The 72089-nt window shown below is 41.2% G+C and overlaps 2 protein-coding genes and 1 long non-coding RNA gene across 9 annotated transcripts; 2 read left to right on the forward strand and 1 right to left on the reverse strand.

The window, feature by feature from the left end:
* Positions 1 to 6031: 6031 nt before the first annotated feature.
* zbtb22a (zinc finger and BTB domain containing 22a) lies at positions 6032 to 13479 on the forward strand. Of its 2 annotated transcripts, none has more exons than XM_010867395.4 (4): positions 6032 to 6285; positions 6803 to 7020; positions 10529 to 11345; positions 11599 to 13479. In XM_010867395.4, the coding sequence occupies exons 2-4, from the start codon at positions 6808 to 6810 to the stop codon at positions 12717 to 12719; spliced, it is 2151 nt and encodes a 716-aa protein (XP_010865697.2). In that variant the 5' UTR covers positions 6032 to 6285; positions 6803 to 6807; the 3' UTR covers positions 12720 to 13479. The 2 variants fall into 2 exon arrangements, with proteins under 2 accessions (XP_010865697.2, XP_019899616.2); XM_020044057.2 differs by lacking the exon at positions 6032 to 6285 and adding an exon at positions 6318 to 6379.
* A 246-nt stretch (positions 13480 to 13725) lies between these two features.
* LOC105008174 (myelin basic protein) lies at positions 13726 to 31788 on the forward strand. Of its 5 annotated transcripts, XM_020044060.2 has the most exons (9): positions 13729 to 13826; positions 23470 to 23901; positions 24791 to 24832; positions 26225 to 26317; positions 26777 to 26806; positions 27502 to 27522; positions 28730 to 28813; positions 28922 to 28939; positions 29999 to 31788. In XM_020044060.2, exons 2-8 carry the CDS (start codon positions 23797 to 23799, stop codon positions 28925 to 28927), a joined length of 381 nt encoding a protein of 126 aa, XP_019899619.1. In that variant the 5' UTR covers positions 13729 to 13826; positions 23470 to 23796; the 3' UTR covers positions 28928 to 28939; positions 29999 to 31788. The 5 variants fall into 5 exon arrangements, with proteins under 5 accessions (XP_019899617.1, XP_019899619.1, XP_019899618.1 ...); XM_020044058.2 differs by lacking the exon at positions 28922 to 28939 and having other exon boundaries at positions 13726 to 13826; XM_034294756.1 differs by lacking the exons at positions 13729 to 13826; positions 27502 to 27522 and having other exon boundaries at positions 23489 to 23901.
* Positions 31789 to 64811: 33023 nt separating this feature from the next.
* LOC109615582 lies at positions 64812 to 68503 on the reverse strand. Of its 2 annotated transcripts, none has more exons than XR_002196579.2 (9): positions 67855 to 68503; positions 67470 to 67530; positions 67255 to 67357; positions 66910 to 67080; positions 66752 to 66837; positions 66551 to 66619; positions 66409 to 66462; positions 66085 to 66241; positions 64812 to 64994 (listed from the first exon to the last, which is right to left on the reverse strand). It is a non-coding gene; the product is annotated as an uncharacterized LOC109615582 (long non-coding RNA). The 2 variants fall into 2 exon arrangements; XR_002196578.2 differs by having other exon boundaries at positions 67470 to 67622.
* Positions 68504 to 72089: the final 3586 nt, after the last annotated feature.

Genomic DNA, 72089 nt, shown 5'->3' on the forward strand with positions numbered 1-72089 from the left:
GCTGCCTCGCGACCCAATAACAGATAAGCGGATGAAGATGAGATGAGACATTTTGCAAAGGCACTTCCAGAGCAAGCATGCAGCGAAATACAAAAACTGTCACCCGATGCTACAATTCAACAAGTCCAAGCGCAGATGCAGCCTCACTGATGAACAACTTGCAGCAGTACCGCAAACTGCTTCAACAGAACCACACACTTCTTCATCAGAACCGCACACTGCTTCAACAGTACTGCACACCTAGAAATTACTCCTGACTTCACCTCACTTGTCAACACCCATACGAGGCTCTCCTGTTCATATTGAGTGAGTAGCCCTAAAAGTTGATTTCTTGGGTCTGGGCTGCTGGAATCATTAGAAACACGTAGTACAAAAAATATACTGTATGAAGTTAGATGATGGCAATTATACCAACATTTTCTTTGAGTGAAAATCTTCAGAATTGATTTCATAGACTTATGTATGCCCTAATAACTATTATACCTATATAACTGTTATACACTATACATTGTGTAATGTAGCTTACTCTGTTGAGTTGAAAGTTAAGTTTTAAGGCAAATGTGTGTTGCAACAATTCTCTTGAGTAATAAAAAATAATATTTTTTTTAGGCCTTTGCCTGCCATAATATCAATCAATCATCTCATCTTCATCTTGAAGATGAGATTAATCAATCAAATGTATTTATAATGCCCTTTTTACAACAGCAGTTGTCACATAGTGCTTTCACAGAAACACCTGGCCTTAAACCCCAAGGAGCAAACAACAGTAGTGTTGATTTTCAGTGGCTAGGAAAAACTCCCTAAGGCTGAATTTTAGGAAGAAACCTAAAGAGGACCCAGGCTCAGAGGGGTGACCAGTCCTCTTCTGGCTGTGCCTGGTGCGATATTAAGAGTCCAATTGGAATAATTAATAAATGCATATGCGCTAAATTCAGAGTCTATTTAAATTTAGACTAGGTCAGAATTATGACCAGATGGACAAGGACAGGGACAGCAACAGGCCCCCCAAACCAGGTACTCCGCAGGTGGGGACCAGAACCTCATGTTCTCCTAAAGTTTAAAAAGGGAGGAGACTGGGAAAATTCAGAAAATGCATTCCTCATATCAACAACGATTTATAGAAGTCCGGGAGGCAAGAATGGTCAGAAGGTCAGGTAGGGTTCGGTCAACAGAGCGGGGAGTCAGTCCAGGCGAAGGTCGATAATGGGAAGGCAGATAGGTGACCCAGGTAGTTGGGAGGGAGGTACAGGACGGGTCTCGGAACAAGGGTCTGGAAACGAACGGGGTAAAAACACAGTGAGCAGAAGATAACAAAAACAGGATACTCAGGGAATTCGGATAGCTTGCTTAATTAGGTAGAGAACACTGTAATAATTACGTGGCTGTACAATAATCCGGCAGGGACTGAAAGCAGAACTATTTATAGGGAGAGTGGCAATCAGCCCCCCAGGTGTGTAGACTGGTGCAGGTGCTCAGGATCAGTAGTGATTATGGGTGCCTTCGTGGAGTGCCGGGAACAAGGAGACTGGTACTCGGGGAGATGTAATGACAGACAAACAGACAGACAAACAGCTCAGGAGGGCTGAGTCCTGACATGGACAGTATCAAGCTTTCTGGTCACCTTCACGCCCCCGGGCCAGGCTACACCTAATTATAAACCGTGCTGTAGAGATTAGGTTTTAGTAGACACTTGAAAGTTTTTCACTGAGTTTGCAACCTTAATTGGCAGATCATTCCACAGTAGTGGAACTCCATGAGAAAAGGCCCTGCCTCCGGCGGTTTGTTTAGAAATTCTAGGTACAATTAAAAGGCCTGCATCTTGCGATCATAGGTTACGTGTAGGTATGTATGGCTGGATCATTTCAGCAAGGTAAGTAGGAGCAAGTCCATGTATTGATTTATAGGTTAACAATAAAACCTTAAAATCTGACCTAACCCTAACAGGCAGCCAGTGTAAAGAGGCTAGTACAGGAGTAGTGTTCACATTTTCTTGTTCTAGCAGCCGTGTGCAGCACTAATTTAAGTTTATTTATTGATTTGTCAGGGTATGCGGAAAGTAGAGCATTGCAGTAATCTAGTCTAGAAGTAACGAAAGCATGGATTTGTTTTTCTGCATCAGTTTTTGATAGAAAGTTTCAGATTTTTGCAATGTTTCGAAGATGAAAATAAGCAACTCTAGAGAATATTTTATATGTTCTTCAAAGGAGAGGTCAGGGTCAAGGGTAACGCCGAAGTTTCTTAAAGTTTTTTGGGATACGACCATGCAGCCGTCGAGGTTCACAGTGAGATCTGCTAACACTCTTTATTTCTTGGGTCCTAAAACGAGCATTTCTGTTTTAGAACAAGAAGTTCTCTGTCATCCACTTCCTAATATCTGAAACACATGCTTCCAAAGTAGCTAATTTTGGGGCTTCTCCATGCTTCATTTAAATATATAACTGTGTGTCATCAGCATAACAGTGAAAATGTACATTGTAATTTCAGATTACATCACCCAGAGGCAGCATAAACAGCTGTTAACAGAAAAAAATATATATATATTTTGCTATAGGAAATTAAGTTCAATTATGAAAACGGTGTTGCATGGAAAATAAATATGCATAAATATAATATGCAAGTTATCAGAGTTAGCTATGTTGTGTGTTTTTTAGGCATGTTGGTTAAAAAAGTAATCTGTCCCATGATGCTCTCTGGCATTTTCAATGTGGCCCACCAGTGAAAAGTATTGCCCAACCCTGGTCTAGACGCACATACAGCTCTAATTATGTACTTCAGACCTACCTGTACGTGTGTCTAGCCCTTTGGCTTCTACAGTGAATGGCAGTGTCCTTTCAGGCTGGTTTAATGCACTGACACCCCATTCTTCTTTGTACTCATCACCATTTCAGAGGTTATGAAGAACACCATGGATTTGACCTTGTGTATGTTACAAGTCATTTAGTTAGAACAATCACCTCGAATTTCTCCAGCGTTTTCATTGTTTGCAGAAATTGTGTACAGTGACACACCGTAGTAATGCCGAATCCAAATACGACATGCTCCTGTACTGAGTTGGTCGCAGGTTTCCACCGTGCAATGGCGATCCTTTTTTTGAATGGGTACATGACAGCGATGTCATGTCACCCCAGTTATGGTTGCAATTGATGGCACAAGTACAGAAATGTGTCCTTAAATTCTTTATCCACTGGGCCTCAGTGAAAGGTGGAACCACGGTTTCCCACCGTTTGTGTACCCAAACGGATGGAGAAACACTATGCATTCTTTAGTACTCACATATCGGAAACACACACAAAAAGGTGCCAATAATATGTCGATGTAGTTTAAAATAACATTATTCCCAATTGTGATTTACTTAAACGTATATAGGCCTACTAAAAAAATCTTACCATTCTTGTTTTTTGTGCGCGATGGTGCAAATCCGTCTCATCAGTCATCTCATAAAATCTGTTCACTTTATTTGTATTGCAACTCGACAAGCATTTCGGGGATTTTGAATCCGCCTTGCTACTACTGCTCATCTCTTTTCCACAGCTGACTCAATGACCACATTAGCGAACCAATAAAACATAATAAATAAATCATCAACGGCAACACAACTTGAATCTCCTTCCTGGTTCCTGTGGTATTGCAGTGTCGCATAAATAATAAAGATGCTTGTCTGTCGCTGTAAAGCGTATGGTGCATACGTCAGCGGAATTATTTGCCTAATCTTCACGGGTCTTCAGACCGCGGTGGAAACACACACAACCCTTTAGTTCCTTGAATAGCAATTCTTGGCACTCAAAGTTTTGGGTACTTTTTGGCAGAAATGTGGCTGAACTTGGGCAGCAGTAGAAGTTTACGAGGATCTGGGAAAGCAAGCAGGCCTTCTTGAGCTTTCTCAAAAAGTTCAGCCGCTGTCACGCCTTTTTGACCAGGGTTGAGGTGTTGAGGGTCCAGGAGAGATCCTTGGATATGTGGACACCCAAGAAGTTAAAGCTGGACACACGCTCCATCTCATTGCCATCGATGAAAACTGGGGCATGACTGCTACCTTTAGACTTCCTGTAATCCACAATGAGCTCCTTCGTCTTCTTTGCATTGAGGGCCAGGTTTTTGTCAGCGCACCATGCCGCTAGGCACATGACCTCCTCCCTGTAGGCTGACTCGTCATTGTCACTGAACAGGCCAACCATCGTAGTGTCATCTGCGAACTTGACGATGGTGTTGAAATTGTATACAGGAACGCATTTGTGGGTGAAGAGCCTAGACAGTGACTAACTAGGTCTCCCTGTACTACCTAAGCTATAGCATTACTTGATTTGGTTGTTAAATGTTTTAGGTATTCGACTCCCCAACTGGTCAACTGTTCACAGGGAAAAGCTAACTTCCTTGCGGGTGCACAAAGTCAGCTTCCGGGTCATGGCATCAAAATGTTAGAATTTAGCGGTTACATATAATGATTAAATAATAGAGAACCTGCACAAATCAAGGAAGAATCTAAACACAGATGTTCCTATTGTTCTCATTATATAGGTCAGTGTTTCCAAATCCTGGTCCTCTGGACCCAAAATACCCATGTACAGCCTCCACTAAACATGACTATCTTGTATTCATTGATAATGTTACTGCTGAGGGCACCAGGATCAGTGCTAAAGTGTACTGAAACTTGTTTGCTCAGATGAAACCAAATCCCTCAAAACCAGAGTTTCTTAATCCTGGTCCTGGGGACCCAAATGGGTGCATGTTTTTGTTTTTGCCCAAGCACTCACACACCTGTTTCAAATGTTACCCTACCACTTACACACTTGATTGAAGTAATCAACCTAATCATCAAGTCTTTCATTCGGATCAGGTGTGTGAGTGCTTGGGCAAAAACAAAACGTGCACCCTTTGGGTCTTGAGGACCAGGATTGGGATGCACTGATGTAGGCGCATTAAACTCAATGAAACATAACTTCATAATACATTTAGAATACTCCATTATTACACAGATTCCACACTATTCTGGTTAGAGCCAGTTTGTGCTGTTCTGTGAAGGGAGTACTACACATTGTTGTACGCGATCTTCATTTCCTTGGCATGGAATACCCTCTCAGAACATGAATTTCAGAAGTTAAGAAGAAAGTTCTTTGTTTCTGGCCATTATGAGCCTGTAATCAGACCCACCAAAGCTGATGCGGAAGATACTGAACTAGTCTAAAGATGCCAGTTTTTTAAAATTCTTTAATCAGCAGCAGTTTTGAGAGGTGCTAACATAATCGCAAAAGGGTTTTCGAATGACCAATTTGCCTTTTAAAATAATGAATTTGGATTAGCAAACACAACATGCTATTGGAACACAGGAGTGATGTTTGCTGTTAATGGGCCTCTGTTGGCCTGTGTAGAAATTTAAAAGAAAATCAGCCGTTTACAGCTATAATAGTCATTTACAACATTAACAATGTCTACACTGTATTTCTGGTCAATTTGATGTTATTTTAATGGACAAAATGTGTTTTTCTTTCAAAAACGAGGACATTTCTAAGTCACCCCAAACTTTGAACGGTAGTGTACTCGATCTTTGTTCATTCATTTCAATAATATAAATGTAGTCTTTATTTATGTTTAAGGCACTTTGTATGTTTGTTTTTTTATATTAGAAAACCTTATTTAACTGATTAACTCTTTTTCAGGCGAACCTTTATTTTGAATATGTGCTGTAGGATTACGTGACCTTAATTCCGCTAGCATCACAATTCTGGTGAAGCTAATATTAACTATTCTTGTCATTTCCGAAGAAATCGACAAGAGACACTAGGCTCTGAAATGGATATGATGATTTCAGCATGAAATCTGCCCCAATAATCATAGAACTGTGCCACCCGACATAACTTCAGTTAGTAATAGAACTAGAAAAAAAACAAGAGACGCTTCAAAAACGCATTATGTACATATTTAGTATTTTATTGTTTCTTTAGGTGAAGCAAAAATAGATTATATTAAAACAAAATATTAACTTGTATTCCTTACATAAAAACGTGTAGTGCTGTTTAATATATAAACTGATGTATGGTAGTACTTACAATAGCTAATGGTCAAAGATGCTGGCTACACCGACAAGCTCAAACATTACTGTACACTCCCACCCAACTTTTCACACCCATCACCCATTTGACATGGTGATGGGGCTGTGTGGCGTCGTGTCGAGGGTGCGTTACCAAACGAGAAGGCAATTAAATATCCTGCAGAGTATGTGCTCTAGCTGAAATTATTGGCAAAATTTGAAGACTTATTTTGATTTTTTTTGAATAACTGAAAACGGAGGTAATAACAGTATAACTATAGTTAGAAAGTCGCCGACCTAGTAGTAGCACTAGCAGCTAATGTTGGAATTGCACAAGATTGTTTCATAACTCAGGTAGCCTAACTAAGCTAGCAACAAGTTGAATGCACTACGAAAATAGGTTGACAATTTTTGGTTTTCCTGTCTCTAATATTAGACTGGCAATCTGCGCAAGTATACGGTTGCAAATTTTTTAGTTAGGCCTTTCAACCTTTTGGTTGTTGCTAGCTAATGTAGCTTGCTAACTAACTAATATGTAGAAAGCTAACAAACGTTTTCTATGTAATGTAACCACACACACTTTACTAATGTTACATTCAGATTAATTTAATATGATCCAAAACCTAGGAATAATGGAGTACTCAATGTAGTTTAGAAATATATTGGGTAATTATCCTGCACCCCAATCAGATTGCTAGTTATATCTTCATGGCTCAGATAGCAAGTTGAATAGCTAACGTTAGCTACATAACGATATTTCTTCTTCCTTGACTGTAGGCTTAATGGACCAAGGAGGGATTAACATTTTCTCTGGCGCCCCCGTTGGCCCGGTTGTACAAGTTTGCTTTCCCAGTGTGCGTGCAGCAGTTTTGGACAGCCTAAATAGACAGCGGGAGGAGGGACGGCTCTGTGACCTTTCCATCCAGGTACAGGGACAAGTGTTCAGGGCTCACCGCTGTGTGTTGGCTGCCTCCTCGCCCTACTTTCACGATCAGGTTTGTTTTTCTGTGTGGTGTGCATATACATCTTTAGTTTGTAGTGCAGTTTGTACTCTGGACAGAGGGCCAATTTGGGCTCTACATAGTCCAAGAATAGGCTTCACACGTTTTGCATCTTCTTTCTGCGATTGTATTTCAACAAACAACCACATATTTTTCCTGTACATAATTTGACATTACCGCTATTTATATAGCCTGTTTATATAGCCTGACTATCGATGGTTTTCATGTGTCGTCACGGCATATGGGAACACCCACATAGCGGGCAAAATGGTCTCCTTCCATTGCCCACCACTGACAACTTTTACTAGTAATATTTTTACTAGTTATACTTATCCTACTAAATGCCAGATAGTTTCAGTTTCGTTTGATGCGCTAACCGCATATATACTATATTTGCAATCATATCTACATGTAATCAGTGTAATGAATGACATGGTCTGCACTGATGCACCCAACTCCAATGGTCTAGCTAAAGTTTATGAAGCTAGCTAAACCTCTCTTGTTAATCATATAGTGTTAGCTAAATTAAAAACAAAGTTAATACAGGAGAACATTGCACAAATCCAACCTTCTCCCCAGCAACCTAGGCTGTTAATGGTTGGGATGGGCTGATCAATACCAAAATATGGATACTTTCGATTCTCACTTTTCTTTTTGAGAATCGATCTTCACATAAACATATAATATGCTTTCTTTAACCACTTTTTATTATTTATTTTATCAACTCAATGTGTTTTCGGTGCTCAAAAATCTGTTTATAGGAACTAGTTCTGCTGTCTCCTTTCACTCCTAATATAGCCTGCACACAGGCACACTGTGAAACACACTCAGTTACAGTTAAAGAACTAGGAATTGACTAGGTTACCTGTGTGTTAATGGCAGAAAGGAAACAATGTATTGTTTGGGCTTATTTCACTCCAATAATCAAACGTGAAGTGACATCTGTACAATATTTTGGCAATACTACAAACTAGTATAAGAATCAACCACTTAAAACAGCATGACGAAGTACAGCAGAGGTGATCAGAGGAGAGAGAACACAGGCAAATACACCTAGATCTGATGACATATTGAGGCAGTTGTCTGACACAAGCCATACTTATATACACAGTATAGTATATGTGTATAGATAATATTTGTTTATTTTAATAATTTCAATACAAAGCAGGAAATCTTTTTCTTTTGCAGAATAGGCTATCACAGTGCAGAATATTAGTGTGTGCATTTACATGTAAACTAATACTATAATACACCGACTAAGGTTAATATTCCTGAGGATGTAAAAGTTGGTCATATTTTTAAACAATACCTGAATTCATTATGAATTTTGAGGAAAAACAAATATGTATTGCTCAGGATTTCTAAAGCATAGAAAATCTAATAGAATGTTCTCAAAGTAAAGATCTCAATGTCCCATAGGGAATACAACTCTTACCCCCTCCATAATTTGATCACAAAAGTGTCACTTATCAAATTGTGTAAATGCATTTTGGAACTCTTAAACTCTTTAATAATTACATGTAGCTACTTAGTCTAACCATTTTAGGTTGTGAATTATACGGTCCAGAAAGGCTTAAAAAAATTACATTTTAGCTTGTAGAATTTTTTTCTGTAATAGATGACTCCCGAAGAGCAGCAGAGATTACAAGAAATTTGAATGTCTTTTCCTTTCATTACAACCAGCAAATACAAACACAAACTATTAAAAGTATCGATATTGGTATAAGAAAATTGGTATATTGGTATATTGGTATAAGAAAATCGGTGGTATCGCCCATCTCTAGTCAATGGTGGTTCATTTAAACAGTAGAAATTGTTTACCTGACATTGGGAAAACGTGTATATTATTGATGGTACATTTGTCACAAGAGTCTGTAATACTGACTACTGCACCACGCTACACTGACCACCCATAGAACAAACGGTAATTTAGGTTAATTAGCACTCAACTTTGACAAAGAAGAACTTCTTCTTCTTCACCTCCTAAACAATTGCATTATTGACCCACCCTGGTCGAATGTACAGATAGCTGGCTACTTTTGTCCACTTTCATTTTGGTAGCAGTGTGCATAAGGGGATATATTCTCCACAAGGTATGTACACATCCCCAAAGTTCAGCTCGCTGTTTTCAATGATGTAAATAACGCAGCGGGTGCTGTATATGGGTCACAAGCAGCGTATGAATTTAACCACGGCCTTTGTGCCCCTATTACTATCAATCTCGTCAGCAGTTGGTTCCTAAGTTTGTTTGTAGTTCGCAACTGAGAACAACCACAAGAATGGAGTACATGCAGGTATGCAAGCTAGCTAGTTACTTATAGATAGCTGACATTAGTGCTTAACTGCATCAAACCCGCTTTGGAAGGTGCGTTCTTGAGCAACTGGGAAAGTTCCGACCTCCGAGTGGGAGAATACAGTAACGTTAGGTTTGACATCACTCGACATGGCAGCGTTTGTGGTGAAAGACAAAAAAACTAAAATGACTTGCTCCGCCCACAAATAAGTCACAACATTTGTATATTTAGGTTGTACCCAATAAGCACAGGTGATTGTTATGTTAAAATATATCTCGCGGTTTACTTTTGGGTAACTGAGGTAATGTTAGCCTTCTGACTAGCTAGCTTTAATGTTACTTAACTGTCAATAGATTTAATTTCAAGGATTAAAACACGATCATTTAACTTTTTATGTGGAAAAACAATATCAGTTATAATAAGTTATTATTCAAAGTATGCTATTAAAAAAGTTAATATGTATGTTTTTTATGTAATGTATGTTTTTTTCTTATCAGCAATTCAAGTTATTTGTAAGCTCCAAATACCCTTATTTCACTCAATGGCCTTTGTGCATGTGGCTCTTGTGCCCTAAACATTTTTGTGACACTGAAGGCCAAATAGCCTTGCCCCTAAAAGTGCCAAAGACTTTCCGTTTGTTTGCATACCTTTTTTTTTCATGTTTTTTTTCCCGGGATGATTTAAACACTCATGGGCTGTGAAAGTAGAATATTTGACCGGCTTGTGCACTAGCTCCATATAATTCCAAGTGTTAGCCACTATGTTTTAACAATGTTTTGCCCTGACTGAAAACTGTGAACTGAAAAAATATACTGTAAATTTGAAAATTTTGAAAATTTATTTAATGGTTTGAATTAATGACCAGCTTCCAAACTGTTGTTTAAATGTGTATAGGAAAAATAAGGCAACGTGTTCAGGGCAAATCTGGATTTCTGAGATTATATTCAAGCAAGCAAGCAAGTTTATTTATATAGCACAATTCATACATAGAAGCAATTCAATGTGCTTTACAGTGAAAAATAAAAATACAAAATGCAATGGAGTTAAAACAGTCAGATTTAAGTCATTTCTATTTTTGTCCTTCACTACAAAGGACACGTTTTTGTCTCCACTTTGTCATGGACACCTTCATTTTCTGTTCTACATTGTTGTCTGAAAAATACTGTCACTTTCTCTTGTAAAAGTTTTTTTTTTCCCTCACTCATCAGGTTTTGCTGAAAAACGTGACTACTGTGTCTCTGCCCTCTGTCATGGACCCAGTGGCTTTTGAAAGTGTACTGAGTTCCGCCTACACCGGCCAGCTGAGCATAGTGCGTGACGACATTGTCAACTATGTCACCGTAGCCAGCTTCCTCCAAATGTGGCATATTGTTGACAAGTGCACCGAGATCCTGAAGAGACCTCGACCCCCTACAGACTGCAACCCTGGGGGTGTTGCAGCTGCCACACAACATGGCGCCTCTTCGAGGCAGCAGTCCCCAAGCAGCACTGACTGCCTATATGTAGAGAGGGAGGGCAAAGGGAAGGAAAGGAGGTCATACAGCCAGGAGCAGAATGCGCTGCCTCCGCTAGCCACATGGAGAAGGCCACAGCCCTTCCCCAGGTGGGGCCGGCCCAGACCGTCACCGCAGCCAGCCATTTCCATCTCTGCCCAGCATCTAGCTGATTCACAGATGGATTCCCACCCGGCTGGGGAGAGTGACTACTCCAGTTGTGAGGAGGTGTGGATGTCTAGCCACAGCAAAGCCAGCCCCCTAGGTCATCACGATGTAAGAGGACAGGATCATAGCCCAAGCCGGCATGGGGGGTTTCCCAGTGAGGCGTTGAGACTAAGAGCGAGACTTAGACAGAGAGCTGCTCCACAAAGTGCCGACAAGTTGCATGGCAAGGACAGAGGAAGTGGAGGGGGCTTTGGGGAAGATCCTCAAGAGAAGAGAGTGAATGAAAGAGGTACTGAAGCAGATGAAGGGATGGGAGAAGAGGTGGAGGAAAAGAAGGAGGAGCCAGACCGGAGAGGACACTCTGGTAAGCAGTTTTACAATGTAAAATGACTGCTTGTGTTAGCTCAGTTTGATAGAGCATGGTGCGTACAATGCCAAGGTTGTGCCCTCAGTGAATAAGCGCATCTGCTAAATAACAAAACAACAACAATAAAGTTATGACATGGACATTGATATTGCCAGGGTGGTTAATCTGTTTATGAAATTGTTTGTTTTGACTCATTATGTGACAACTCTCTCATTGTACAATTTCCATTTCTGTGTTTGTCTTTTTCCAGGAGACTTCCACACTAGTGTTCTCCAAGTTGAGGAGGGAGAACAGACAGAGGGGAAAAAGAGTTCAGGGGAGTTGCAGAGGAAAGAGGAGAGACAACAGGAAAGCTCAGCCCTGACTTCTCCCCTTGCCGGGGAACAAGAGGAGGTGATTCCTGGTCCTTCTTGCCTAGCTCCTTCTCCCTCGACCCGAATGCAGTGGCAGGCCAGTCCCTGGTCTCAACAAGCGGCAAAACCACAAGCTGAAATGGAAGACCACCGAAGAGATGATGACGAAGAGGAGGAGGAGGAGGAAGAAGTCGACTTTGGCCGATTTGTGGATGGCGCCTTTGGAAGGGACACCTATGATGAGATTGAGGATGGCACTGGTCAAGTTTCTCAGAGACCCTTAGTACCTGCCTCTCCTGATGAGAGTGATTTTATCCTGGGGGCATCAGAGTTGAACTGGCCGTCTGGATCAAAGATGAACCAGGGTGGTGGTACCCCGGCCCCCACCTCTAGCCGTCACTTGTCCCCATCCCCTACTCCGTTCCCTCCTTCTTCCTCACCACCCATCCCTTCGTCCTCCTCCCTCTCACTTGCCGGAGCCCCTTACACAGGAAAAGTGCACTTCTGCCACTGCGGGAAGGCCTACACCCTAAAGAGTATGCGTGACCGCCATGTTAAGATGCAGCACCTCAACCTGCGACCCTTTGCCTGCCCCGTGTGCGCCAAGAGCTTCAAGATGAAGCACCACCTCACCAAGCATTTGAAGACCCATGGTGGGCTGCGGCCCTACGAGTGTGGCCTGTGTGGTAAGAAGGTCATCTGGAGGGACAGTTTCCTGCGCCATCAGGCCCGCTGCGAGAGACTGGCTGGCAGTTACGATGGAGTCGCAGCCAGCAACAACACGGCACCAGCTGCAGACATGGATGACGGTTATGCCTATGAGTTTGAGGAGGGGGAAGGTTTCCTTTCACAGGGGGGGCAGGTGAAAGTGGAACAGGCAGACTTTCAGGGTGAGGTGGAGTCTGGGATAAGTGGGTTGTTAGAGGGAGTGTCTGGGGGTGGGGCTCCGTTAGGTCCACAGACAAGGACGCTGGTTAGTCATAGCTTTAAGGAGGAAGCCAGTGACAGGTTTAGCTAAGCTAAAGGAGTGTGACTGGTTAAATATGGTGGGGCAGACACTTAGCAGACACACTCTCAGCCCTAAAATTATGTTTTTTGATATCACATCCGAGTGTACTTGCCAATGCACATGCCCAAGCAAGGGAGAGTGACGCTCAGAGTTTGCAAACTCTCTATGGAGTTCAGTGATTAGCTGGGCACCTCACAAGGAGCCTGACCAATGAGATTTGAGTCTTAGACAAAAATGTGTATTTGTGTTTATTAAATTTGACACTGGCTGTGGGTGTGACTATAGTTTGCATTGAATTATGGGTGATATCAACCCTGTAAGTGAGCAAAGTTGTTCATTTTCCCCCTCAAGTTAAATCAAGAGGTGAGTGGGCATCTTTTGTGAATTGGACTGGCACTTAAGATGCCAATCAAATTAAATCCTGTTTCCTCTGAGGGAAATGGCAAGGGCTTAGGGGTTAAAACATGGTAATTGTACTGCAGCCTTGAATAGGGTACTAGATATGATTATGTTCATAAATGCCAAAATGTAAACACTGATTCATGTTGATGACCATTTGCGAACACCCAAACTGCTAACTACTCTACGAGGTGCATTTCTTTGTGATGTTTAAAAAGATGCAATTTTCTCAGTGTGAATTGTGTGGTTTTACAAGTTTGTGATGTGATCACCAGTATATTTTGTATATTTAAATGAGCCAAATTATCTTATGGTCTTAAGATCTTTTTGTGAATGTAATAGACACAATAAAAATGTGGTTGAACAGGTATTGTTTGAATAGTAAGTTCAAATTATTATTTAGGTCAGATTGGTTAACTAACTGCAGTTTAAATGCGCCGTTTAAAAAAAACAATTTACAAACCAAAATAATTAAATAAAAATACATTGAATAAGGTCAGAACACACTCAAATTGTCACATTTGGTTACAGAAAAATATTTTGTCCGTGGCCAAAGTGGACTTTTTCAGCCTGTTTGTCTGTGGAAAGATGTTGGAAAATTCTGGCTGCAGATGACTCTGCCGGTATTGTCTCCCCTTCTCTGGTAAAAAATCAGGTTGGTGCTTGTCATTGACTGTTCCTGCTATTTGCTGTCTCTGTGATTGCCGTGATGGAAAGGTCAGTGTGATGTTTTATTTTCTTACTTGCCCTTTTCTGTACCCTATCCAGTTCAGCCTATTGCTTTCCAATGTGAACACAGAGCCCTTTAACCAAGTACCGAGACATTTTAGCCCAAAACATGTTTGCCTCTGCCTGGATACTTAAACTTGGCCACAAGTGAATCTTAGGGGGAAATTAAATAAAATCTCATGTACATTGAGTATTCAGGCCTTTTGCCATGACGCTCCGAAGTGTGCTCTTAGGCATTCTGTTGGCATCCTGTCCCTTGAGATGTCTTTTGGACTTGGGGCCCACTTGTGTCAAATTTGACTGCTTGGACAGACATGATTTAGAAAGGCACACCTGTCTATATAAGGTCCTTCAGAGTCCACATCAGAACTAATACTAAAGAACGCTCCGTAGATCTCTGAGATGTGATTGTGTCAAGGTGTAGATCTGGTGAAGACATTGAACAGTTATATTACATGGTTCTTGAAGGACCTCAGACTGGAGAGAAGATACATTTTTCAGCACAACAACAACCTGATGCACTCAGACAGGGCAATGCTGGAATGGCTTTGAGATAAGTCTGTGAATGTCCTTTCATAGCCCAGCCAAGGCCTGGACAGGAAATCCATTGAACATCTGTTGGGAGACCTGAAGATTGCATTTCACCGATGCTCCCCATCCAATTGAACTGTTCTTGAGAAGATCAGCAAGTAGAATTGGACAAACAGACCAAATCCCTATATGCAAAAGTGGTAGAGGCCTACTTAAGAATCTGATTGCTGCTAAAGGCACTTTTACAAAGTGCTTAATGAAGGGTCTGAATACTTGAGTACACAAGATATTTTAGGGTTTTTTTTGTCACAAATTGGCACGTTTTTGTTTTGTTATGAGGTATAAATTAAATACACTGAACAAAATTTATAAATGCAACACTTTTGTTTTTGCCCCTATTTATCATGAGCTGAATTCAAAGATTTAAGACTTTCTCTATGTACACAAAAGGCCTATTAGTCTCACAATTTTGTTCACAAATCTGTCTAAATCTGTGTTAGTGAGCACTTTTCCTTTGCCAAGATAATTCATCCACCTCGCAGGTGTGGCATATCAAGATGCTAATTAGACAGCATGATTATTGCACAGGTGTGCCTTAGGCTGGCCACATTAAAAGGCCATTCTAAAATGTGCAGTTTCATCACACAGTACAATGCCACAGATGTTGCAATTCGTCGCCACCTGACTGCAATTTGTCGTCGTAACCAACTTGAGTGGGCAAATGCTCATATTCGATGGCGTCTGGCACTTTGGAGATGTGTTCTCTTCACAGATGAATCGCGGTTTTCGCTGTACAGGGCAGATGGCAGACAGCTTGAATGGTGTCGTGTGGGTGAGCGGTTTGCTGATGTCAACGTTGTGGATCGAGTAGCTCATGGTGGCGGTGGGGTTATGGTATGAGCAGGCGTGAGTTATGGACAGCGAACACAGGTGCATTTTATTGATGGCATTTTGAATGCACAGAGATACTGTGATGAGATCCTGAGGCCCATTGTTGTGCCATTCATCCACGACAATCACCTCATGTTGCAGCATGATAATTCACTGCAAGGATCTGTACACAATTCCTGGAAGCTGAAAACATCCCAGTTCTTGCATTACCAGCATACTCACCGGATATGTCACCCATTGAGCATGTTTGAGATGCATTGGATCGGCGTATAAGACGGCATGTTCCAGGTCCTGCCAATATCCAGCAACTTCGCACATCCATTGAAGCGGAGTGGACATTCCACAGGCCACAATCAAAAACCTGATCAACTCTATGCAAAGGAGATGTGTTGCACTGTGTGAGGCAAATGGTGGTCACACCAGATACTGACTGGTTTTTGGACCCCCCCGGACCCCCCCCAATACAGTGAAACTGCACATTTTAGAGTGGCCTTTTATTGTGGCCAGCCTAAGGCTGTGCAATAATCATGCTGTCTAATCAGCATCTTGATATGCCACACTTGTTAGGTGGATGGATTATCTCGGAAAAAGGAGAAGTGCTCACTAACACAGATTTAGACAGATTTGTGAACAATATTTGAGAGAAATAGGCCTTTTGTATACATAGAGAGTCTTAGATCTTTGAGTTCAGCTCATAATAAATGGGGGCAAAACCAAGTGTTGCGTTTATAATTTTGTTCGGAGTATATAACAACAAAATGTGGAGACAATGACGATGTCTGAAGCCCTGTTTACCTCCTTATGTTAGAGGGAGCCTGAGGTCATGGCCATTAGCTATTGTCATTCACCACTGTGATTACATCATTCAATTGACATCTAGCCCAAGAATGGGGCTGTTGACTGCTTTGTGGACTGGTGTGCCACCTCTGAACTAATCAGATCAGCTGTAAGAATGTAGCTTTTCCCACAGTGTGCTCAAATCCTTTTGGCTAATTAACAAATCAATCAAATTTTATGTATTTGAACGCCAGCGATTCCATCAACGCTTGGCAGCGTTCACCGTCCTTGGCTGAATCATAATGCTGTCATTTGTTTTGTGTCGAAAACAACATCTTGTGTTTCAATACATAGCAAATCAGAATAGAAAACTAAGAAACCAATACTTAATGTTTTCAAAAGTATGTGGTCATACTTCAGAACTCTTAATACAAAACTTATAACAGATCAAAAAAGCTGTTTGTTACAAAACATGAAGAAGATTTTCAGGTGACTGAGTACCACACACTTGATCAAATTGGTATTTTAGCTGGAAAAACCTTCCACAATTTAATACATAAGGTTCATATGTGCCTTTCACAATGAAATGTTGATGTAACTTTTGATATTAATATATTTTTATGTGGTTAATCACTAAAATGAATGCACTATCACTTCGCCATTTGGTTGGTGTATATATTTTGTTTTGCCTACTGTATACACATTTTAATGAGCACAGAATGGTTTTCATGTGCCCTCAGTACGAGTCAAACTCACTGTGGACATGCTTCAAGCTTGCAGAAATACAGTAATGTGTGTATTCTCATCAGCAAAAAACGACTGTCCAAGTGCCTGGAAAACATGGGGAAAATAATTCCATGTTTGCAGCCACTATGAACTCCAAACATATTTGGACAGTTTTTCTGGATACATGTTTTTGGGCTCATATGCAATTTGAATTTTAAATGATAATGTGATCAGCATGTACCATAGTGATCAAGTATGGCAAGTATGGACAAACTAGAAGTGGCATTCCACCTCATCTGTGGGTGGCCATATTTAGGCCATGTACAGCCTCCACTAAACATGACTATCTTGTATTCATTGATAATGTTACTGCTGAGGGCACCAGGATCAGTGCTGAAGGGTACTGAAACTTGTTTGCTCAGATGAAACCAAATCCCTCAAAACCAGAGTTTCTTAATCCTGGTCCTGGGGATCCAAATGGGTGCATGTTTTTGTTTTTGCCCAAGCACTCACACACCTGTTTCAAATGTTACCCTACCACTTACACACTTGATTGACGTAATCAACCTTCCATTGTTAGAATAGGGTTTTCAGTGCCAGAAAGTGGAAAGTTCTTGATTGTCCAAGTGAGCCACTGGATCAGAATCCAATTGAGCATGTCTTTCACATCAAATGGAAAAAGACAGGAACAGGAATTGAAGATGGCTTTAGTCAGAGGTGTTGCTAGGATGACAAAACAGTTGGGGCTCAGCCCACCCTCCCCCCCGGGACAGAAGGTACAGGGTTCTGAATGTACATGCTTTGATTAATTTGAGATCCAGGGCTATTCATAAACGATTCAGGGCTATAGCCCCAGACGCCCAGGCCTAACAACGCCATTGGCTATAGTGAAGGACTATTATACTAGTATCACGATGAAGAGACTCAGCCTACTGTTTATGGGTTACAGATTTGAGCAGTATTGCATGCAAAGAATTTAGAAATGAAGTATGAACTCTCACTATTTGTTAATCAAAATGTTAATCCATCCAAATGCTTTTGGCACCCTAAAAGAAGTGGACAATGTAAAAAAAAAAAAAAAGTAATGTAAGAAAATAATGTCAAACAAACCTGATAATGACTTCAGTTATCTTTCAACTTTCCTTCATGATTAATAATCATCCTTACAATTCACAGCTAAGCTTGCTGCCATATACAGTGTTTTTTTATTTTGTAGTATGTTAATATTGGACCTGCTGTAACAGCTTTTGTGGCATTGGATGACAAACATACATAGAAGTCCAGTGGCCTTAAGATCAATTTTTCAGGCATTTCCCAGACTTATTTCCCAGGCCTAATATAGTTCATTGTCACACTCCATCATTATCATGTAACACCTGCTGAACACCTCTATTCAAACCATGATCGGACCGTTTCCACATTCAGAGGATGCAGATTTCAAAGTCTTAGCCTCAGTTGCATGAACATGACATACTGCTTGTTTTTTTGCTCCTGACTTGCTTTGAGATTTTATAATATGAGCAATTGAAGTTCAATAAATTCTTATTATTTAGGAGACTTGCTAAACAAGTTTCTGTATTATTTTTCTACCGCCACATGTGATGAAACAGAGGAGCGTTGTCTCCCTAGCCAATGGGTTCCTAAGGCACAGTGGCATGACAATGTCTTGTGAAGTGGCAGAATCTCAGCTGTGGCACTAGGTGGGTGTCTTGATTTTTAGATCTACATTCTTATCATGGTTCAAGTATATCTCCCGTGTTTGTGTCCCACAGCTTTTACTGCATGGCCCATATTGTTTTCCATGCGGACTCTCATGCCCCTCAAACACAAGGAACAAAGCCAAGAGTCTTCTGGACACGAGGGCACATGCAGTACAATCGACCCACTCTGTGCATTCCTGCTTTCTGTCTCTGTCAGGTCTGTGGGTGCTGTTCAGACACACTGACAGAACAGATGGAGTACTGTAGACATGAAATAGAGGATGAATAAGTCTACCTCCAAGTGTGGTCATTAATAGTGTAGTCAATTCATAAATCCATTAGGACACTTAAGGCTTCCTAGCTATTAACAAACATTTTCACATCTTTATTGAATTTTACCTGTATAGTCTCATTAAGTCAGTACCTACAGTTTTCATAGGAATGTTTCCAAGAGGCTCTTGATGTTCAACCAAACCTACAGTGAGGGAAGAAATTACTTGATCCCCTGCTTATTTTGTATGTTTGCCCACTGCCAAAGAAATTAACAGTCTATAATTTTTATGGCAGGTTTATTTGAACAGTGAGAGACAGAATAACAACAAAAAATCCAGAAAAACACATGTCAAAAATTTTATAAATTGATTTGCATTTTAATGAGTGAAATAAGTATTTGATTCTGACGGTAGCAAACAAACGGTGTCCAAAAACAATAACCCACAAACTCCAACCTAACCAACAGACAGATATACACCTACACTTATGACCCAACACAAAACAGGTGCGCCTGGTGATTGCAGATGGGTGGAGGGGCAGTGGCTTCAGAAAGACGTTGATGCCGACCATCGGCGTGTCATGACAAAGGAGCACAATATGACGATACTTAAACAAAAATGAGTTGCTTGGTCGAGTTTGCCAGAAAGAAGCCTTTACTGCGCCAATGCCGCAAAATAGCCCAGTTACAATATGCCCGACAATACCTTGACAGGCCTCACAGCTTCTGGCACACTAATTTGCAGTGACGAGACAAAAAAAGAGCATTATGGTTACAACCATAAGCGCCATGTTAGGAGAGGGATCAACAAGGCTTATTTTGAACAAAATACCATCCCCACTGTGAAGCATGGTGGTGGCCCACTGATGTTTTGGGGGTGTGTGAGCTCTAAAGGCACAGGGAATGGCAAGATGAATGCAGCATGTTATCAGAAAATACTGGCAGACATTTTGCATTCTTCTGCACGAAAGCTGCGCATGGGATGCTCTTGGACTTTCCACCACGACAATGACCCTAAACCCAAGGCCAAGTTGACCCTCCAGCAGAAAAAGATGAAGGTTCTGGAGTGGCCATCATAGTCTCCTGACCTTAATATCATAGAGCCATTCTGGGGAGATCTCAAACGTGTGGTTCATGCTAGACAAACAAAGACTTTACATGACCTGGAGGCATTTTGGCAAGACGATTGGGCAGCTATACCACATGCAAGAATTTGGGGCCTCATCGACAACTATTACAAAAGACTGCACACTGTATACACAGTATTAAGAACTAAGGGTATGCAGACTTTTGAACAGGTGTCAGTAAAAAAAAATTGCTTTGTTTTATGATTGTGCCATTCTGTTATGACCTACAATTGAATGTGAATCCCGTAAGAAATAAAAGACATATTTTACCTGCTCACATGTTTTCTTTACCTCAGAAGGGACCTCCTCACCCCATACTCCCGCAGCACCTCCCACATCCCCTCCACACCCAAAGCTTTCAACATTTCTGGATGGATCTCGTCAATCCCCGGAGCAATGCCAACTCTCACCTCCTTATCGCTCTTTATGCAGCTCTCCTCAGGCTGACTCTTTCCTCAGTACAGCAGCTACATACACTCACCTAAAGGATTATTAGGAACACCTGTTCAATTTCTCTTTAATGCAATTATCTAATCAACCAATCACATGGCAGTTGCTTCAATGCATTTAGGGGTGTGGTCCTGGTCAAGACAATCTCCTGAACTCCAAACTGAAAGTCAGAATGGGAAAGAAAGGTGATTTAAGCAATTTTGAGCGTGGCATGGTTGTTGGTGCCAGACGGGCCGGTCTGAGTATTTCACAATCTGCTCAGTTACTGGGATTTTCACGCCCAACCATTTCTAGGGTTTACAAAGAATGGAGTGAAAAGGGAAAAACATACAGTATGCGGCAGTCCTGTGGGCGAAAATGCCTTGTTGATGCTAGAAGTCAGAGGAGAATGGGCCGACTGATTCAAGCTGATAGAAGAGCAACTTTGACTGAAATAACCTCGTTACAACCGAGGTATGCAGCAAAGCATTTGTGAAGCCACAACACGCACAACCTTGAGGAGGATGGGCTACAACAGCAGAAGACCCCACCGGGTACCACTCTTCTCCACTACAAATAGGAAAAAGAGGCTACAATTTGCACAAGCTCAACAAAATTGGACAGTTGAAGACTGGAAGAATGTTGCCTGGTCTGATGAGTCTCGATTTCTGTTGAGACATTCAGATGGTAGAGTCAGAATTTGGCGTAAACAGAATGAGAACATGGATCCCTCCTTGTTACCACATACCTTGTTACCACAGTGCAGGCTGGTGGTGGTGGTGTAATGGTGTGGGGGATGTTTTCTTGGCACACTTTAGGCCCCTTAGTGCCAATTGGGCATTGTTTAAATGCCACAGCCTACCTGAGCATTGTTTCTGACCATGTCCATCCCTTTATGACCACCATGTACCCATCCTCTGATGGCTACTTCCAGCAGGATAATGCACCATGTCACAAAGCTCAAATCATTTCAAATTGGTTTCTTGAACATGACAATGAGTTCACTGTACTGAAATGGCCCCCACAGTCACCAGATCTCAACCCAATAGAGCATCTTTGGGATGTGGTGGAACGGGAGCTTCGTGCACTGGATGTGCATCCCACAAATCTCCATCAACTGCAAGATGCTATCCTATCAATATGGGCCAACATTTCTAAAGAATGCTTTCAGCACCTTGTTGAATCAATGCCACGTAGAATTTAGGCAGTTCTGAAGGCGAAAAGGGATCAAACACAGTATTAGTATGGTTCCTAATAATCCTTTAGGTGAGTGTATATTACCAATTCTCCAAGGGTATGCAAACTTTTGAGCACAACTGTATCTCTGAATTTGTACAAAAGCAGAACCTTCGGAGATCTTACTGCAAAGAGTTCTGTCAAAGGGGTCAGCCATAACATTACGGCCATTGACAGGTGAAGTGAATACCACTGATACTCTCGTTATCGTGGCACCTTTCGGTGGGATATATTAGGCTGCAAGTGAACATCCTGTCCTCAAAGTTGATATGTTAGAAGCAGGAAAGATGGACAAGCGTAAGGATCTGAGCGACTATGACAAGGACAAAATTGTTAGACTGAGTCAGAGCATCTGCAAAACTGCAGCCCTTGTGGGGTGTTCCCGGTCTGCAGTGGTCAGTACCTATTAAAATTGGTCCAAGGAAGGAAAAGTGGTGAACTGGCGACAGGGTCATGGGTGGCCAAGGCTCACTGATGCACGTGTGATCCGATCCAACAGATGAGCTACTGTAGCTCAAATAGCTGAAAAGGTTAATGCTGATACGGGTAGAAAGGTGTCAGAAGACACAGTGCACTGCAGTTTGTTGCGTATGGGGCTGTGTAGCCGCAGACCAGTCAGGGTACCCATGCTGACCCCTGTCCACTGCCAAAAGTGCCTACAATGGGCAAAGGAGCATCAGAACAGGACCACGGAGCAATGGAAGAAGGTGGCCTGGTCTGATTAATCCAACGGAGGCAGTGTGTTGCTTTGGGCAATGTTCTGCTGGGAAATCTTGGGTCCTGCCATTCATGTGGATGTTACTTTGACACGTACCACCTACCCAAGTATTGTTACAGACCATGTGCACCCTTTCATGGTAACGGTATTCTCCAATGGCATTGGCCTGTTTCAGCAGGATAATGCACCCTGCCACAAAGCAAAAATGGTTCATGAATGGTTTGAGGAACACAACAACAAGTTAAAGGTGTTGATTTTGCCTCCAAATTCCCCAGATCTCAATACAATCGAACATCTGTGGGATGTGCTGGACAAACAAGCATGATCCATGGAGGCCCCACCTCATAACGTACAGGACAAAGGATCTGCTGCTAATGTCTTGGTGCCAGATACCACAGCACACCTTTAGAGGTCTAGTGGAGTCCATGCCTCGATGGGTCGGGGCTGTTTTGGTGGTAAAAGTGGGACCAACACAATTTTAGGCAGGTGGTCATAATGTTATGGCCGATCGCTGTATAATGTCTTTGAGTCTAATTCAACTAAGACAGTATTTTCCTTTTTAAATTGTATTCAGTATTCAGAATTGATTCTAACTTTCATTGTAAAACTGGAGTTTTGAAAGGTTTGTCCTTTAACTTATTCACAGTAGCTTTCCTTGTTAAACATAAATAACCACGATAAACAAAAGGCATCTGTTCCTAAATATTAATATGCTAATGTATGGTGTTCTAACAACCTACCCTTCTACAGAATCTGCTTTGTTTTGCAGCTGTTACAGTACATAAGCTATGGATAAAAACAACAAAATCCAGTTTGACACTTATTTTTAGGGAATCATCAGTAATACACTGAAAAAAGCATATAAAAAGTTAAAAAAATATATATATATTGACTACCATTATTTCTTAAAAATTCAATGTGTAAGAATGTTTTTTGTATTAGTTGAGATAAAATACAGAGGGTATCCTATTTACGTTACTAGGGATCAGTGGTCCTTCTATAGCAGACCATACCATTAAGGGTGTTCATCTCAATGTGCCTCAACATCATTTAGCATTTTTACATTTTTATTTCCTAGTTAGCTTCATATGGAAAATATGGCTATTGTAAATTCTATTTCAATATAATCAATAATAATATATATGGGGTCCATTTTAACAATGGCCTCACAGTGCTGGATACAGTTTTTCATCAATTCAAGCTCATAACACTTGTTGTTCCTCAGGCCTGGTGAGGCAGATGGGGAGTTAAGAACAATGGCTGGCCCATGCGGAGGGCGGCAGTGACTGACTCCACAGGCACTGAGGGGCTAAAGAATGCCTGGAGTCAAGCCAGAACCATGGTGTCCACTGTTCCCGCCTACCCCCACCTGACCCACCTCATCTCCCATGGTACACTGGGGCATGGGGACGACACCTTCAAAGACTGCCCTTTCAACGTCAGATGGAAAGCAATATCCAAGGAGCAACAGCAGAGCATTGGTGTGGATTGTTTGCAGGAGGACTACCAGATAGAGAGCAGTTGACCCCACCCAACCTAACCAGTATCCAGCATGGCCACAGCGAGTACCACAGGGCAAAGCAGGAGGAAGAAGGCCCCTGGCCTGATGGATCAGATTGGAACATTCTTTGGAGGAGACAAAAAGAAACGGAGCAAGGTGAGCATCTGGAGTTGATTTTATGACCAATGGCTTCACCACGACTCTTCCACGTCTAAAATCTAAATTGTAGTAGTAGAAGCCTAATCTCAAGGAGAACAACAACAGATTTGTCACCTTGTTCGATCAGGCATAAAAACTAGGGACCCTTCGGTTACTGGCCCTACACTCTAATCACTAGGCCAGAAAACCGGAGCCTGCTGGTTTTCTGTTCTACCTCATGATTAATTGGACCTACCTAGTGTCTTAAGTCTGAATAAGTCCCTGATGAGAGAATTGCAATGACATTTTTTTGTGGAACTGGCTTCGAGGGCCAGATTTGAATACCCCTGTACAAGGCTGTTTGAAACTGTTGGATCTGATCAGTGTTCTTGTTTAAGTCTGAGGTCCAGATATTTGTTGAAATTTGAATAGTCTATTTATCAAAACTGAAAGCATTTAATATTGTCAGTCATCCTTTCTCCATGTTTTTGATGGATTTATTCTGGAAGTGAATAAAGCATTGTTATCACCTGCCTTGTTTCCCTTTTAGGCCATCTGCAATTACCATTCAAATATAACAAGATTTATTATTGATAAACTGCCATATAAATTCAATAAACATCATCCTGATCTAATTTCCTGACAGCTGATCACTAAATGTTTTGAACATTCAAAGGGCAAAGCCTGACCCTGCAATTTTTAAACAATTTCAATAGTCAAAATCAAGTCGAGCCCCTCTAATCTCTGTTTTAGTCCTACACTTCTTTTAAGATTTTAAACTTAATTGGATTATAAAATAATAATGTAAACTGGATATTTGTGTTTTTTGTCTGAATGTTTTGCTTCAGATCTTCAGTTGGTTGCATGGGTGCATACCCTGACTGATGTCTTTATCCCTCACCCTCAGGTTTTCACATTGCCCTGGCCAACTCCTGCCAGCTTTCTGAAGGTTACAATCAAAATTGGATCTTTTGATCAATGGACAAAATAATGTTTTGCATAGAAGATAATTAAATAAAATCTGTGATTCCTACCTCAGCAAATAAAAACTTTGTTTTAAATGTATACTAATAATCAGTAGCAAATAACTGTATTATACCTATGTATGACTATGTTTATAAATATCCCCAGTGGCTTTTAAATATTAGCACTGTACTGTAACTTTTAACAATAGAATCTTGCCACCTAGGCTGAATGATTCACAGGTTTGACGGGCTACATACTAGACACGCTGATATTGCAGTTCACCATAGTTTCTGACCAACTCCCATCCACATCTTCAAAAATGAGTCCCGATCCCAACCACAGTACCATATTGTTATTTTAGGCCTTTGTGATGCAGTTTACTAGACAGCCATGACACCAACAATTGATCATACATTTCTTTTCTTTATGATAAAGTTAGTTACGATATTAACGTGTGTCTGTGTAACGTGTGCTTGCATGACAGATCGAAGGGAGTTCTTAATGTAGAAGCACAGAGACACCATAATGCATTATTGTATGTATAGTTTATGTCCTAAATTTTGCAGACTCTCAATCAAACTCACATGACTTTTAGTTTTGATAACTAGTTCTGATCAAAATCTGACCCAATCATGGATGTACTGTAGTCTACTGCATCAGCCGTACTGTTCTTTACCCTACATTGTACTGTGCTTTAAAAACTTGGAAATTAAAAATATTTTAATACTTCGATTGTTACGATGGGTATTGCTGTTGATATTGACAAGCTACCCCAAAGTTAACGTGACAAACACCTTAAGAAGCACTATAAAAAACAATTTCTGTGACATTCAACCCAAGTCTCCCCTATTCAATGTGATGTGTCTGCATTACACACCAGTTAGTAGTCTGCTTGTTACAAGATTATTTTTCTTGAAGCTGAGCAATTTCATCAAACACCCTTCCTTTTCATATTATTTTCTCTAGAGTTTATTGGAACCAAAGAAGGTAGAAGAGGGTATATTTAATAGCGATTGCAGATTAGCAAATGCTTATCTCTTGTGTTCTGCATTTATTAACATTTGCAGTTCAATTAAGTATCCTTTTGGTTACTGGTTGGATGCTCATACCGCTAGAGCCCTTTTCCAGAATCCTTTTTAATTGTTGGCCAGTAGGATGTCAGCAGTGGACTTTTCCCCCTTGCAGACCTATAGCACTAAGACAATGTGTCCCTACTCAGTGCTTTGTTTAATGAGAATGGAAAATATAGCTACATTGTTTTTAGTGTACGTAACCAGGATAAGCTCATGGTTGGATATCTGATATTCATACTGGCCAATTATACTTTAGGATAGTTTCTTTATACAGGTTTTAATGGCTGTTTATATACCTTTAGGGGTCCTTTCGGAGTCATGCCACCTCCCCTAAACCAGCCCCTAAACGTCGGGCTAATGAGAATGCCATAGTGCATTTCTTCAGGAGCTTGAGTGTGAGTATCTGTGATGACTACATCAGTCGATTTCTATCTATTCTATTTGTTGTATCTATTTTACATTTTTAAGCAAATTTGTTTACTTTTGATGTTCTCCAGTAATGTTTGGTTTAATCTGTCATCACCTACTTGAAAAATTCAAGACGGGCCAGATATTTTATTCAGTTTAGGTCCCCATTCAAAACACTGCATGAATCTCTAATATATAATCTGTATTTGCAAGATATTAGTTACAGTTATCTTGTACAAGCCAGTGTGTTTAGGCCTGCATGCATGCTTCAAACTTTAAAAAGTAGCTGCAAACTCTGTTGGTGTTGCATATTGTTATTTTAAAATTACAGTTAAATTTAAGCTAAACTAGCCAAAATCATTGGGCCATTTCGCTGACACGCATTAAGCCAAGTCTAGAACTAAAAAATCAAGTACAATAGAACTTGTTGTGTTCTGTATCCTCAGGCGTCTTCATCTCCTCGTCCTAAGTCCAGGGTAAGTTCTATATATATGTGTGTGTGTGTGTGTTTTCAGCCTCTGTCAAAATGAAATCAGTACTTAGGTGTGAAATGGTTCTTCTGCTTTAGATAGTGCTTGGGTGAGCTGAAATTGAAAATGTTGAATAATAATTCAACTCCTATTGGCTTTTGTGATGGTCTGGAGTTCCAGTGAGTATTTACAATCTTATTGCAGCAACTCCAAATGGCCTCAGGAGAGACCAAGGTCAGAACATGTGTCCTCAGAGAAATACCCCACCAAGTCATTCTCTTTTTTCCTACACTACTCACTTAACCAGAAGTAAGCCGGAATCAACACAATCGAAGGCTTGGTGGGGTATGTTGAATACACTTGAAGAAGTCACTCAGGCACGATTAGACAAGTAATACTTTGCCAGTCCCGGACTTCCTTAGACTAGTGCAATGCAAAGCTATTGGAGCCTCACAGTCAGAACTGGCTCTGACACACTCTGGTACTGAACTTGAACTGTGAGTTGTTTTAGACAGCGATGACACTTGTGTAGGCATAATTCTGTTCCTGTCTAATTGTCCATAGCTTATATGTCTTCACGGCCTATGTGCACTCGGTAGCTAGTACAGTAAGCCTACAGTTTCAGTTGTCATAGTAACAGGGGCTGTTCCAGTAACCATAACGGATCTTCCTGATCACCTCTCTTTCTCTTTCATGTCCAGTGGAGGGAGGTTTTGGGCTTGGTAGGTCATTCAAAGTCAACCTTAAACACACAGGTCAATGTCTTCCTCTGTCTGCAGAACGTCTTCGTCTCTAATGTCCTTCTGTGAGCATTTTGATATGTTGTTCTTCCCTTTTACATAACTCTTACTTTCCTGATCTACCTCCTTCTTTTCTTGTGGGATTCTTCAAGACACTTTCCCCGAAAAGCTGATTGTGTTATAAAAGTCGATAGCTTAAGTCCATTCATTTTGTTGCAAACGTTGGTTGCGTGAAATGTTACCATTCTTACTTTGGTTGAAAATGTCAGATGCATTAGACAATGTTGAACAGTTTTCCCCACAATGGAAGTACTCATATGGGCTGATGAAAAGCTCAAGTGTTTGTACTTTTGCCACGGTGCCAATTATATCTCAATATGGCTTCTGTTTGTGACACACAGTGAATCACTGCTTCTGGCTGATTTTGCCACTGTTAAAATATTTCTGAATTGGAAAAGACCCTCTCTGGGGACGCAATGTACAGTACAACTGTTAACTCCTTCCTTAACACTTTTCATTTCCTTCCAGTCTGTGAGAATCTCTGTCTTCTGTTTATGTTGACACTAAAATCTTCTTAAATTGAAAAACTTCTCCATTTGTATGTCTATTTGTTCAACTCTTCTCATGTGTACACATAGTGAACTATCCAGTGTGTAAGACTCAACCTCCTCATCACCTGTTCCCTGCATTCTTTTTCTTCCATCTTTCTCTTCCCTAAAAGTTGCTGTAAAACTTTAGAAATCTGGTCATTCCTGATCTATCACTTTTCCTGTCTCATACGTATCAAGCCAATTTTGGGTTTAAAGAGGGAATTTTGGGAATAAGGCACTTTATCTACTTCTCCAGAGACAGATTTTAGATTATTTTTTATGTCCCTGCATCCAGTATGAAGGTAGTTTTGCCGGCCAATGTTTACTTTTGTAAGCGTAATGACTCATTACACTAGATATCCAGTCATTGTGTTAATGCTAAATAACAATTGCTCCATCATAGCAGATTTCTTTATACTCCAGGCAGAGGCATAAATGGTATCCAAGGTCATTGGACTTAGGGGAGGTAGATAAATAGCTCCATTCCCAAAAGCATTTAAGCAATTGTATTCAGATTCAAGATACGTACTAGGCCAACACAATTTTGGTGCCCTCAGGTATAGCAATGTTCCATATGTTTATAAAGCATCTTTGTTTAGGCAACACCGCCACGTGCTGATGCAACAAAGTCACCTTACAGACGCCGCAAAGAACAAGGAACTCTGTCCAAAATCTTCAACCTGGTGAGACATCTTATTGTGTCCAAAATAGTTTGTTACGACACTTAAACTGTCTTAAAGTGCACCCTCATGAACATTGTTTCTTGTTGTGTTTACCTCTCAAAACAACAGTGGTGATATCCTCAATCAGTGAGTAAATTAGAGGTCTAACATATACATCCATATTCATCCTGAATCCTCATTCACAAAAAAAAGCTGCTTAACTAAAAACATGTGCATCAGCAAATAATGAATAGGGAAACATTACATATTTAATTAATTTCATTGGTTTGCATCCACTGATAAACTGTATGTCACAGTCTAATTGCAACTTATACATTATTATCAACTGAATTAACAGTTAAGAAACTGGCATTTAAATACACTGTAATACTGTGATTACCATGTACATGGCTATGCAATTATTTTTAAATACAATATTAGTACAATAGATATAAGTATTAAGAAAACTTAGTGTAATGTACTGTTTTTTTTTTACTCCAAACTGGTTAATGTATTACACATTTTCAGTTTCACCTCTGTTGCGTGACACATTTTTTTTAATCATTTGCATTGTTGGTAGTATTTATTGATGTCTATACTGTACCTACGTCAACAATCTTTCCCAGGAATATGGACTCTCTGCAACCCTGACAATGTGAACATTTGACAATCATATAAATAATAATAATTTCAACCTCATTCTTATCTCATAGGAAATATTTTTTCCATGAACAATGAAAATTACAAGCACTTTAAAAGCTATTCATTTTTTCTTTTACTCGGTTTCTTCCGTTAATAGTTAACGGCCAAAATAAAATAATCCCATTAAGTGTTCATACTTAATATGGTGTTGGGCCACAAAATCCTTTAATGTGACTGCATCAATTCTGTTGGAGAGATGTGACAGCATTTGTTCATGAGAATTTCATGTTTTTGTGTTTTGTTTTTGATGGGGATGGAAAAAATTATCCTCCTGAAGCATTGAATTGCTTATCAAACCATTCTTATCTTCATGATAGAAATGGTTCACCATCAGTTGCCTGCTCAGCATTTTCAGAAATGACCATAAGCATGATGACATTTCAATTGAATAACTAATTCAGGAAGTACACCCTCATGGAAGCACCCGATTTCAATGTTGTTTACATCCCTTATTTATTTAATTGGACTACTGTCTGTATAACTTCGACTTCTCTCTCTTCACAGGAGACCAAGTCCCGCCCACCACCCAAACGCTGGAGCACCATCTTCTGAGCTCTCTTGAGAGAAAACCTTTGATCAAACATAGACAAAGACGACCTCCATCCAACAGACTAACATCAACCCTCAACTATGTTAACACACTAATATCAGCCAGTCTCTTTTATTTATAGTTAGTGAAACAATCTTGGCACCTAATATTTAGCCTGCTGCGATCCCTATATGCACTAATCGGGGGTGGGAGCTGTCGAAGTTTGTTGACGTTAGCTTTAAATGAAAGATTTCCTTTAGATTTTTTTAATGGCTTTCAGAGTTTTGGGAATGCTACCAAAATATTTGACTGTAACATATGTATCAATTGGCTATTCTCCTTATCCTAGCACCCCGTTTTGGTGACACTAGTGTCTGCTATCAATTGTTTTTGATCATGTTGTGTGTTTTTTATTTGTCTCTGTCTGCAGTCTGCACATGGATGACTCATTCTTATACATAAAGAATGAGGCTTTATAATGCCATTAAAGTCTTTCAGGTTGCCTAGGTACCCAGACAGTTAACATGACAACCTTCTTGATCCTTAAATAAATGTAAACACATTTGGGCAGTCTGATTGATCCCAGAGCAACTGTGTTTTGTTTTGTATGTCAACATCAGTGTTGGGGAAGTTAATGAAAAAGATACTTCAGCAAGCTACCAATCACTTCACGTTAGAAGTTAGGCTACACTAAAGCTAACTTTATACACATCAAAAAAATAGTTTACTCAGTTGAAGCTACTTTGAAAAGTAGATGACTACATCCAAACAACTTTGTGAAATGTATATTATGTAAATCTTAAACAGAATAGACATTGTTTCAAGTGAAAATAAGACTGGTCTGGTGCTGAAAATAAGCAATGTCTGTATAGCTTGCCTTTTTGCAACAAGCTACATTGCTAAATGGCAACTACTGTAAACACTCAGATAGTTTAACTACCACCAAGCTACTACAATATGTAGTTAAATAACCAACAATGTAATCACTGCTCCCCAACACTGGTCGCTATTTATGTTCAATATAGTTTAAGAAATTGTCTGTTGGTCTAGTTATGCATGAAATTGTCAAAGTTGTCTTGTGAAAAGTGCAGAATGTTGTCATGAATGCAGATCATTTGCATAAAACATTTAATGGGACTGCCTGTAAATATAATAATCTAACATGATGTAATATTATAGTAGAAAAACTATTACATTTCATTAGTTAAGTAATATTTCACAAGTCATGTTTAATTTAAGAACTTTATAAACGTTCTGTGGTGTTATGGTGTCCAAGATCATCAGAACATAGGAGAAATGCCCTTCAAACCTGCACTGTTAGAAGTCTGCAACCTCCATATATTTTCAAAACAAGATTTAACATAACATGTTCTGTCAGATTTTTATTTGAATGCTTTTCATTTATATCTGAAAGTGATTAGTTGGATGTTAGCTTTAAGAGTAAAAGTGATGGGAACATGGGAAGTTGTGTCAAGGCCTGAGAAATCTGCAATGTAACAGATGGTGAGAGATGAGAGTACTATTTTTCAATTGAGTTACTTTTGGCTTGGTTAATTTGTCACTGTGTGCACACTGTCTGCTGAATGTAATTGAGTGTTGAATAAAAAAACATTAGGATTAAAATTTCACAAACGTTTCTGAAGGTGCTGAATAATACAGTGGGTGCTAAAATTATAGAGATTAACTGAAAACCAAACTTGTGACTTTCTTATGAAATGTTCTTTTGAACAAAACTTCAAATTAATAAAATGTTTTCAACAGCTAACCAGTTTTCAAATAATTATGATCACAGAAATGTCAAAATAATTATATAGAATTATAAAATGTTTATAATTATATAATGTATCTTCTAAATATGTTTTAACATTGAAAGGGAATTTTTCTATAGCTTAGCATCTTAAAGCTGAAGTATGCACGTTTTTTGCATTAACACATCGCTATTCTATTAATCTGGATCGTGGATGAATTCCTACCAGATCCCGCATCTGAGAAACCTCTTTATATGGTGTACTGCTTGTAAGGAAACAAGAAACCAGGCAAGCCTAGTTCAGCCGGACTGCAATGAAAGTAATGCCCTCTTGAGACTCAAACCCGGGTCGCCCACGTAAAAGGCTGCATCGCTAACCGCTACACCACAGAGCTCTACTTTCAAGGGGTTGTCTCTATCCTGAACAAATCCTCTTTTGCCACTGGCCTTTTAAACAGCTAATTGGCCATTCATTAATTATATTGATACAGTTAAATTGACTAACGTTTCTTACTAAGTTTACCTCCCCCACGAATAGCATCTATGAACTGTTAACCTTTTCCACTGGCCGTTTGAACAGCTTATTAGGCTTTACCAGTATCTACTAACTTACTAGACTAGTCATAAGAATTGAGCAATTGCTAGCGAGACTGAGGATGAACATTTCCATGCCAGAAACATGCAATAGGTTTGTGGTCTGTGATCATATAGTTCTATCTCAGGACCCTTGTCAGCGCAATATAACCGTATACAGTTTTAGGCTCACTATAACTACTGTATGTTGTAGCCAGCAAATGTGTTTGTCTATCCTGGCCCAAAATTCATGTACGGATGCATACTTCAAAAATCCATCAGAAACAGTTGCAAAATAACTGTAAACTGTCTTATTATAATGTAGTCACTGGAAGTTTTATTCAGCGATGCTTTGTCTATACGGAATAATTCATAATGTGTAATTCACCTGCGAGGAGATACGAACTCTGGCCCTATAATTCGCATGGCTGCTTCTCTAACCACTACTCTATTTAACAAAGTATACTGATTCAGTCAGTTACTCAGTAAGAGACATTCGCTCTTCTTGGCTGGCGCCGCTCAAGTGGTCTGGCAAAAAGCGGTTGGCTCTCGAAGCGGCAGGAAATTTTATCCTGCGCACAGGGCGTGATGCGTTTGATGTATCAAACAAAGAGCTGAGACTGGACAAAAAATTCCTATAATTTTCAAGCAGTGAGAAAGGCTAGCTAATTTGATTTAAGAATGGAAGAAGTTTAGAATGTAACGGTACCTAAGAAAATATGGTTTGGATCAAAAGAAAGAAAATATGACAAATTCAAACTGGGCATATACTTTTCAAGAAAAAATTTAATGTTTCAGTTTCCCATTTGATATGTTGTCCTTTTATCTATTGAATATAGAATTTTACTGATTTGCACATTATTGCATTATATTTTCATTAACATTTTATGCAGCGTCCCAATGAGGTTGTATGTTTTGTATGTTTTCATGGAAAACAAGAACTTTCAAGAATTTCTAAGTGACCCCAAACTTTTAAAAGGTAGTGTATGTACAATGCCGGGGTGAGTCATCGGAGAATCAGGACCATTCCTGCTGGGCTGCTGGTTGTTGGACCGCTGACAATCATTTGCATTGAGACCCTTGTCCTGAGACCCTTGTCTATGTGATCACATACCACAAACCTATTTTGATTTACATGGGCTACATAGTGATGCGGCCAGTTATAGTGGTATGTTATGGACTGACAATTAAGGACTGTGAAATTATTTAATTCTGTGTCAAGTATTGCTGAAGGTCCTGGTTTGAAGGCCCTTTGTCGCCGGTTCTGTTCATAATTTTTATGGACAGAATTTCTAGGTGTAGCCAGGGGCCGGAGGATGTCAGGTTTGGGGACCACACGATTTTGTCTCTGCTCTTTGCGGATTATGTTGTCGTGTTGGCCCCTTCAAACCAGGACCTTCAGCATGCACTGGGACAGTTTGCAGCCGAGTGTGAAGCGGTGGGGATGAAAATCAGTACCTCCAAATCCGAGGCCATGGTCCTCAGTTGGAAAAGGGTGGCTTGCCCTCTTCAGGTTGGTGGAGAGTTCTTGCCTCAAGTGGAGGAGTTTAAGTATCTGAGAGTCCGAGTTGTTACTGGACACGAGGAGTACACAGATGGTGTTCGAAGGTGTAGGTAGAGGCTGGGTGGTGAGGCTGGAAGCTAGTAGGCGCAGCGGAGGAAGCAGCAGGTCTGAGCGGGAACAGGAGAGAGACACAGGGTAAGTACGAGCTCAGGGAACAAAGACAAAACTAGAGTGCACAAGAATACATGGACGCTACTAGAGAACAGCTAGAACTGACAGCCAAGTACCACATGGGTAGTAGATAACGAACTGGCGCCGAAGAGGTGATCAGCCCGTGTTTAAGTATTGCTGGAGTGAATCATGTGGATGAGCTGCAGCTGTGAAGAACTGCTGTGCAGTGAAGATTCGGCCACGCCCCTTGACCTACTTTACCTCGGAACACACCTCCAGCACTCCAGGTGAGAAAACACAGACAACACACAGACAAACCACACCCACAGGAGGGACCATAAGGGGCCGGTGCGAAGAGGATCGGGCGGCAGTCGAAGGCAGGGGCCTAGACAACCCGATCTCTGGACACAGAAACTAGCTCTAGGGACGTGGAATGTCACCTCGCTGGCGGGGAAGGAGCCTGAGCTAGTGCGTGAGGTTGAGAGGTTCCGATTAGAGGTAGTCGGGATCACCTCTACGCACGGCTTGGGCTCTGGAACCAAACTCCTTGAGAGAGGATGGACTCTTCACCACTCTGGAGTTGCCCATGGTGAGAGGCGGCGGGCTGGTGTGGGTTTGCTTATAGCTCCCCAGCTCTGCCGCCATGTGTTGGAGTTTACCCCGGTGAACGAGGGGGTCGTTTCCCTGCGCCTACGGGTCGGGGATAGGTCTCTCACTGTTGTTTGTGCCTACGGGCCGAACGGCAGTGCAGAGTACCCGACCTTCTTGGAGTCTCTGGGAGGGGTGCTGGAAAGTGCTCCGACTGGGGACTCTATTGTTCTACTGGGGGACTTCAACGCCCACGTGGGCAACGACAGTAACACCTGGAGGGGCGTGATTGGGAGGAACGGCCCCCCTGATCTCAACCCGAGTGGTGTTCAGTTATTGGACTTCTGTGCTAGTCACAGTTTGTCCATAACGAACACCATGTTCAAGCATAAGGGTGTCCATCAGTGCACGTGGCACCAGGACACCCTAGGCCGCAGGTCGATGATCGACTTTGTTGTCGTCTCATCTGACCTGCGGCCGTATGTCTTGGACACTCGGGTGAAGAGAGGGGCGGAGCTGTCAACTGATCACCACCTGGTGGTGAGTTGGATCCGATGGCGGGGGAGAAAGCTGGACAGACTCGGCAGGCCCAAGCGAACTGTAAGGGTCTGCTGGGAACGTCTGGCCGAGTCTCCTGTCAGAGAGATCTTTAACTCCCACCTCCGGCAGAGCTTCGACTGGATCCCGAGGGAGGTTGGAGATATTGAGTCCGAGTGGACCATGTTCTCCACCGCCATTGTCGAAGCGGCCGCTCGGAGCTGTGGCCGTAAGGTCTCCGGTGCCTGTCGAGGCGGCAATCCCCGAACCCGGTGGTGGACACCGGAAGTAAGGGATGCCGTCAAGCTGAAGAAGGAGTCCTATCAGGCCTGGTTGGCTTGTGGGACTCCTGACGCAGCTGACGGGTACCGACAGGCCAAGCGGGCTGCAGCCCGGGTGGTTGTGGAGGCAAAAACTCGGGCCTGGGAGGAGTTCGGTGAGGCCATGGAGAAGGACTATCGGCTGGCCTCGAAGAGATTCTGGCAAACCACCCGGGCTTCAGGAGAGGGAAACAGTGCCCTACCAACGCTGTTTACAGTAGAGGTGGGCAGCTGTTGACCTCAACTGAGGATGTCGTCGGGCGGTGGAAGGAATACTTCGAGGATCTCCTCAATCCCGCTGTCACTTCTTCCATTGAGGAAGCAGAGGATGAGGGCTCAGAGGTAGCCTCTTTTTCCTATTTGTAGTGGAGATGAGTGGTACCCGGTGGGGCCTTCTGCTGTTGTAGCCCATCCGCCTCAAGGTTGGCTTCACAAATGCTTTGCTGCATACCTCGGTTGTAACGAGTGGTTATTTCAGTCAAAGTTGCTCTTCTATCAGCTTAAATCAGTCGGCCCATTCTCCTCTGACCTCTAGAGTAGTTAGTGTAGGGTATATTGTGTCAGAATGGTGATTTATGGCCCTGGGGGGGCGGGACTTCCATATTGATGTGACAGGTGGGCGGGACATCCGGTTTGTAGGGTGGGACTTCCGGTATGACGTATGATGGGGTGGGACTTCCTGTATGACGTATGTTAGGGTGGGACTTCCTGTATGACGTATGTTAGGGTGGGACTTCCGGTATGACGTATGTTAGGGTGGGACTTCAGGAGTGACGTATGCATGTCCGGTGACTTTGTTATTTATGATTACATTGATGTGTCAGTGTTTGATGTTTTACAACGTCTGATGAGCAAACCAGACTAGTGATATAACAGGTGGGTTATGTTTGATGATTAACAAATGGGGCTTAGGGTTCCAGAATGTTAAATTCCCAGGCAGTAAATAAGTGTTGTGTCAGCGGTAAGGTGTTTGGTGTACAGCAAATGGTGTTCGACAAATATAAAACCCGGGTGTTTTATCTTCTGACAAGTGTTGCAACAGCTGGCATACAAACGGTGTTTGTTAACCTTTCATGTTTTATGGGTTGACTGGCGTGGTATGTGTATTTAAACCACGCCGACATCGGGATTGGTCATTCAGTCTTGCCTGAGCGAACTTACCTACACATTACAAAACATGGAGGATTGTACTGCTATCAATGTTTTGGTTGAAACACCGGTGAAAGCTAACATCTTAAACGCAGCTCAGCGATTTGGTAAGAAATTGCAAATGGACCGCAGAGATGCAATCAACATGCCACCCCCGAAGAAACCGATGCAGAGTTTAACCCGAATCCATCAATTACACCCGGATATGGTGGCACAGGAGTGGAAATTGGACGATGGTCGGATCGGGGGATACATCTTCAACCCAGAACAACCGGAGGTTGCATTTTATGAATTACCCGAAGGCCAAGTGTTTAAGGCTGGTGTGACTGATCAAATGGTTTTTAATGCCAGTTTATGGGGCACCTTTCGAAAAGTGTTTTATTTGGGGCCAAAACAAGGCCCACATAATACAGTAGATGTACTGTTTAAAGTTGTCGAGGGGCTGAAAGAGTATGACTGTAAGATTGGAGTTATTTCCGGAAAATATCAGCGGGTTAGTTTGTGACTGCGGACTGATCGACTGACCTAAGACCCCGAAGCCCCGCCTTAAGCCAACACCTTCATCAGCACAGCATAAAAACCGACAGACCGCCGGTGACATTCAAGCAGTCGGAAGAATTTACGAAACATGTCTCAAGATTACAACCAAGCGGTGATTGAAAAACCCAAGGCTGAGGACTGGCTGTGTGACGCCTGGGATGACAACGCTGAAGCCTTCTACGGAACCCCTGACCCAGACAGCTCGATTCCACCGGCATACCCAACAAGAAACTACCATTTGATTGACAGGGTTGGTGATCAACTAGGTCCTCTTAACCTGTCATACCTTTCAAATGCTAACAAGAGTTATCACAAAATGGACAAACAACTTGCACCAAAAATTTTAAAGATCATCAAAGCAACAATGGGTATGATTCTGGAAAATGTTGTTGGGGCTATTCTACACAAAGCATGCATTGGATGCGAAGTGGACCACCCGAGCCAGACAAGACATTCATGTCTCGAACCGCCTGAGTATTTTTTTGAGGCCCATTATGATGACATTGTGGCGACAGTTTTAACACCGCGACTGAAACATGTGTTGGTCAAGGCTTTGAATGCATCTGGTTTTCACACACCGATGACTGATGTTCACGAGGCCGCTGAGAACTTTCTGCACAAGCTCAAGTTGGAGCCGAACATCACACAGAGACTGAGTGAGAACAGGGATGAGTACATGGACAAATTTAATGAGGATGTTGTATGCGACGCAGCGGGGTCATGGTGTGATGAAAGCAAAGAGTCTGTTGTCTAAGGCCTGGGTAGCTTCAGTTCTCATGTTAACATGTATATAAACAAAGAATATGAGAAATCTGAATGTTTGTGTAACTTTTCTGAATATATTGGTTGTGTAATTTCGAAAACTCAAATAAAACATTGTTAAACATGTATTAATTCTCATTATTGCTTGAACACTCTACGATGTCTGAACAGGTTATGAAAAGTATTTACTATGACCCGGCAAACCCTGGTGCTTATGTGGGTAGAGAGGGTTTGAAAAGAGCATACTTGGAAAAAACCGGGGAGATCCTCAAAAATGGTGAGGCCGATGACTGGCTGCTCGCCCAGGATACATACACGCTACACAGGCCTGTAGCTATACATTTTAAAAGAAATAGAGTTATTGTTCATGATATAAATTCACAATTTCAGCTGGATTTGGTTGACATGAGTGCTTACAGCGTGGAAAACGATAACATGAAATTTATGTTAACATGCATAGATGTATTAAGCAAATACGCATGGATTCGCGTGCTGAGAAATAAAAGCGCTATAGAGGTAAAGCGAGCATTTGAAGACATTAAAAGAAGGAAGAACACCACAAAAAGTCCAAACGGACAAGGGGAAGGAGTTTTTTAATTCACATTTTGAAATGTTGATGAAGAAGTACAACATAAAACATTTTGCTACAGGAAATGATGTCAAAGCGAGTATCGTTGAGAGGTTTAATAAAACAATTAAATCACGAATGTGGAGGTATCTGACAGCAGCCAACACTCACCGCTATGTTGAGGTTATTCAAGATTTAGTTTGTGGGTACAACCATAGCTACCATCGGTCTATTAAGATGAAGCCTGCTGACGTTTGTGAAGAAAATGTTAGATTAGTTCTCAAGAACCTGTATGGCACAACATTAACGAGAAATGGTAATCAAAGCTACAAGTTCCAGAATGGGGATACTGTGAGACTCTCAAAGCTCAGAGGTGCGTTTACAAAAGGCTATGAAAAAGGGTACACAGATGAATATTTTACAATAACAGAATGCATTCCTCGGGTACCTCCTGTATATAGAATAAAAGATTACGATGGTGATGTGATAGTTGGGACCTTTTATGAACATGAATTGCTGAAAATAATCGTGGCTAAGGATAAAACTTTTAAAGTGGAAGCAGTTTTGAATGAGAAAGTACAGAAAGGGAGGAAAATGTGTCTTGTGAAGTGGCTTGGTTGGCCTGAGAAATTCAACAGCTGGATACCATCGGAACAAGTGGTTGACCTAGAAACTGGATAAAACTCCAGGATTTACAGGATCACGTCATTTACATTGACTGCGATCAGCATGGGTGACGGTGGTTTCTACATAATGCTGCCCAGTAACTCATCGAGACATGTCTATCCAAGCAACACAAGTTCGTGCTATACCACTAAATTTGCCAAAGGTATAGATTTGAAAGGCGATTGGGAAGTATCTTTGATAGAGTTCCAATACCCGCATACGTGGAAAACTTTTACACGGGGCGAAAACGCATTTGAACTACTTGACTTGAAAAACGACAAAACTTGGAAATATGAACTCGACACCGGTTATTACAGCAGCATATTAAAACTAGTGATAGAGCTCAACAGTCATATAAAAACACATGGTTTATCGGTGGGGTACGATGAATTTAAAAATAGAGTGTTTCTAAAAGGTGAGCCCCAGTTTAGTTTGAAATTTAGCGCAAAACTGGAACAGATATTGGGGTTAAAACCAGGCGAGTGGTGGTACGCCACATGGTATGGAACATACCCCACAGATATTCTGGCGGGGTTTAACACCCTATACATTTACACAGATATAATTGATTATCAATGTGTTGGTGACAGTCATGTCCCACTGCTGCGAACTGTACATATTACAGGGAGAAAGAATGAAGTTGTCACAGTGACGTACGACAAGCCACACTACGTACCTCTTAGTAAGAGACAATTTGATGAGATCTGTATTGAAGTAAAATCTGATCAAAACCAGCTGGTTTCATTTGTAGTGGGGAAGGTGATTGCAAAATTACACTTCAGACCCATCAAACAATCTTTTAGAGTTTAAGATGCAGCTGCAGAAGCTCTATGAGGATCCTCAAAGGTATGTTGAATACTACACAACACAGGCCGGTAACGGTTTACCAGGGTATCATGGTAGCTCAGCAATGTATGGGGCCGGTCTAGGGGGACTTTTCCGAGGGCTTTTCCGGATGGCAATACCTTTGTTGAAGCGCGGGTTATCCATAGCAAAACCACATCTGAAGAGTGCGGCTAGGAATATAGTCGGCGATGTTGTCAACAGTGTTATGTCACGACAAACAAAACAGCAGGATGGTTCTGGATTGATGGTTATGTCTTGAGGTGTTAGAAAAAGACCACCTGGTAGGCGGAGCCTACCCAAGAGTAAAAAACGCAAGAATGAGACAAAAACAAGAGCCAAGGTTAAAAGAGGACATACACCCCGGAGGACACTCAAAGGGAACACGACAAATCTGATTAAGAATATATTTTAGAGAGATGGCACTCCTACACCGTATGTCTGGCGAATGTATGAAGACAGAGTTGGATTTATTCACAGTTCCATTCACACAGACATCTATTGAGAAAAATACATACATTGAAATACTGACCCTATCAGCAATATCAGACGCAGCCCCTCTGGAGTTCTTTATTGCCGGGAATGGCGAAGACTACGTTGATCTAAACAATACTTTGCTGTACCTACGTGTAAAAGTCACTAAACCGGACGGAACTAATATTGATGCCGGAGCACGTGTTGGGGTTATCAACTATCCGATAGCCACCCTATTTTCACAAGTGGACGTCTCCTTGGGTGATCGTTTAATTAGCCAGAGTAGCAACACATACCCCTACAGAGCCGTTATAGAGAGCATTCTGAATTATGGATGTGATACATTAAAGACACAGTTTTCATCAGGGTTGTTTTACAAGGACGCCGCAGGTCACATGGATGTTACGGACCATGCAGGCGAGAACGATGGACTTACGAAAAGGGCTGCCTATTCGGCGGATAGCACAACATTTGAAATGATCGGCCCTGTTCATAGCGATATCTTCTTTCAAGAGAAACTTATGTTAAACGGCGTTGACATAAAGGTTAGGATGGTGCGCGGTAAAGATTAGTTCTGCCTTATGGGGGTCGGGGATGTGCGTTATCGTTTGCATATACTATCAGCATCACTATTTGTCAAGAAAGTGTCTGTTTCGCCAGCCGTGAAACTTGGACACGCTCAAGCGCTACTCTCAACCAATGCCAAGTACCCAATAGAAAGAGTGTGTATGAAGACATTTAGTTTACCGGCTGGGGGTCGTGTTTGTAACCAGGAAAACCTATTTTTAGGACCTCTGCCAAAATGTATTGTAATCAGATTGGTGGACAATGACAGTTTTACCGGAACTTACACAAAGAATCCATTTAATTTCAAACATTATAATTTGGAGTTTATGGCTATGTATGTAGATGGTCAGCAATTTCCTAGCAAACCATTCCAACCAAATTACACAACAGGGTCAGCAGTGCGTGAATTTTACCAATTGGCCTTAGCTTCAGGAAAACACCTAAAGGACCAAGCCTTGGCTATTGACAGGTCGGACTTCTTACACGGCTATGCCCTTTATGCATTCAACTGCGCGCCAGACGAGGAATGTGGTCAGCACATATCCTTGATCAAGTCAGGGAATGTACGACTTGAGATGAGGTTCAGACAACCACTACCCCACACAATTAATTTAGTTGTTTATTCAATCTTTGACTCCATTATCGAAGTGTCAAACCGGCGACAAGTCATGGTTGACTACTATTAGGAGAACTGTGTGGAAATGAATACCGCAGAGTTGACCTGTGTGGTGAACCAATTTTCATCTAGGACCCATTTCTATGGTGTGCTGGCAAGTGACCAACTACCTAGGGTGCCTGTCCGAGATGTTGCATCAATGATGATTGTTAATACACACCCAAGCAATCAACCTGGGGAGCACTGGCTGGCTATTTACATAACGGATGATGGCATTGGAAGGTTTTATGACAGTTTTGGAAACCCCCCGGATTTTAAATATTTTCCCAAGTCAATCAAGGCCTTTCTGAAAACCTGCGAGAATGTGGAATACAGTTCAAAACAAGTACAGGACCTGGTTTCAACCACGTGTGGACAGCATTGTTTGTTCTTTCTCTTTCTAATGACAAAAGGTCTGAGTTATAAAGATTTTATGTCTTTTTATGCTGATGATTTATGAGAAAATGATGCCCTAGTCTCAAAGTTTGTAGCTAAAATGTACCAGAGTAAGCGTGATAAGCAAATGTTTAATTGCATACAACATGCTCAATCTTGTGAAACGTTTAATTTGTGCCATGGTTGTTGAAGAAATAGAAAAGCCAATAACGTGTATGTCGAATTTATTATTCAAAAATAAAAACATTTGTAAAACCACATCAACGTTTACATATTATTTTTCATACAAAATTTATTCAAGATAAAACAAACATACAATGTATCACAAATAAAATAAAAACACATTAAAATGGAAGCCATTTCGCGGGTTCCGTGGTATGAGGTTCAAAGAAAGCTTTGGTTGTTTGAAAACCAATTGCTGGTGGTGTGGCTAAATCATCCATTGTGTCACCAGACTTTTGTTTATACAAATTGATTTTACGTCTTACATGCGCATCTGGAATAGTTGTAAAAGGCATGTTGAGACATGCCATGGCCTCTAAAAACACACCCCACCCCAACGGTCTTCTATCATCAGCAATTTTATTGGTAGCTGTCACACTTTTAACAAGATCCAATAGGTGCGAGCCCTTGATTATCTCTCCTTTGAAAACGAATTCACCATTTGAATTCCATGAAGTCAAATCTTTAGACCTGTGCATTCTATTAAGAATATATTCAACATTCTTTCTACGCTTCACAGGCACATTATCCAAAATTTCATCAACAAGGGCAACATTTCGGTCAACAGTTTGCTTATTCTCAGTCACGTTTACTACAGCAGACCCGGTCTCAGACCCGGGTAGACTTAAAGTCAGGGTGTTTGTATCAAGCTCCCCCTGGCGCACAACAGTCAAAAATCTTTGTAAAATGGCAGAGTATCTTTTAGCTTTCTCATGTAAATCCATATCAGGCTTCAACAGTATATTGCGAATCGATGAGTCCAAATCATTCTCAACAGATTGTCTTACATCGGTGCTAGTCGTTTTGGATTCTCGCAGTTTTTCCAACTGATGTTGTGGCACCAGAAACATTTTCTGAGCATGCTCCATGTTGTTTAACCCTGTCTCGATGCAATTAGACTGGTTAAGAATGGAACTGCAACGCTTAGTAACGGCAGTAGAAAACCTCCAGATTGGTTGATGGTTTTTCTTTTCCGTGCAACTGAAGTGTTCTTTCTAGACATGTATATAATTTTGGCTTTTTGTCTCTTTACTTTTTGGAGCTGCGACTCGGTTAAGGGTATATTACCGCGCCTTAGATTAAGCGCTATTTCACAGAGTGATAGAATGAGGTCGGTGGATGTTGATTCTAAAATAACTTTTCGTTGACTTGCCGGTGCCTTAAATATCATTTTCAAAAGTGGTAAATTTCTACGAATGCGTTTAGACATGATCAAACTTTCTTAGGAACGTACACGACAGGCCAATCCCCTGAAAATAACCCTGTTCTCAGACGGTAGTCTTCTGGTGTTGTAGCTTTAAAGTCAATAAGTAAATAACCAAAAGGCGGATGTGTTGCATCTTTAAAACTCTCCATGAAGAATCGAGAAAGACCGGGGTATATCTGTGTGCCTAAAATACTTATCTCCTGATTGTCGCGGGGGTTTTTAAACAAGATGAGGTAGTTTGTGTTCAAGTTAATAGTTCTACTAGATTTGCCTTTAACAAACATGTTTTGGACGAGGTAAATTGCACTCAGGTTACAGTGGTGTGAATATTGTGTGAAAACTCTCTCCATCTCCAAACTCTCTGATGCACTTTTCATTAAATCGTCAATAATTAAAAGGTTGTTTTTCTGAATCGGTAGCAGATTGTCATCACACAGCGATGTTGGTAGACCTATAAAATGTATCTCCCTTACTTTCAACAGTTCGTCATACAGCGGTTGCCAACATGAATAAACCCAGACAATATTTTTAATTTCTTTGGAGAATACAACCTCTGCATTATCCAACAACATCTTCACAAAATATGTTTTACCAGAGTTACTGGGGCCACTAATGACACAGCTGAACGGGTGTTGCAGTCGCGGGTCAAAACCGCTATCCATCCTAGACTGTGGTTTAGTAGCCATAAGGCCTTGTGCTGTAATCAGGGAGCAGTACACGCTTGTTGTACACAACTCTGAAACGCTTAGACACTACTCGGTTTTTCAATGTGAATGTTCTTTTATCTCTAGCAATTGTGTCTGCATTAGCAAGGACATGATCATCATCACCGCCCTCACCCCGTACAAAGTTGTCAACCAGTCGTGTCAGCGTCTCCAAATTAACAATGGTTGTGTTGTAGCTGTTGAGCGTAATGCCTTTTGCTTTGAGACAGGTCAGACCTTTAACGGTTTTGTAACCATATGTCTTTGGCCCACCACTAACAAATTGAGCTATGCTGTCACCATCCGGTAACTCATCGGTCAAGTCACCCAAGAACGGGCCCAGTGGGGGGACCCAATCCCCATGGCGTGTGACAAAGATCACGGAATCAGTGTCTGTGTAGAGTACACGTCTATCCAACTTCTCCAAGAGTGAATACAACTCGAGTCTAGCATAAGCGGTTGTGAACGGGGCAATAAAAATGTTGCCGTTACGTGGTTTGATTGGTGTCTGCTTTGTGTAACGCCACTGTACCATCGCAACAGTGTCTGAGATGAACGAGAAATAACCAACATCTATTTCACTGGAAAAAAGGTAGTGACTAAACTCCTCCGGATCTGTAATTAACTTTGTGTTCATAAGGTTAGTCCGCTCACCCATCTTACCCCAAAGACTATTCATTGCCAATTTAGCTAAAGATCGCCTAGCACTGTTTACAACAATGTTTTCCTTGTCAAGCTGCACACCCTCCTTTTCATGATATTCACGGATATACCGGTCTTTAGCCTCATCGTCAACCACAGATGGTGGGAAGCCACTAGTGTAATATTTGCTTATTGGTTGACTAGGTTTGCTCACTGGCTAAACTATATTCACATAAGAATAACTGGAATCCACACGGAGCTTCCGAACTGCAGGTTTATTTTACTACTCTCCTATTCAGTCTCGCGAGAGAGATCACCTCTGCCCGAGGGCTACGGTGTCCCTTTTAGGACATACAGTCAGGATGTTACATCTCCCTTCTTAAGGAAAACAAAACATTATTTAAACACATGCAACATTAATTCCATGCACATAACAATTTTGTCTAATGCACACATAGCAGTCTGATCAGTACAGTCTGTGGTCATTAATGTCCTTGTTGTAATGTGGACAAGTACGGGCAGTAGTTATGACGCAAGAAATGTGCAAACAAGTCATTAGTTTTCAAGTCAGAGACAATATTTTCAATTAACTTGAAGGTGAACTAGTTGTGCAGAAAACAGAACAGGCAGTAAAACTGACTTCACAGTACTTACTGGATCGCAGGTAAACATTTTCTTTCTTTTTTGTTTAGCAAAGACTAAAACAACAGTTTAACAACATTTTTTTTTTTTTTTTTTTTTTTTTTTTTTTAGGGCAGCGATCCGCCTACACCCTTTACATTATAAGTCAAGGATTTGTCTTGGCCTGGAAATGCGGCCAAACCTTGTTGTGTAATTGGGGTTTTGTTGGTTTGTTGGTTGCGGGTGCGCAGGTTCAGGGTGTAGTGGCTGCGTGTTGTTGGTGTGCTCGTCTGCATGTTGTGTGTCTTTAGTGTCTTGAGCATCTCTGCTTTCGCGAAGGTGCCAACGGTTGCGCCGTAGAGTATGTCCATCTTTTGTCTGGATATGGTAGCTCCTGTGTGTGTGTGCATGTTGTGTTACCGTTGCAGGTCTCCAGGAGCCGTCTTCCTGACGGAAACGGATGGGTGTGCCAACAGGTAGGTGAGACAATGGTTTGGTGCCTCTGTTGAAGTATGTTTGTTGGCGGTGTTGGCATACTTTCCGTCTGTCTTGGACAGATTTCTGAGGTGTTACCTTTGGCTGCAGATGCCTACTGGTCACTGGGAGTATGGAACGTAGTCGTCGGCTCATCAGGAGCTGGGCCGGTGACTGGAGGTTGTCCACTGGAGTGTTCCTGTACTCCAGCAGTGCGAGGTATGGGTCTGTGTTTCCGGCTTTTGCCTTGTCCCGGATGCGTTTTGCTGTCTGGACGGTCTTTTCAGCGAGGCCGTTGCTCTGTGGGTAACGCGGACTTGTGGTGGTGTGGGTGAAGTTCCATGCGTTTGTAAAGCGGCGGAACTCCTCAGAGCTGTAGCATGGTCCGTTGTCGCTGATGACTGTCTCTGCGATGCCGTGACGAGCGAATGCGGACTTGAGTTTGGTGATTACTGCAAGTGAGGTGCTACTTGTGAGTTGCTCCATTTCAAAGAATCTACTGTAGTAGTCTACAATGACGATGAAGTTTTGAGTGTTCCATGTGAAGAGGTCTGTGCCTACCAATTGCCATGGTCTCTCAGGTATATCATGTGACCACAGGGGTTCTTTGGGGTTTGCATCGCGTCGTTCCTGGCATATGCAGCACTGTTCTACTATTGCTTCGATTTGTTTACCCATTTTGGGCCAGAACAGGAGGTCTCGTGCTCTATGCTTGCTTTTCTCCATGCCCATGTGTCCTGCGTGTATGCGCTGGATCATGTCTCCTCTGAGGCTCTGAGGAACTATGATTTTCTCACCTTTGAAGAGTATTCCTTCCATCTCAGAGATCTCATCACGATGGTTCCAGTATTCTTGGATGCTGGGCTGGCATTTCCTCCTTTCGTCAGGCCATCCGTTCTGCGTGACTCTTCTAAGTGTTGTGAGTTGTGCATCCTGTGCTGTTGCGTCCTTGATTTCCAGTAGCTTGTTGTCACTCACTGGAACAGTACTTATGAGTGTATGTACCTGTGCTTCCATGCTCTCCATAAGGCTGCTGTCTTGGTGCTCGATGGATTTCCGGGACAAGGTGTCGGCCACTGGGATGTCCTTTCCGGGTCGGTGGATGATGTGAATGTTATACTTCTGGAGCTGTAGTATCATCCTCTGTAACCGCGGTGGTGCTGCGGCCAGAGGTTTTCGGAGGATTGCTTCCAGAGGTTTGTGGTCAGATTCTACAATCACTTTCCGGCCGTACATGTACTCATGGAAACGTTTACAGCCGAATAAAACTGCATACAGCTCTTTCTCTATTTGGGCGTAGTTTACTTCGGTGCTGTTGAGTGATTTGGAGGCATAGGCAATGGGCTTTTCGTCTTGGAGCATGACAGCGCCGAGGCCACATTTTGAGGCATCTACTTGGAGTCTCAGTTCTTTTTGTGGATCAAAGTACGCGAGCACAGGGTGATCTGTTATAAATTATTTTGTTTGTGCGAATGCTTTGTCGTGATTTTTGTCCCATAAAAACTCACTGTCCTGCTTCAGTAGTTGGCGTAATGGTGCGTTTTTCTCGGAGAGGCGTGGTGCGAATCTGGCCAAATAGTTAATCATCCCGAGGATGGTTTCTAACTCCCCTCTGCTTGTGGGTGGCTGCATGTCTCGTATCGCTTTCACCTTCGCTGGGTCTGGTTTGACGCCTTCTCGCGAGAGCGTGTGGCCAAAGTAGCTGACCTCTGATACGCCTATTTGGCATTTGTCGGGATTTAGCCTTAACCCTCTTTCTCTTGTGCGCTGCAGCATGGCCCTGAGGTTGTTGTTGTGTTCAAGCTTTGTCTTGCCGAAGACGAGTATGTTGTCGACAATGGCAGCTACACCGGTGAGGCCTTCATATGTCTCGTCAACACGCCTTTGGAATTCATCTTGAGCTGAATTGATTCCAAACGGCAGCCTCAGGAACCTGTATCTGCCGAAAGGAGTGTTAAATGTTGTTAGCATGGACGATGTTGTGCTCAGCTTTATGGCCCAATAGCCTGATCTGGCGTCAAGGACGCTGAAATACTTAGCTCCAGCGAGCTTTGTGGTGACATCCTCTAGTGTCGGTTAGGGGTAGTGAGGCCTTTTTATTGCCTTGTTGAGGTCCCTGGGGTCCAGGCAGACTCTCAGCTTACCAGTTTGTGGTTTTTCGACAACTACGAGGGCGTTAACCCATTCTGTGGGCTCTGTCACTTTGCAAATAACGTAGTTCTCTTCCATTTTGTCAAGCTCTTTTTTAGTCTGTCTCGCAAAGCGATCGGAACTCTTCGGGGTGGGTATACAACTGGTGTGGCGTGCGGGTCAACATGGAGGTTGCACTCCCCTGGAAACTCTCCTATGCCCTGAAAGACATCGGTGTACTCTTTAAGGAGGCGGTCTGTGTCTGTGCATGGTTTCTCTTCTTCCTCTGACACAGCCAGTATTAGCTTGATTAATTTTAGGTCTAGACTAGCTCTCATCCCTAAGATGGGGGGTGCTTTGGTGTCTACTATATAAAATTCGAGCACAATGGAGGTGTTTTTGTATTTGCACTTTAGATGGCAGGTGCCTCTCATTTTCAAGAACTCACCACCATATCCGGAGATTTTTTGTGTGGTTGGTTTTATGGCAGTGTCACTAAACAGTCTTTCAAATGTGTGTGTACTGGAATTGCATTGGTCTGTGCGCCAGTATCAATTTTAAATTTAATTTTTTGAGTCCCAATTTCAATTTCAGCATAAGCTTGTTCATTACATTTTCCTGTGTTTTCACTTGTAAGTCCATCAATAAAAAGTTCTACCTGTTCATCTTCAGTGTCTTCATCCATAGTGTGGATCACTTTTCTTGTGTGGGTGTTTGTGTATAGTTTTGACTTACAGACTTTTGCAAAGTGATTGAACTTTCTGCATTTCATGCATTGCTTGCCTTTAGCTGGACAGGCGCCGTCTTTGGTCGTATGTGGGCCGCCGCATCTATCACATTCTCTTTGTGCTGTGGCGGGCTCTCTAGGCCTGGCTTTGTAACTCGAGCGCGCTGGTCTGCGTTCAGGTTTTCGGGCTATGGCGTGTACAGCGTCGTTGTTGGGGTATTTGCTTCCCACCATCTCTTTAAGCTGGACTTGTGCTAGCTCATGTGATTGCGCGATGTCGATGGCTTTGTCTAGCGTTAGCTCCGCGCTGTGACTGAGTAATTTCTCCCGCACTCGCGGTGAATTTGTAGCAAAAACAATGCGGTCTCGCACCATCTCGTCACTGTTGGGGTATCCACAGTCCTTAACTAACAGTTTAAGTTCCGTGACAAAGTGTTCAAAAGTTTATCCATCACCTTGTGTTTTCTCATGGAAACGATATCTTGCATATATCGGGTTAGACTTTGATGTGAGATATGCGGTGTACTTATCATAGTATGCTTGTAGTTTCTTCGCGTCGTCATCCGCTAGCGTCCATGTGTTGAAAATGTCGCGCCCTTTTTCCCCGAACCATAATAGGAGATAGCTGCATTTGTCCTGCTCACGTTTCTCTCGTAGGGGTCCGGAGAATATTAGCTCCGCGTGCTGTTTGAAACGCCGCCACGCCTCCGGTAAGTTAGCTGACTCCCAATCCATCTTGGGTGCTGGGACGCCGAAACTATCCATTTTCTCTGAGACGTGAGTAGTACTAGCCTCTACTCTGACACCATGTAATATTTGCTTATTGGTTGACTAGGTTTGCTCACTGGCTAAACTATATTCACATAAGAATAACTGGAATCCACACGGAGCTTCCGAACTGCAGGTTTATTTTACTACTCTCCTATTCAGTCTCGCGAGAGAGATCACCTCTGCCCGAGGGCTATGGTGTCCCTTTTAGGACATACAGTCAGGATGTTACAACTAGCTTCCTGCTTGTGCTTCAGGAATGTTCTCATGTAATCTGCAAAAAGATCATCTGATGTCCTGGTGAAATCCCAGACTTCAAATATTTCCACAATGCGATAACCTTTCTCAACAGCCTTAACCAGCTCAATAGAAACCCAGGTACCGGTTAAAGATCTTTCTGAATCAGTATGTGAACAATCAGTTACCTGGTTTTCAGACTCTGCACATAATCTACACAATGGAAAGAACAGCTTACCGCCAACCCTGTGTGGTAAAACGGGGTGATAAAGGCCTTTCGGTGGACACACTGTTGCCTTAACAATACCAAAGTAGTTGTCTAGTGGTTTGAAATCTTGAAAGATTATGTCTGGATGCCCAATCGGATAAGTCTTTGTCTTGTTGCAGAATGGGTAAAGACTACAGACATCGTTATACTGAATAGTCTCCCCTTCTCGAGCCGTAAACTTCAGATGAATCGCATTAGTACGACCACCAAAAAGAGCATCCTGAGGGTCAAGGCGCTCTGGAGCACCAAAGGTCTTCAAGAAAGCTTTGACATCTGCGGATGTGTTTTTAAGCCGGTTCCACTCACACTCCCATATGTATTGAACATGTACGTTGTGTTGTTCTTTCAAAGCCTCTAGCTTGTGCATCAACCCATACTGAATCTTTGTCATTGGATTGATGCTGGTTGAACAATGACACTTTGGGTGACCGTGCCAGAAACAACCTAGAAATTCATAGACCGTGCTAAAACCATCGCGTTCAGCATAACCATCAACGTAGTAGGGACCGATTTTCACTTCACCCCTGTTCAGGGCGTGCTGTATTGATATATTCTTATCGGAGGCCACATATTCAAGCCACTGTATTGAGCTGTTTGAAAATGTCTTCTGACAACGGTTGTAGTTGTCTGAGGGGACCAATGCAATGGTGTCCTTGGTGAGGAATCTGTTGCAAAAGACTTTCATGCAAGCCAAAGCAATCGTAATTGACCGGAATGGGTCAACACCACCACACTCCAGGAACTCGAGTCTGTAGTGCATACAACCCTCTCTCAAGATGACCACATCATTCACGCAGTAAGCCTTTATTTCATCCTGCATGACAAAGGGGTCTGCGGAAACAGTTGCATACCATTGCAAAAACTCATCTTTTTCTTTAGCCATCATGGTATTCACACCATAGTAATGCAGTTCCGGATGGGGGCCAACATAGTTCTCATTCTCCTTGATGTTAAATTTGTAAGGAAAGTAGCCTTTTTTTGAATCCTTAAAACCCATAGTACGTGGCAAAACTGACAGCTTCATAGGTAGAAAGCAATGACTATCAATGTATCTCTGATTGAATGTGCTGTCTGTAAAAATCATGAGCTTGCTACCATTAGCAATAAGTGTCGTGCCAATACCATTGTTAACAAGGTACTGCATCAAGATGTAACCATCGAAATCTTTAGAGTTGTGTGCTATAAATGTGTAGTCATTATATTTCGGTTGCCTAAACTTTTGAAAAAAAGCAGTGACACAACCATCTCCGGCTGAACACCACGTCTTGTTATCAAAGCTTATTGCACACACAAAATTTGCAGTGTGTACACCATTCACCGGATTGGCAATTGTCTCAAAATCATAAAATATGTAGCGCTCACTGGGGTCCTCGGGCTTGGAGGGTTTTATAAAACACTGATGATTCATTTCAAAAGCCAGATCCACATTACAATTGGGGCACATGTTAGCAATGCACCTGTGTGCTTTATATTTGGTAATACTGACATTGTAATAGCGACCACAATCGACACAGTATTTCTTCTGGTCACACCTGCTAACCCAACGATCCACACTTTTGTGGTGCTTCAAACGTTTATGCTGGCTATAACAAAAATCTGAATAACATATCCGTTTACAGTCAAGGCACTGCTTTGTGTTACGGGGTTGGGTATGACAATCTTCATGAAGACAGACACTACAGCTATGTTTACAACCATGATCACCACGTGTGTTGAAACCGGTATAGCACCAGTCACAAACATAAGACACACCCAGAAAACCCTTCAGATTTGTGATACCGTAGAAATGGTTATCATGTAAGTACATAAAGACAGTTCTAGGGTGGATGTCCTCGCTGTTTTGAAACTTGGTAAAGTGACCATCCCTTGTTCGATGAAAGACAACAATTTTACACCGTCATTTCTTCAAACCTAACGATATCTGTGAATGACACACATTCATCTAACGCTAAACCAGCCCCCTTATGTAGCTCACGACCACTAACCAGGGCCTCAGGATATGTGTACTGCGGGTTCAACATACCCATCAAACAAATGGAAAAACATGCAGAATCATTATTCACAGCCACATATAAATGTCTTCTTTTTTTATTGATAATCTGATCTATCAACAATGTTTGAGCTTTACGTCGCGGGGCAACACCCTCACGGTTTTTGACAATTTGTACCACCAGTTCTAGTGATTCATCAATCATAATCTCGGCATTACTCTGCAAAACACTTTCAAGTAAATTACCAAACGTGCGTTCATTATATTCATCCGCTCTCATGGTCACATGTACGGGATCTATCAGAGATTCACTCAATCTGCAGACGATCACCAGGCCCTTGTACAAAGTCTGAGGCTCTAACAATCAAAGTATCCAAGCCTGCCATAATACTTGCGTAGAATGTGCCAAAATCACCAACTTCACCAGTATTTTGTAAATTTATCAACTGTCGTAATTCAACATTGTCAAACGCATTACGCTGTATAACTCTAACATCGCCATCACTGCACTGAGTTTGCATCAGAGAGCTCGAAGGAGTGTCAACTAGATCGTGTGAAAAATGGGGGCTACTAAGCTCGGTTAACAAGCCTTGTATCTGAGGATTATTGTGCGCATCGCTGTGTAACAAAGTAGCGGTTGGTTCATTTGTATTTTGGGGTATGGTTGATTGATTATTTGTAGAGGTTGTTAGCTGTTCCGTGTCTGGACTGTCGTTAGCATTATCTCTCGCCATTTCTCTGGTTTAACGTGTAAATAACAATCCACTTTTCAGATTTGAATATTCTAACTCAAACATACATTTACATACAGCACAGTTTTGAAGAGTTGGCTGTATTACCTTCAGCTTTCAAGCCTGAAAGAAAACAAAAATCCCCTCACGCTGTGCAGCCACAAGGAAGGGTGTCCGTAACTGACCCCATTGTGGTAATGTACTTTGTCTCATCACCCGGCTGTCCTCAATCCGTTGGAATATAGAATGTTGTACCAAGGGTCAGTATACATAGTCATAATTGTTAATAACACTTTAGAACATGACTAAAAATGTCTGTAAATAATTAAACTTACACAAAGTATCTGCTCAGGTTGTGTAAGATCACAGTCTGACCACCCAGTCCAACTGACGCAGATGCCGGTCACTTGAACTAAATACAAATAGGATTAACAAGCGTATACAGGTAATTAAAGCTGATTAACAATAATGTCAAAAGTCTACTTACCAAGATTTGGAGGTCCAAAAATGTGTTTACCAAACACGGTCGGTGTTCATTCCGCTCAACCTAAACCGGAGATTTAAACAGGCAATATGAAAGACAGCTAAAAATGAATGGATTGCGCAATCGTAAAATTGATTTACAAATTCTTAAAAAGTTGCATCACAATTCAAATAAATTACTTCAAATAAAATAGCTTGTACTTACAATAGAAACGATATACTCCACGCTTGAAACACCAGCTGTCTTTTGTGGATGCTGTGGGGTTTAATTACTGTCTTCACATCGCAGCCGGGGCTCCTCCAGCAAGTCACGCCTCTTAACTTTGTCATTGGTTACATGTCATCGTTCTTCACGTTAGATTCAAATTGTGTTAGAACTATACATGCTGCAATGATACAAATTCAGGATACAACTTAACTATTTAGTTCAGATTTTTGTAGCCATTTGGCAACCAAATATATTGCTATATCATGTCTGGTAGAACAGCCGTTCTCGTTAATTTTCGCGGCTCAGCGTGACATCACGTCATAGAATTGTATATATTAACGACAAACTCATCTGCTTACATATAAACGCTTGCTATTGTCACCATATCGCCAATAATCAGTTCAACATTTAACAAACACAGAACCATAATACAGCAATACAAAATCAGATTTCACGAGTTGTTCATTAAGAGAATGCAGCACATCTTCACCCGGAAGTGACAGCATAACCCCATACTAACACAAATACTATAGTATTTTTTTTAACCAACGTTGCCTATTATTAAACATATCTACCAATGTGTAGAAAACAATCTTGCGTTGATCTCTGTTGTACAATTTCAAAAGACGCCTTTACGATTGTTTTAATTACCTGAAATAACCTATCCTTACCTGTCAACGATTCTCCGTTGTTCATGCAAATTTATACGCGACCTTGCTGGTAACTTTGTAACGTTTTGCCTTATAATGCAACTTAGAAGTTAATGCTGACTTAAACAACCATTTTTATTACAAAACTCAACATTGCTCATACATACACTTGTTTTTATTTATAACAATATTTTAAAACCCCCCAACCACGACACAATCCACTTTGCGAAATGTGTGGTTGGCCCGGGGCCATGGAAGCTCCTTCAAAATAATAGCATTGCTCATGCGATGGTAGTTTGCTGTAATGCTGTGTTGGACTTCAAACCGTGAGACACGGGATGGTTTCTAACCTGCATATACTACAGTTTGTATTAGTGGTTATTTAGGGACCATTACTACTGGGCAGATATAACCTTGAAGCCCATCTCTTGTTAAAATGAATGTTGGGCTGAAAACTATCCAAACTCGTAAGTCCTGTCCCATCCCCTTCTTTATATCTTACAGAAAAACACGTCTCTCACGTGTAACTCCGTGTTTGTGGAAAAACACCATGTTACAACCACATTGCAAAACATGGAAGTTTACATCTGTACCACAAGGCATTGGAACCCAGGCCCCCTTTTGTTTAACACCAAACACCTTACCGCTGACACAACACTTATTTACTGCCTGGGAATTTAACATTCCGGAACCCTAAGCCCCATTTGTTAATCATCAAACATAACCCACCTGTTATAACACTAGTCTGGTTTGCACATCAAGCGATGTAAAACATCAAACACTGACTCATCAATGTAATCATAAATAACAAAGTCACCGGACATGCATACGTCACTCCTGAAGTCCCACCCTAACATACGTCATACCGGAAGTCCCACCCTAACATACGTCATACAGGAAGTCCCACCCTAACATACGTCATACCGGAAGTCACACCCTACAAACCGGATGTCCCGCCCACCTGTCACATCAATATGGCAGTCCCGCCCCCCCCCAGGGCCATAAGTCACCATTCTGACACAATATACCCTACACTAACTACTCTCTAGCATCAACAAGGCATTTTCGCCCAAAGGACTGCCACATACTGGATGTTTTTCCCTTTTCCCATCATTCTTTGTAAACCCTAGAAATGGTTGTGCGTGAAAATCCCAGTAACTGAGCAGATTGTGAAATACTCAGACCGGCCCTTCTGGCACCAACAACCATGCCACGCTCAAAATTGCTTAAATCACCTTTCTTTCCCATTCTGACATTCAGTTTGGAGTTCAGGATATTGTCTTGACCAGGACCACACCCCTAAATGCATTGAAGTAACTGCCATGTTATTTGTTGATTAGATAATTGCATTAATGAGAAATGGAACAGGTGTTCCTAATAATCCTTTAGGTGAGTGTATATTACCCTATTACAAAAAAGTAGGAAATGTTCAGGAGAGTGGATAGAGTAGTTATATGCCAAAAAATCAAGGGGCACTGTGTATTTGCAATTGTTGCTGGTGTTTTACTCCGCCCATACCATTGGCCACAATGTAACTTAATGGATATGAAATACATATTGACTGTGGCGTATAGAAAACTGTTCTATACGCCACAGTGAATGTATTGTAGGAAATGTTCACAAGACTCTACACAGTGATTATATGCAAAAAATCAAGGCAACCTGTGTATTTGCAATTGTTGCTGGCATTTTACTCTGCCTATCCCATTGGCCGCAATGTATGCTCAATGGAAATGTTCAGGAGAGTGGATAGAATAATTATATGCAAAAGAAGCAAGGGGCACTGCGTATTTGCAATTGTTGCTGGCATTTTACATTGTGCCCAATGGTATGAGCACAGTAAAATGCTGGCCTAATGATGTTATATTTTTATAATTTAATATATATTTTCTTAACGCTAGATGTATTTTACAAAGTTCATTCCCATCAGTCTACTCACGTAGTTTCATTGCTTTTCTCTCCCTTGTGCTGTTTCCAGTGCAGCTCAGATAAATCAGAGCTTTTATCCAATCAGATTTTCCACATGTGCTGTCTCTGGGTGAAAATCTATCCTGAGACCTAAAGAATTTCGAGTGAATCCCATCCTATGTTGAAGCAAATGGGGAGGTCTTATTACTTATTTTAAAATAGGGGCTGACATTCCTGCATGGTTCATTGATTTTGAATGTAAATGCACTTTAACCTCTTAGTAACGGTTTAATTTCAAATGCAATGAGCTGGAATACAGAGACAAAAACAGAGACAAAACAACAATACTTCCAGCAAATACTTGGAGCAATAGATTGTGTTTCCAGTTACATAATGTATACAGCAGATGTCAGGCTTGTACAAGCATATAGTAAACTGCACCTATGAAAAAAAAAATCCTAATGAGATTTAAATGTACATTTAAAGTAATTTAGTTGCAATTTCTATCCAGAGCATGTTACAGTAGTGAGTGATTACATTTCCATGCTATATTTTTCTGCTCCCTCGATAGGAATTTAATAAACACCCCTGACTTTTGAATGCTCTACCAACTTAAATACATAGGAACTTGAAATATGAACATGTATTTAAGTGATGTGCATTTTTTAGGCTTGTGTCATATTATATACACTCTAGATAGTATTTGTTCTTTTGTTACTGTCATCCTAGAGCCCTTAAATGTTTCTGAGGGTGTGCTTGTGATGTCTGTGCATGTGTGCTTGACCAGTGCTTTGTGACTTGTGCTTGCTTTTGTATATACAGTAAGTATGCCTTTGATTGGCGGTGACGATGGGGCACATCAGTATATTCAATTATGGTCTATCTCTTGGAAAATAATTTCTTTAAGTTCCACACTAATCAATACTATTTAGCACCATGCCTGTAATGCACACACTTACTGATAAGCTGCATAATTTGTAATTTCACTCAGTGGCAGACAGATAAAGTGTCTATTGGTGTCCTGAGATGCCTGCCTTAGCTATTGTATGTCATAAATAATATGCGCTAATGAGATATGAATTGATTGTGTGTGGAAAGCTGACATTTTCATCACTCTAAATGCTGTTTGACAATAGATTACCATCCAATATCTCCCCTGATATGGGAGTGAGTAGAATAGCGGTGGCCCTTGCTACCATACATAATAAATATGCTAAATAACTATATTAATGATCTGTTCTTGCAATGCCAGAGGTAGGCATTGTTCATTTTACACATGGTGGGGTATGAATCATTATATGGTTTAATTTTTTTCCATTATTTATTATAGTATGGGTGCAGTGTTTTATTTAGCCTATGAGTAATACTGATAGACACATAAAAAAATGAAATTTTACATTTTCATATTTTTTAAGCACAAATTATGTAGTCTTTCTAAAGAAACACATTTTGAAATGTTTTAAATCCAACATGAAGTGTATATATGCTGATTGGGATACAGTGCTTCATTTTATGAGTAGAATAAGCCATAGCTAACGCCATTTAAATGACACCATAAATCAACTGATTGAATAAACCAACAATGATAGGACTAGAGTATGTGAAGATTAATCTTACTTATAATAAAATTGTGAGGTAATACAGGATTTTGGGAAGCACAGAAGTCTGCTATGCTGTCTGCTTACATTCATCCACCTGTCCTAGACTTATTGTCCTTGTCTCCAACCCTATCTACAGCATGTATAGAGGGGGTGGTGGTGCAGGCAGGGCTCTTGGCTGGGGAAGAAGGTTCAGCTGTCAACCCTATCTGATTAATGACCCTGCTGAAACATGTCCAGCCACATAAGAAGCTCATGTATCTCCCAGAGTCCAAACAACTGCCTTTTTCTCTGATGGGATTTGGTGTTAGAAAACCCACTGCTCCTGGGTAAATAAAGATTTATCATCATCACAGGCAAATTTAAAGTGCACCAACGCAGACACTGATGTCTTAGTGAGAGAGAAAGCGAGGCAGAAGGAAAGAGGGAAAAGGGAGAGAGAGATTCCACATTTTGGGGAAGAAACTCATTCCAAGGCTGGCAATGATATGATCAGCTTATTTAGAAGGTGGATCAAATGTAGCCCTCTCCTGGAATTTGAAATAAGTAAATATTGAACTGAAATGAAATGAACTGTCAATCTTGCAGTGCAAGATTATTCCTGTCATTGTGTTGAGTGAGGTCCTATGTATTCAATACTGCTGACAAAATGGGGGTGTATGGATTTCTGTTAAGGGGCAGTCAAGAGAGCTTTCTTAGGTGTCCCTTGGTAATAGTTATTCAATTGTATCATATCTATGGTAAAAAATGAAATGAACTGTGACTCCATGTCAAGATCACTGCTCCTTTCCTTTCAAATAGTTTTGGACTAGAGCTGTGGATTTCTCAATGTCTCAGGTCACTTAATTACAGCCTACCTGTGGTGCAGAATTGGTGGGAACAAAGCTATCTTTCCTGTTTAACCTCAAGGTCAAATCTAACTGCCAGTGCAATTAGCTGTCGACATGTCCAGGGTCATCCTATTACAGCCCAAAAGAGGTATGTGGGAAGGTGTCCCAACCTAAAATCAATGTAAACCTTCTGTACAATTTCTATTGTCCATTACTTTCCCATGTGGACAAATACATATAATCTGTTTGCATTCTCAGAGCTGGGGCCTCTAACAAGGAGTGACAGTTAAAATACAATTTTGTTTTATACATAAATATTGTTAATATTTATACATCTTTTCACCCTATCGTGAGCAGAGCAGACAAGACAGGTCTTATTGGTGAGTGTAGCAATTCATATGGCCTTAAGGCTGATTTATGCTTCAATGTCAAACGCGTCTGCGTAGGATCCGTGGACAGCGCAGAGAGCCGCACAGCCAGGCACACCAGCTAAAAAATCTGAACCCACGTAGCTACGCATACGTGAAATGCAGAGCCGCACAAACGATGATTGGTTGGATGGCGGAGGGAGGGTTTTACAGAGAGTACGGAATACCGGCCAAATTTGACTTCCTGTATCAACAAATATGAAACAACAATGGAGTCTGGTGATAATGATAAAATAAAAAGATTAGTTTTATCCAACGACCACATAAGTTTAAGGTTACTTGAAAGCAGGCATATGCCTGTTAATTCTCAGTAGTCATGTACTGCAAGCTAATGTTATGCCCCCCTCCCCCCTTCAGGTTGAGTAGCCCTGTTGAATAGTAACATGTGTTGTCATTGCAGATGGAGTACACCAGCAGCTCATCAATCCTACAGTCATCTGAAACTGACCTGGACTCAAATGTAACTTCACCCGCTGCATCAGTTGACCCCATGTTATTGAGTTTTTTATTTTTCCCCCTCAAAGATTTGAGTTTGTTTTTCAATTGAATTGTTCATGTAATAGGTCACATTAAAGGTGGAAAATGTTTTGACATGATTTATCTTTGTCTCTTTCTTTTACATCACATAAACCTGGCATTTTAACAGGGGTGTGTATAATTTTTATATCCACTGTACTTAGGATACAGAAATGGGTCTTGATAGAGTTTGTGATATTAATCCCCCACCTAGAGACAGGTTGACTGACAGGAAAATAATTTGCATGCTATGTAGGGGTAAAATGCAGTGTGTTGTTTATGATTCTGAACGATAGCTGGCAACATTGAAAAGATGGGATTGTAGCTTGTAGGAAGATGATTTCAGATAGTTGTCTTGTTCTTGATACCATGTCTTGGTTTGAATCATTCTGATGTCATATTTATGCTAATGTGGTCAAAACTCACTTGGCAGCTAACCAACAGCTACAGTGATGTACATGGCCGCAATATCAAACATTCCCGTGACCCCAACCTTAACACAGCCTTGATTAGTCCTGAGATAACATTGTATAGCAGCATGTGTACAATTGCAGGATATATGCAAAATCTTTTCTCAGTATGCTTGCAAAATGTGTTTGAATAACAGGACATTTGCTTTAAAACTGCAGAAACAAATCTTTCCATTGTGACATTTACCCCAGGAAAGGAACCAGGCAAGCCTCGTTCAGCTGGCCCCCAATTAAAAGCAATGTCCCTCACACCAAACCTCAAAGAAATAGGTGAACTCTCTTCAGGTCCTTTGCAGTATTTTTAGTATATTTAGAATGTCATTCCTTAATATTAAAAGTGCAAAAGTTACTAAATGCATGAACTATACTGTAGTGATCTCTTCTGACTCCTATACTACCAGAATGTCAGTGTTCTTACCATTGATTTGATACTGTTACTTAATTGCACAAAAAGATCCATCAATCATGTGACATTACCCTGCTTTTTTCAGCAATGTGTTTTAACAAACACCCTCTTTGCCACCAAATTATGGCCCGTCTTTGAACTCCTAAAATTATCTTGTCTCCATGTCATCAGGAACTAAGGATTATTTCTCAGAGAGGAGACCATAACATAAAATATACTTTATAGTTATTAATATTGCTTTCATTATTATAAATTGTATGTTTTGTTATGAACCATGTCTTAGTTTGACATCATGTTGTCACTATGATTGTACAAAATACTAGTATTGATTAAATCCCCATGAATGCAAATGACTAATTACATACTGGAAAGAAGTGTACCCAAAAATATAAAGTTTGCTTTGAGAATGCCTAATGTCATCCTTCATTCATTATTGTCAATGAGCAATTACAGTTGTGCTCAAAAGTTTTCATACCCTTGGAGAATTGGTCATATACAGCTCCGGAAAGAATTAAGAGACCACCTTTCCACTGCACAGCCCTGCACTTTCTTTCCTTTCCAAAAAGGTTGAAAATGAATGTTTTGAGTGAGTAACAGAAACATTCAATTTGCAGTGGTCTCTTAATTTTAACCCTTCTGTTCTTTTGGAAAGGAAAGAAAAAGGTGCCGTGGTCAAAACATTTTCTGGAGCTGGATGTACCATTTTTAAAGAAAACGTGAGTGAGCAGGCTAAACACATTTATTAAATTTTTTATGGGATTCATTTTCAACTGTAGGTTAAAACAGAATGGCACAATCATAAAACAAAACATGACAACAAAGAAAATAATGAAATGACCCCTGTTCTGCATACCCTTAGTTCTTTATACAGTGTATTGCCCCCTTTAGCATCAATGACAGCGTGCAGTCTTTAGTAATAGTTGACTATGAGGCCCCAATTTCTTGGCAAAATTAATCTTGGCAAAATGCCTCCAGGTCATGCAAAGTCTTTGGTCATCTTGCATGAACGGCACATTTGAGATCTCCCCAGTGCAGCTCGATTATATTAAGATCAGGAGACTGTGATGGCCAGTCCAGAACCTTCACCCATTTTCTGCTATAAACACTGGAGGGTCAACTTGGCCTTGTGTTTAGTGTCACTGTGGTGCCCGACAGTCCAAGAGGGTCCCATGCACAGTTTTTATGCAAAAGAATGCAAATTGTCTGCCAGTATTTTCTGATAACATGCTGCATTCATCTTGCCATCAATTTTCACAAGGGGAATGGTATTCTTTTCACTATAGGCCTTGTTGACCCATCTCCAAACATAGCGCTTATGGTTGTGACCATAAAGCTCAATTTTGGTTTTGTCACTCCAAATTAGTGTGCAAGAAGCTGTGAGGCGTGTCAAGGTGTTGTCGGGCATATTGTATCCAGGCTTTTTTGTGGCATTAACGCAGTAAAGGCTTCTTTCTGGCAGCCCGACAATGCGGCTCATTTTTGTTCAAATATCGTCGTATTGTGCTCCTTGAAACAACCGTACTGTCTTTTTCAGCACGCGTAGCGGAATACACGAGGATGTTGTTAATGTAAACCACAACTCCACGCCCCAGCATGTCCCTAAACACATTGTTCACAAAGGACTGAAACACTGCCGGGGCATTCATCAACCCATACGGCATCACCAGGTATTCGTAGTGACCGTGGTGGTGCTGAAGGCCGTTTTGCACTCGTCTCCCTCTCGGATTCTCACCAAATTGTACGTGCTCCTGAGGTCCAGTTTCTTGAAGAAGCACGCCCCATGCATTGACTCAATGTTTTGGGATATCAGGGGGATGGGATATGAATACCGGACCGTCAGTCCATTTAACGCCCTGTAATCAATGCATGGACGCAAACCCCCATCCTTCTTCCTCACGAAAAAGAAATTCGAGGAGGCGGGCGAGGTGGAACGGCGGATCTGCCCCTGCCGCAGATCTCCATCTCTGCTGTTTCTGCCTGCGACAGGGGATACACATGACAATAAGGTGGCACAGCATCTCCCTTTAGGTTTATAGCACAATAAGGCGGCACAAAGACACACAGAAACACAGGAACTAATATAGGCAACCTAATGAGGGAAAGGACACCAGGTGTGTGCAATAACAATACATGACAGTGCCGAGGGAGGAGGAGCGGCGTGACTAGAAGGCCGGCGATGACGCACGCCGAATACCACGTCGGGGGGGATGGTGCACGCCGAATACCACGTCGGGGGGATGACGCTCGCGTCATAGTTACAATAAACTATTTGGTATATTTGGAAGAAGAAAGAACCCACCCTACAAGAAGGAAGATGTAGCCTAGTTTTGTCTGTTGCTGCTCCCATGCTCTGTAATAGTCTCCCACCCCACATCAAGTCCCATTCCCCCATTGACAATTTTAAATAAAATTTAAAGACCCACCTTTTCTCTTGCTTTTAGTTCAGGCTGAGGTTGTCCCTTATATTTTTTCATGTCCACTCTTTACTCATTTTTAACGTCCTCTTACTGTGTTCTAATCTGTTGTTGGTTTTATTCAATTTCTCTTAACTTATTGTATTACTTTGATTTGATATAATTTTGGTTGTCTTAACTGTTTTCCATTTAGTCATGCACTTTATGTATTACATGTACTATTGTATTATATTATGTACACTCACCTAAAGGATTATTAGGAACACCATACTAATACTGTGTTTGACCCCCTTTCGCCTTCAGAACTGCCTTAATTCTACGTGGCATTGATTCAACAAGGTGCTGAAAGCATTCTTTAGAAATGTTGGCCCATATTAATAGGATAGCATCTTGCAGTTGATGGAGATTTGTGGGATGCACATCCAGGGCACGAAGCTCCCTTTCCACCACATCACAAAGATGCTCTATTGGGTTGAGATCTGGTGACTGTGGGGGCCATTTCAGTACAGTGAACTCATTGTCATGTTCAAGAAACCAATTTGAAATGTTTCGAGCTTTGTGACATGGTGCATTATCCTGCTGGAAGTAGCCATCAGAGGATGGGTACATGGTGGTCATAAAGGGATGGACATGGTCAGAAACAATGCTCAGGTAGGCCGTGGCATTTAAACGATGCCCAATTTGCACTAAGGGGCCTAAAGTGTGCCAAGAAAACATCCCCCACACCATTACATCACCACCACCAGCCTGCACAGTGGTAACAGGGCATGATGGATCCATGTTCTCATTCTGTTTACGCCAAATTCTGACTCTACCATCTGAATGTCTCAACAGAAATCGAGACTCATCAGACCAGGCAACATTCTTCCAGTCTTCAACTGTCCAATTTTGGTGAGCTCGTGCAAATTGTAGCCTCTTTTTCCTATTTGTAGTGGAGATGAGTGGTACCCGGTGGGGTCTTCTGCTGTTGTAGCCCACCCGCCTCAAGGTTGTGCGTGTTGTGGCTTCACAAATGCTTTGCTGCATACCTCGGTTGTAACAAGTGGTTATTTTATTCAAAGTTGCTCTTCTATCAGCTTGAATCAGTCAGCCCATTCTCCTCTGACCTCTAGCATCAACAAGGCATTTTCACCCACAGGACTGCCGCATACTGGATGTTTTTCCCTTTTCACACCATTCTTTGTAAACCCTAGAAATGGTTGTGCTTGACAATTCCAGTAAATGAGCAGATTGCGAAATACTCAGACCGGCCCGTCTGGCACCAACAACCATGCCACGCTCAAAATTGCTTAAATCACCTTTCTTTCCCATTCTGCCATTTAGTTTGGAGTTCAGGAGATTGTCTACACCAGGACCACACCCCTAAATGCATTGAAGCAACTGCCATGTGATTGGTTGATTAGATAATTGTATTAATATGAAATTGAACAGGTGTTCCTAATAATCCTTTAGGTGAGTGTATTGTTGCCTTTTATGTTTTAATACTTTAATCATGTAAACAGACCCGGCGACACAGGGATATTGCCCCCAAGCAAGAATTCTTTGCCCCCCAAAAATTGTTTGGGTAAGATGGTTCCCAATACTGTACTTCAGTAATTACTGTTGGTAATGTAGGCTAGCTCTCTTGCCTTCATCTGAAAAATGTGATCAAAGATTTCCACCAGATACGTCAAACTTGTTGTGTTGCACCAAAGTCATTAATTCACAATGAAGCAATCCGAAAAGGTACGTTTCCAATGCGATGTTGCATTGGGGTGCATTTGGTGTAAAGCATGCGTTCAATAATTTCAAATTGTGCATGGTTTTACTGTTCCGATGGTACAACAGAAGTTCAAGTTCCCAATGAAAGGAGTATGTGGCAACGAGTGACACATACCCAGATAACACACGTCTTACCGATGTTGGCCCGAGATGTAGGCGGAATGCAGTATAGACGTCGGCTGCTCATCGGCAAAACGTCGAGTAGATATTTTTCCCTTCCGCAGATGTTTGAACGACGCTACCCTGCTTCTCCAATGACATTTTATAGCTCTACTGCCGACCGTTAATAGATCTACTGCTGACAAATGTACTGCTCACAAAGTGAAGAGACGAGATAAAGACTAAGGTATGAACTTTATTTACAGAATGTAAAGCCTAAACAAAAACACCCAACAAATGTGCATTATATAGGCTACAAATTAATCATCCTCTTCTTCCTCAGGCCTCTCCCTCCAGCTGCCGTCCCCGCCCCTCGACCTCAGTAATTTATAACAAATGTGGGTTTTTAAGAACAGAACCTAAAAGACAAAATATGAAGCGATTGCAATGAGTATAACAGTGATTATATAGCATTAAATTTAACGTGATGGCGCCACGGAAAGAAAAAAATCAGAACGTAGACCACAAACAATTTGTCAGTGTACAAAAGCGTTCATATGGTATGTGGCGTGTTGTGCAACGCAGATCACTCGGTCATAGTCAGAGCTACCAATACGCTCTAAGCAGACGAGTTGAAAGAGGAAAACAGTCGCCCTAATGGCGTTCAAAACAACTCTCATTCTCCCTACGCTAAACAAATGATATCAGAGTGTTTGCCAGCAGGAAGGAAACGGAAGGATCGGGCTAGTCAACAGAAGAAACACACTTTATAGATAGAGAGAAAAGGCCAATTACCAGAAGATGTAGCTATAAATATTTCTGCCACAATTGTATCCCCAGTTATATTGACACGAACTGAGAAACACAGACATTAGGTAAAGCAAGTTTGGCTAGCTAACACTAACGGTATTATTTCCATGCTTATCCACGATTGTTCATCCAACATTAAATACAACATAAATGTATCAGTGATTTTCTTCAGGAGTAAATAGTTTAAGCTGTTGCAACAAAAGAGAATGGGGGAGCAGGGACAAGTGTCAGACAACTTGGATTAAATTGTATTAAACTTGAATCTGAATATCCTTATTTATTAGGATAAATTATTATTACCATCTCTTAAAGGTTATGCTCTGCGTTTTCATAAGAAGTGTATGCATTACTTCAGTAGGCAGGGGAGACAATAGTCTTGATAATGAGGGACAGAGTGGTACAGAAAGTAGAGTGCCAACATGATACATGGAAGAGAGAGTAGACCATAGTGGAACAGAGGATAAAAGAGAGGAAAAAAAGAGGTGGCGATAACAGAAGTGGAAGTGAAGAAGGAAAGCGATGGAGGGGAGGGAAGAGAGAATAGATGGAGGGCAGCCCCGCTCAACAACATTGCCACCACAGCAAGATACATTTCAACAGGAAACACTTAAGTATGGGAAGCATCCACATTTCCAATAATGAGTTGGTTTTGTCCACCAATGTTTAACTTGTATAAAAATAAGCAAGTGTTGAACCTACACATAATAGCATCCTTCAGTGGCATTGACCGGATGAGTCTTCTGCCCCCTCCCGCACCAGTTCATTTGGGTTGCCAAGTCCGTTGTGAAGACCTTCTCGAACACACACCACACGGTTTGCTTAACATTCTGTCCCCGGTTGAGGACAACTTTTAGGTCTAAAATGCAAACAAAGCATTAAAACAGCACATTCGTATTGTTAGGGGTTGTCATACTACTTTAACATTTTAGTTGAATCAGGTGTTTGAAGTTGGTGTGAAGTCTTTTAAAACTATTTCAAAGGGACCCTCCAGTCATTTTATTTATAATGTTAAACAACAAGTACCTGTAGAGTTTGGTGGGACACGTTGCTCAAAGGTCTGAAAACAAGTTCTTGGAGCTAGAAGAGACAAGGACAGGGCTGAGTAACATTGAAAGTATAACAGGACTACAGTACTGTTGTTTTGTGCTATACTCATTCAACCTACTTCCAAGAGTGTTAGTTTCTTCCATTTGATTTGAAGTTGTAGGTTAGACCACTCCTGTTCTCTAACTCGCTGTTGGGACACAAATAGAAGATATGAAAATAGTGGTCAAGCTGTGCCACGGTCCAGGTGCCATGCTCTGGTTTCCCAGCAGCCCTGGGTCGTGGCATATGTATGTTCACTGTGTTCCAGTAGGTTAATCACCATGTCTATTTAAGTTAATTCCTTTCAGATGCTGGTCTGGCCTGTGATCTGGTCTGGCCTGGAACTTGGATCTGGATGGCTAGTGACTTAAAGAACACATCAAAATTAGTATAATGTTACTTCATATCTGACCATGTTGCCCCTTCTGTGTCACATACCACTACTGATGCGATTCTGGTGGTTTGTATTTGCTCTCACAACCAATGGAGGATTTGCTTTAAGAGGAGCCTCCTTGCCTTTCCTTTTAGTGGAGAGGTATGTTTGAGACGTGTTGGAAGGAAGATAATCTTCCTCCTCCTGAGGCTGTTGAGGAGGATGATGACCTGAGTCTTTTTTATTTATACATGAAAAGAACAACAAATTAGTTGTAACGTATTTTTTACCAGATTATTTTAGTCAAGATATTTTACTAGAGTAATTGTCTATTTGGATATATTTTACTCACTTGATACTTTCCTACATCAGGCTAAAGTAATAATAAAAAAAAACTAATATTTTCTCACTTGATATGTTGTCAGCCTCTTTGGCATTCTTGCTCCTGGTCAGTGTTGAGGTCTGATGTCACACATGACTTCTCCCACTGCTCAGCAATCTTGTGAAAATATTCTGTAACAGATGACCATACACAGTTAATGAAGGTCATAAAAATAATGATGTATGTGCAGTATTACAAATACATACATACAAAAAATAAATAAGTCTGTACACAGAATATTACTTGTTTCAAAGAGTACTCAGGCTGGGTATTGCTTCCATCCTTTGGCTGGTTGTGGGGAGATCTGAACAAAGAGTTTACAATTCGGGCTTCGTTATGCAAGACCTTCGGAATATCACCACGTTGCCTCTGTTCCTCAACACAGTGGGAGAGTAACTGTACATTTGGGTAAACATGTAAAGCCCTGTTAGCAAGATTAAAACCAGCACTATTTTGGCTACATCCGCAATTGCACAAAATCGCCTCATGTAAACAAAAGACAACAGCGCACACTGACATCAAACTGGAGATAGAAGAGGCACACCGATAGAAGAGGCACATAATTTGCTTACCTACGCATATAACTAAGCTAGCTAATTTGATTTCCAGATAGAGTTTGTGTACTCACTTTATGTTCTATGAAATGTGTTCTGTAGCAAAGATATCTTGTCGCCGGATGAGGTCTGTATCGGACTTAAGGCAGGAAATAAATGGCCACGAAAATGACCGCGCAGGATTGTACAGAGTAAACGCATAGAACCACCCATCGCAGACCCATTTCCTGGCCACACATTTCTTTCGATCGTTCACATGTATAGCTGACCTCCACTCCACGCACTAAACCGCTTTCGATCTTCCGATCTGATGCCGACATCAGCAAGATGTATATGTGTGCTATCTGGGTAGCATAACCACAGCCAACTAATAAAAATGGAAGGTTTAACTAACGCTATATTATTTACAATGTCAAATCTACATTCTTCAAGCTAAATTTGATCATCTGCTAAATAAAACATTTAAAGAGGCTGCAGTAGCCTGCCTAACCAACTCAAAAACGAATTAAGTAGATAGACTAGCTAACTGTTGTTGTTAGCTAGCATTGTATCTAACTACTGTACAACGCGAACCATTCTGCTCTAATTTAGCTGAATCACCAGCACCTGTTATCCACAATTATAGTCGGCTCTCTCATTCAACTGCGCAGATATAACTGTATTAGCAATCATGCTCCAGGCAGCATTTTTGTTGTTGATGTCCTGGTAGCAATAGACTCTGTGCACGAGCGTAGTGAGGAACTTCCACTTTTGTCTGGAAGTCTGCATTGCAGTTTCCGTTTAACTTACTAATACTCATCCGCATTAGTAAACACCTAAACTCACAACAAGATGAGTGAAGCTGTTGTACGGAAAAAAAGAAATATAATGTACGTGACTCATTTAAGTTTCAAGGTACAAGTGGGGCATAATTTTAATCAGGAGAATGTCCTCTTTTTAATAAAATATGGCTTGCGCCATTCAATTACTTCAAACGCTAGACTAGAAATAGTCAGAAAAGGCGATTTTTTTATATACTTATATACTTGCACCATTCAATGACTTCAAACGCTAGACTAGAAACAGTCAGAAAAGGCAATTTTTTATATGTTTTTATATGCATGTTTAAGCGCAATTAATACCATATAGGACCAGATGTTTACTTCCTATGCCAGTTGTTATTTTTCTGTTTCGTTGTGAAATGAGGTTACAGTAGTAAAATAAAAGAGGAGACCAGTTTTGGTGCTTTTTTGAGGCCATGGAATTTTAAGCTTCATTCAGGTTGAAGAGGCTGAACGAAGGTTCGTTTCAATTCACTTGCTATAGGGACGCGCTAGCGTTCCAGCTCAGCCAGCGTTCTTTTGCCGTTTTTGAGGCTAGGGTGAATTTTTATGCATTCTATTGTCCTACTTGTGCAGATAACTCCATACGTAGAGTTTGAATCCCTTGTTCCGCTTGCTTGTTGGAGCAGGGGACCAGGCATCAACAATTCGATGGACATCACTAATGCTTATTTTAGGCAGGTATTGGAGACATCTACTAAAAACTGAAATTTTGGGTGACGCGGGTAATCGCCTTAAGTAAACCGGAAAATTATATGCCGACATCTGGCTAAAGCGGAAGTTCGTCCATACACTTGTGCACAGAGCCTATAGGCCCTATGCACTTTGCTCGTATAGAGCAGGTTCTCTAGAGAGTGCAAAAATATCCTCCCTTCCATCCGTATACAATAACTTACTCTAAAATTGGACGTATCTGGTGGACATTAGGCGTAAGTAATCTGATCACTAAACTATAAACTGCAGTTACTAAAGCTTTTTAATTTGATGGACAGCTTTGTATTTTGCTAGTATATAGCCTCAGCAAGACATGCATGCAAAGATTATTTGCTTTCCATCCATCGTGCTACTATTCTATGTTGTGCCTGTCCATGGAAATCAAAAGCCCATCCAAAATGTTTGTTCTAGCGCCTGCACGTATACCTGTTTTGATGCAGATTTTAATCCGTCTGCACTTTGGGTCAACTCCTGTTGTTTTTAAGTGTGCAATATAAATTAAAGTGCCTTGACTATCCACCAAGTGGGATATTGGTCTCTCACACATACACACACAGTTCGTTCGTGCGTGTGGATGGTATCTTCTGCTTACAGAACTTTCTACTTATCTGGGAAAACCACATTGCTAATGTTACCGTGCGTCTTAGTCTCTGTAACCGGGGCAACGATGACATTAAGTGACACACAACTCGCCTGTCATTCTGATGTAATACTTCTCTGCTATGTTTCATGAAACTCTTGATTTTATATTTCGTGTCAATCCAAGCTTGTGAAAACTTAAAGTAGGGTGTGCACGAAAATAAGGGACAAATCACGTTCCGTACTGATTCTGTAAGGGACAGTACATTTTATTTTTCAATACGGGACGATCGGGTGGCAAACCCTAGGTTAGATACCTTCATTTAGTTAAGCTACAGTAGCCTACTAGCTGGCTAGCTAGCCAACCAGATGTATGCTGACATAACTAACTGTGTTTAAGTTAGTTGCCTGAAGTCGAAAACACGCTTGGCGTTGTCCAATGGTTATACAGTCAGTTATTGTTATACAAATTTCAGGAAAAACGTGTCCTAGCTACCTATAGACTCCAATCTAAATTCCGTAAGTCTCACAAAGCAAGCCCTCTGACTGAAACCACGCACAGGAGAACTCGACGAAGGAAAATGTGTAAATACAAAATGCAGATCCGTAAGACAACTTAAGAGTTTAAAATATAAGTCAACACTTAAGTGTAATAATAATTATTAAAATGTTCACAGATTTCATTTATATCTGTGAAACATGATTACATATTTACAGATGTTTTTATTTACAAAAATGTTTTCACATTTATAAATCCTATTTTTATTTGTGAGTTGTGATGAATATACGCACAGATTTCTAGATATATTTACGAACATAGAGACACATCTCCATAGAAGCGTGGCAAGCGAGTGGCTTGTGGGGCAATAAGTGGAATCCATGGGAGGTGAAGAAATGCAAATTACCTGCACCTATAGCTTGGGACTGACCAATCACAGGATTTTGTGTAGGTGGTTGTGAAATGCTCTCCACGCATTTAAAAGAACAAATAAGTTAGTTCCACAAATGAAGTTCCACTGTCTGCTTTTGCAGTCTTTTAGACAAGGTGGATGAAAAAAAATTGGATACATGAGCTGTACGATTGCACCGGATTGCACATTACGGAGACGCTAAACAGAACTGCAGCGTGGAGGCAAGTGGCTGAGATTGTTCGTGCTGGTGGGTTTCACTTATATTACATATAATCAATCAATCAATCAAATGTATTTATAAAGCCCTTTTTTAAATCAGCAGTTGTCACAAAGCTCTTTTACAGCACACCTCATCTGAAACACCAAGGAGCAAGCAATAACAGTGTTGATGCACAGTGGCTAAGAAAAACTGTCTCTAATGGGTGTCGAGTCCTCTTTTGGCTGTGCTGGAGGAACATTCTGAGAGTACAAATTGTGGTCATAAATAAATGCATGACGGCTGTGTCTGGAGTCTATAAAACATAATCCTGGTCAGAAGCATGACCAGATGGACAAGGACAGGAACAATCCGTCCGGGAGGAATGGTCAGCAGTGTGGCAGCTGGAATCATCAGGTATCTTAAGACAGCCAATGCTAATTCTCTGTGTCAGTGACAGAAATCAACTCATTAGTAGTTGTCTATCCACCCACTATAAATCTGACTATCCAGAAAGACTTGCTATATGAATCATAAGCTTGGTGAAATTATGTATTTATATTCCTATTTTGTACAATGATTGTCTTTTTATGAATTGCAATTATTAAAATAGTATTTTAACAAAGTATTCACATTGCAATGTTATTGGACAAAAAAAGTAGCATAAAATCTAAACATAAAATCTATTTTCTTTTGAGGAAAAATATGAATTGAGTTAAAAAACAAATATGGAGATATGGAACACTTTGCTTGGATAATTCCACACATAGCGTATATTCACTAGATGGCAGTGTGCTCCTGTAATGCAAATCAGGTGTAGATTATCACTATATTATAGAGATTATTTGTCCCAATGAAAATGTTATAAAAAACGTGGTACAATTTGAACTACTACACACAATATTATTTTCTACAGATGTGGGATAAAAAACTTAATTATTTTTGCTGTCAGTGTTCATTTTAGTGTCAATAAATCCAAATATGATGCAATGCTTTTTAATTACTATAGCATATGATGCTATAGTAATTAAAAATGTTTCAATGTAGATATTAGACAATTCCTACACACAGTCTCGTAATAAGTGAGT

The sequence above is a fragment of the Esox lucius genome, chromosome 10, assembly GCF_011004845.1.
Source record: "Esox lucius isolate fEsoLuc1 chromosome 10, fEsoLuc1.pri, whole genome shotgun sequence".
NCBI classification, from domain to species: domain Eukaryota; kingdom Metazoa; phylum Chordata; class Actinopteri; order Esociformes; family Esocidae; genus Esox; species Esox lucius.

Bases quoted from the DNA above. Each gene is read 5' to 3' on its own strand.
- zbtb22a (XM_010867395.4), top strand. From the start codon at position 6,808: ATGGACCAAGGAGGGATTAACATTTTCTCTGGCGCCCCCGTTGGCCCG. The intron at 7,021-10,528 runs GTTTGTTTTTCT...CTCACTCATCAG, and splicing joins CGCCCTACTTTCACGATCAG to GTTTTGCTGAAAAACGTGAC. The intron at 11,346-11,598 runs GTAAGCAGTTTT...GTCTTTTTCCAG, and splicing joins AGACCGGAGAGGACACTCTG to GAGACTTCCACACTAGTGTT.
- LOC105008174 (XM_020044058.2), top strand. From the start codon at position 23,797: ATGGCCACAGCGAGTACCACAGGGCAAAGCAGGAGGAAGAAGGCCCCT. The intron at 26,318-26,776 runs GTGAGTATCTGT...CTGTATCCTCAG, and splicing joins ATTTCTTCAGGAGCTTGAGT to GCGTCTTCATCTCCTCGTCC. The intron at 27,523-28,729 runs GTAGGTCATTCA...ATCTTTGTTTAG, and splicing joins GGAGGGAGGTTTTGGGCTTG to GCAACACCGCCACGTGCTGA.